At 41.6% G+C, this 72089-nt stretch overlaps 2 protein-coding genes across 8 annotated transcripts in view; both read right to left on the bottom strand.

The window, feature by feature from the left end:
* Window positions 1-2597, bottom strand: part of KCNE4 (potassium voltage-gated channel subfamily E regulatory subunit 4) — a 3026-nt gene extending 429 nt beyond the window's left edge. Inside the window, exons 1-2 of the mRNA XM_023933231.2 lie at window positions 2517-2597; window positions 1-2085 (exon numbers count right to left, since the gene is read on the bottom strand). The exon at window positions 1-2085 is cut by the window's left edge and continues 429 nt beyond it. Coding sequence (XP_023788999.1) covers window positions 1571-2059 — 489 coding nt within the window. The 5' untranslated portion in view covers window positions 2060-2085; window positions 2517-2597 and the 3' untranslated portion in view covers window positions 1-1570. The remainder of the gene's footprint in view (window positions 2086-2516) is intronic.
* Window positions 2598-22578: 19981 nt separating this feature from the next.
* ACSL3 (acyl-CoA synthetase long chain family member 3) lies at window positions 22579-70552 on the bottom strand. Of its 7 annotated transcripts, none has more exons than XM_086844303.1 (16): window positions 70394-70552; window positions 55101-55204; window positions 50306-50727; window positions 43752-43929; window positions 38491-38600; window positions 37123-37261; window positions 35185-35335; window positions 34502-34625; window positions 34262-34333; window positions 33618-33757; window positions 32732-32904; window positions 32068-32142; window positions 31232-31423; window positions 30628-30742; window positions 28146-28303; window positions 22579-26622 (listed from the first exon to the last, which is right to left on the bottom strand). In XM_086844303.1, exons 3-16 carry the CDS (start codon window positions 50654-50656, stop codon window positions 26459-26461), a joined length of 2142 nt encoding a protein of 713 aa, XP_086700429.1. In that variant the 5' UTR covers window positions 50657-50727; window positions 55101-55204; window positions 70394-70552; the 3' UTR covers window positions 22579-26458. The 7 variants fall into 7 exon arrangements, with proteins under 7 accessions (XP_086700429.1, XP_086700428.1, XP_086700430.1 ...); XM_086844302.1 differs by having other exon boundaries at window positions 70322-70413; XM_086844304.1 differs by lacking the exon at window positions 70394-70552 and adding an exon at window positions 59955-61281.
* Between the last annotated feature and the right edge of the window lie 1537 nt (window positions 70553-72089).

The raw sequence follows: 72089 nt of genomic DNA, 5'->3' as shown, positions 1-72089 counted from the left end.
AGACAGCCATGCCTCATCCCTGCATCACATTAACCCTCTGAGCCCTTCCCAGCAGCACAGCACACTCTGCTCTTCAGCATTCATGTTTTTCGAGCTGCCTCTCAAGCTCTAATGCCAGTGGATAAATCACAGAGCTATTTTAGTGCAGGAAATACGTGGAGATATTTTGCAAATATTTTGCTGTGCAATGCTTTAGATTCAGGCTCCTCAGCCCTCATCAAAACACTGTAATAAGTTATTATAAAATATAAGGTATGGCTGAAATATTAATTTTCTTCTTTGTATTAAATTTTACTTCTTTTAAAAGTGCAATAATTTAGCAAAAAATTTAATGAGCATTTGAAAAATGTCACAGTACCATTAAATTAGGGGAGGGGAAAGTCTGTGGTGGTTTTAAAAACTAGTTACTAATAGCTTTATAGAAATGCATGTGTCACATGCAAGCTGTTTAAAAAAATGATGTAACACAATGCTTACCTACACTGGCTTAAATAGAGCAGAAAGTCTAGATTCTTTAATGATGTAAATGGGTACAATTTTACTGACTTTGAACAGAGAATGTAACTCCAACAGAGAAGCACAAAATCTTGTGCTGGGCCCTGACTCAGCTGATGATTTCAGTGGGGCCAGGAATTCACCCTTGCTAGGCTAAATTCCATTCAGAATTCCACCTACTTTTCAAGGGGGTGTAAGAGAGCAGCATCTCTTTGAGCCTTTCTACATCTTACAGCCTGTAACAAAGATCTTTTAACATCTCCTTTAACTTACAGATCTTTGCCTTTAGTGACCAAATGTACACAACTTTACAAAATACAAAAGCAAAACACTAGGCCACCTTTCCTGTCAGTAACTCAGTCACAGGCTGGGTTGCAGCAGAAGGTGGTGAACCTGACCCAGGCAGTACAGGTATAATTTAAGCAAAGACACAGAGAAGTGTCATGGGTCTGGAGCCAGGCTTTACAAACTGCACAGAAACTCAGTGCCTCTTTTTTCTGCCTTGTCTTTCGTCCTTTCTGTACCTAAAGTCAGTCTCCAGCCATGCTGCAATCTCCCTTCAAGTACAGAATCAACAAATTTTCAGCTTTCAAAGCCTCATTGAGCAAATGTGCTGGTGGCTGTGGTTTGTCATGAGTAAAACACGGTAAGAGTATTTCTAGTCTATCACAGCTTTGTGTGTATGAGCACTAGCCATCATCTTTAATAACCAGGCACTTGCATGAGGGTAATTTCCCCAGACATTTCCCAGATATTTACAGATTTCTGAAATATGCAGAGACGTGCCAGCAATAATTACCTCGTTACAAAATACATATATATTCACCGTGTTCATAGCTTTCATAGTAAGAAATAATAATGTAAAAATTGAAATTAAGCAACCCAATTGCGTGCAAGTTACATTTCCAAGTTGGGTATCACTGCTTCCTTGTCCTGCCAGCTCTCAGGAACACCTTGGGCCCAGGAGCACAGATACCTGTTCAGAGTTCATTGTAGAGCAGAAAAGCAGAGCCACAAGTTCTCAGTGGGAGCTCCACTCAGGCTTTGGCAGCTGAGCAGGGGAGCCCTGCAAGTGCTAGGAGTTCTTGTGGATGTTTTCCACAGAACCCTCGCTGCTCTCGTTGAGGGGCGTTCCTGACACTTCCCCGAGTTCAGTATCCAGCACTTCCTCCTGGATGGTGAAATGCACATCTGGGGAGGAGGACTCGGAGCTCACACTGCTGCCTTCCATGGAGCAGATGGCGCAGGACAGGGATGGCACCATGCTCTCCTGCAGCATGTTCAGCATCATGGGGATCTGCACGGATTTCAGCCCTGCTACGGTCGGTAGAGGCTTTACAGCTTCCCCCCATTCTCTCTCCTCATCTTTGTAGAGCAGAAGCAAATGGGATGACTTCTCTTTTCTTTTGGATTTCATGTAGCCAAGCATTATTCCTATCAGGAAGATCCCGTAGAAAGACATGACAATCAGAATGTAAAAATACTCATTGCTGTTCTTTTCTGTGCCGGGGGATTCAGCATCAAGCATGGCTTGGGTCACATTTGCATGGTCCATCTTCAGCATGGAAAGTGCTTTGCCACAGCTAAAGCCTAGAGGAGAATGTAAATGGATATGTAAGACTGTGTAAAGTGCAGAGCAAAGGTGTAAAAGAAACACCTGGAAAAAGGCTACCCCAAACTCTTCCTTATTCCTTGTAATTGTAAGCTTGCCAACCCCACACCTGATTGAAGCTCCCAGTCTGTTATACCTCTGCATTACTATTGTAAGTGAATGAACTCTTATTCAGATACATAAAACGCTAAAGGAAAGAAACACACAACATTAAATTATCTTGGGTTCAGTGCTGAATTATAAAACCCCCAATACATATGATTAAAGTAAGAAAACTATATACAAATTCTCTGCTAGGCACTTAAACATACTTTTGCGCTACTTGAACATGTTTCCATGGTGGGGGAAACTTAAAAGTATTATTTTGTTCAGTGATGCAGGAAAAAAAAATAATCAAAAAGCAACTTACGCTGGTATGCAAATAATTCTTCCTTTTGCAAAGCTCAAGAGACCTTTCCTCTACCAAATGCCGGGTGTTCTGAAAACTTTCCTCTGCTGCAGTTGGAATAAATAGCTCTCAAGAAATGTTTCATCACGTGTTTTAGAGGCACAGTTTATAATAGTTTTGTGTTGGAGTCAACAGATGAACTTGAAGGATTGCAGTTCAACCCACTGAACTCTTAACAGCTGTGAAAAGAAAAAGAGTTGGGAATTCAGATTTTACTCTTTCCTAACCAGTTCCACGCTGGCTCTTTCAGCTTGTGAATTTGCTCTTATAACATCCCGATTGCTAAATCTGACCTCTTTCCCTGAGAGCTGCTACACAAAATGGAAAACCTGCAGATCATTATTCTGTGTTTGTCATAACACACAGAAAAAGGTACACGTGAATTTTATATTCAACACTACTACTACACTAGATATGTACATGCCTGCTACACACAGCCTTCCCTAGAGAGACAGAGGAGGAAACAAGTCCTTTCTTTGGTCAGGACTAGTGACAAAGCTTTAGAAAGTGTGTGCAGAACAAAGTGGTGGCTTTCAACTCGTGCTGCAGCTCCACTTTGCCATAAGGTGAGGGGCTGGGCTCTTGAGTGAGTTTTGGATGGATGGATGCTGGTGCTGCCTAATTTTGGGCATCAAGGCAACAACTGTGGGATCCAGGTTCTTCACATAATCAGTGGAAGGGTGCAGACTCCTCCAGGGAGCAATTTGGAGCTCCTGAAGTTTGTAGCCACCTTCTGCCTCCACAGGTAAGAAGCAGCTGAGAGCTAATGCTGTGTACATGATACTATGCCTAAATAGAGGCCAGGGCCAGTGAGTTAATGAGGATTTAAGTACAAAGGGACATTACCAGATGCTGGGCAGAGGGATGCTCTCTGAGACACTGCTGCAGCCAAGCAGAACACCCTGCAGCCCACCAGGGAGGGCAGCTCGGATGCAGCCTGGGTTGCAGGGCCCACAGAATTCCCAGTCATCAGCTCAGAGGTACAGGCGGCTCTGAGACCCCTTTCCAACACGTAAGCAACAGCCCAGGCCATGGGAAGAAGGAGGCCCAGCTTGCACCTTAGGGATTTCATTTCCTTATCCTCTCCATCCCCGTTCTTCACACACAAAGCCCAATTAGTCAGGGCCCACATGTGAATGTCACCCCTTCTGCAAAGCTTCAAGGATGTTTATGTAACAGAACACTCCACTTCCAGAAAGCAGTAGACTGGTGCTGGAGTTTCCCAACGGTAGGTCTGGGGTTTTTTCCCTGCAATCACTTGTGGATTCTTTGCATAGACAGCAAATTCTTTTCCAAACTCTGCCCTTACAATCCCTCTGAGGTAAAGGCAGATAGGATTAACTTCTCTTCACGTAAGAAAAGGCAAGAGAGAGAAGTTAGGCAACTTTAGATGTAGTAGAGCATTCGAGAAAAGACAGAATTATATCTGTGTTTGGAACCAGCATTTTCCATCACTTCTCTGAACGATTACAGGAAGAAAGGAAAAAAATTACATTAGCCAGATTGCCCTCTCTGCACCTTAAAATAGAGAATCCTCCCTTTAGGATGTTGGTTTTATCTCCCTGTGCATTCCCATGTGATAGCTCAGGAGCTGTTGATGTTGGACTAACGTCTACTGGGATTTCATCTGACAAAATCTGTCTGCAGCACCAGCTTGCCAAGTCTGAATTCTTCTTCCCTGCTCCCGACAAATTACCGAGCAGGCAACAAGAGCATATCAACTGTAGGCAAAAGCAGAGCCCAGAGCAAGTCTTTGGATTTTCTAGTTAACTTCAGGGAATATTTACTTCACAGCTTTCTCAGCCCCATGTGATATCTGCCCTCCCCATTCAGCTCTGGAAGTCTGGGGGTTGAAAAATTAAAGACGACATGTCGGATTTTAGCACCACCTCATGCAAGACTTTCACAGACTCGTGAGGAAGTGCCTTGCATTGTCGGGTCAATGAAAATTGGCTCAGCACAAGGAAAAATCCTTTCTCTCTGCCCATGCAGCCCTCTTGGAAGTTGCTTGATCCTGGGAACAAGACCAGCTAAAGCCTGTCCTCAGTGTCACCACTCACCTGGACACAAAGGCGCATCCAGAGGCTCGGACACCCCACGGCTCCCTGCAGGGAGCCAGCAGAGCAGGGCCAGACCTGCTCTTCTGTAGGCACCTGCAGGTGCAAATAGAATCCTTAATTTGCTCCCAACCCTCGTATCCTTCATGTGGTGAAGCTCCGTACAAAATTATCAAGAACTGGAGCACCCAACAGGAGCACAGGAAGACTGCTCAGGTACATCCATAGATTTGTGCAATTCCCCAAAAGTTTAACTGAAAGATGACTGGATTGCATAATTCTGCAGAGTTATTGATGAAAACTCTTTGCAACTGTGTTTACTTTGGCTAGCTGATGACATCTCTTCTCCATCTGTTAGCCCATGGTTCTTAAAAACTGTTTAGTTTTAAAAAGGCCTGCAAGGAATTCCTGAGCCTTCTATAGACATGGAGGGATAGCAAGACACTGAGGAATAACCACCTGAAAATCATATGCCACTTGCTTACTGGTGCCATCAGTTAGCTTTCTCAAGCTGTACTCCGTAGAAACTTTATTTTTGTCTAAAAACAAGACATAAAAAATTTAAAATGGGAGTTTTAAATTTGTGTTTCAAAACTATACTTGCAGCAATTATATTGTAAAGCCATTGATCACAGCAAAGAGCTTGCCTAATTTGAAATAACTTATTTTTTAAGTTAAGCTTACAAGCTACTTCTTTTTTGATGTCTCTTTCTTCCTTTCAGATCAATTCTTTTCCCCAAACTTCAGAGAATTTTCCCTGAAATTTCACTCACACATCTATGCTTTCAGCAATTGCCTCTCACGTGCTCTTCCTCACCTTCTTTGCACCCATGCCAAACAAGGCTATAACATTTAAGAATAATCCTCATGCTGTTGCTACCACCTTCCATATTCCCCCTCTGGAAAACATTCAGGCCAATAAAACAGACCAACAGCCAGGCACTCCAACAATGAAAAGGTCACAACATGGTCGTTGATGCCAGATTTCTTTTCTCAAGGTCCCTGTCTCTTAGAGAGCCTTTTGTGGCAGCAACCTCCGTCACCAAAGGACGCAAACGTTGAGGCTCGAGGCATCCCACGGGGCAGGAATTCACAACATGGCTTAAGGGATCATATAATGTGAGCCCTTTCTCCAAATAAAAATTTGAGGACAGTCACAAAACTGAACAAAGACAGAGTCTATTATGAAGACAACATGAAACCTCCTTAGAGACCCAGATGACTCTGCAGGCTGCCATGGAAAATGTATGCCTAACCCTTCATTACGGGCATAATCCATGGTCTGATGCTGCATTTATCTTTCTTGCCCCAGTCAGTGAGTTAATAAGACTAAAGACACCAAAAAATTGTTAAAGGGGCAGCTCCCCTTTGCTCAGCTCCTATGGGAAGCTGAGGCTGTTTGATGAGAGTTTGCTGACAGAACCACTCTAAAGAGTACCCGAGTATGCACTTTTTTAGAGTTATCATCTGAAAAAAAAAGAAAAGAGAAACAGAAAGGACAGAGGAATTGTTTTTTCTTTTTCTTCCTGCAAATGCACATTTAATGGAAGTAATGTTTGGTAATTTACAAGAAAGGGAGGGAGAGTTTTGCCATGCAAGTATGAACTTATTTTTGATTTAGACTTTCCAGACACTACAGCTAGCAAAGGACAACCAGCTCTTGGTGATCAAAAAGACAATCAAGGTATTTCACTCACATATATTATTTCAATTAAAATAAAGCTGGAGCTGCTTTTGACACCATAAAGGAAGACATGTTAAAATAGATGTTTGTGGTCCTGATCTGGTCTTGCATTTAAGGACCTGCCACACTGAGAGGTACACACTGACTTTCAGTCCTGCTGAAAATCACACACCTCACTGAGGAGCCCCTAAAGTTACTGGCAGTGCCTCTCATAAAACAAACATCAGCACCTGCTCCTTTCAAGCTCTGTGCAACTCAGTGAAGCCTGTGAGTATGCTGGAATAAAAGCTAGTTCAAAAGCAGCAATACACTCATTCCCAGAGTAGACAATGAGGAGCAGAAGTAGCAGAAGCCACATACTTCCTCACTATGAAGTGTACCAACAGTATGAAATTTATGAGCTTTACTATGTGCTCTTAATGCTTCTACACCTCATCAGTTCAGCCACTCAAGTGAAATCAATCTAATAATACCTACAAATTTCTTGTGCTGGGAGGCACAGCATGGTAACAGGCTGGCAGATCACCACCCAAAAAGGCAACCACTGTGCCCATAAGCACAAGGCCTGAGTTGGCATTTGAGCCACTCACACATGGCTCTAGGTTCAGTGTCATTCTCCATCACTCTCCCTTATTTTTCATGCTGCAGAAATAGATGACATTCTTCATAAAATTGACACAAGCAATTTCCAGAGGAAGATGGCAATTTCCTCAGTGTCATCCATAATATACTGTGTTGCCATCTGGATGCCAAATGGGAGTGATGGTCTGATCTGTTATTAACTGTAAAAAACTTAGTAAAATTCTACAGCTCTGCCTTGGTACCTTACACCCTTCCCTGGGGAAAACATGCAAATATAACTCCAGAAGAGGCGTGCTTCAGCCTTCTCTTCAACTTCAGAGTTTAGTTTGCTTTAATTCAAATTTTATTTGACCTTCATAGCAGATCCATATTCATGATATTAGAAGTTTCTCAGGCCTTCTCTGCACACAGGGCAGCAAAAAAATATTTTAATGAATAGAAGCAAATACAGAGTTCAGCAGCATCTCACAGCCAAGGTGACCATCTGCACTCGGAGTCTCAGCTCTAGCAGAGGCAAGAGATTTCTCAGAAGCCACGTCCAGAGTGTGCAATTGCTCTCCAAGCACACAACAAAGATCTGTAAAGTCAAATTGGTTTCAGATCCTGAGAGATGACAAGAAACAGAAAACCTCAATGATATCTATAATAGCAGTTCAGACTAAATTTGGCATTTACTGTAAGGCATGCACTGTGAGAGTCTTGGAGTTTTGCAGACATTCCTTTTCTGCCTCTAAAGTGAATTTGAGAAAGCGAGGAGTGACTGGAAACAGAGTGGGAACAGGTAATTCTCATGATAGCAATAAAAAGAAATTACATTAAAAAAATACAAACTTTTCAGTGGCTAATATGAGAGTCTGAGTTCAAAGTCATCACATCCTCAATTCTGTTTCCTGTAGCTAAGACAGGTTACAAAGCTATTTTATTAACATAGATTTCCATGCAATAAAATGAAACCTATATTTCACATTACCTGACCCTTTTCCTTTAATGTGACGCAGTGAATGCAGTGATGCTTGATTTGAAAATACTTTTTTTTCCTTTTTCCTTAACTTTTTCTTCCCCAGATATAATTATCTGTTGGATGCACTACCTTTAAACACAAAATAAACTCAAAGCTTACATTGCTTTTAGAGTCAAATAGTAGATTCAGCTGCTCTGTACTAAGGTGTACTTCATATCAAGTTCTAACACTGCTCTTGAAAAAGCAGCATTCAAAAGAGGTTGGAAACAGAGAGGGATATCATCATGGCATTTACTACAAAAACAATTCTACCCCTTTAGGAGCTCACACCACACAGTAAAGACTACAACCTGAGTGTCACAGTGATCTTCCATCCTCCTGAGGACAGAAAACATGTGCAGGGGGAGATTCACTCTCCTCTCCCAGAAACAGGTGTAGGGCAGAGATGAGAGGAACAGAGAGTGCTATAACAGTAGTACACATCCAGCCCAGCCAAAGTGAAAGCACTTGCAAGGCCTTAGAGGAAAAACCCATGGTTTTTTCATTGTTATTTCTTCCAATCCCGCAAAATCAGTTCACAAAGAAAGAAGCAGCCCATGGTTGTTTCACAGCCATGTCAGTATAACATCCCAGGTCACTGTGACCTTCAGAGCTTGTGAGATTTCCATTTTCACATGAATACCAGATGGTGAGCCCTCTCCCTCTGATACTCACTTTTCTGCAACATCAGGCACTCCGCATGTGTGCGTTTGTAGCACTCCCTCTGAGTTTTGGTTGTGAAACCTCCACATTTAACTGTAGCTGTTACAGCAAACATCCATTAATTTTGGCTCTCAACCCCATTGACCTGAATCTTCATGGGATTTCAAACACAGCTTAGATTACATCACTGCTGTTCTCTGCAGCAATCCCCTTTCAAGCTGAAGCAACTAAGATAGCACTTCAGTTTGATCTATTACATCTTGGCATCTGTTGACTGTATTCACTTTTTAGAGCATTCACTTTTTAGAATACTCAGAAGAGCTGTTTGTATTCTTATTCCAAAAGTCTGGTTTGGAAACACAACAAAAGGAACAAAATAGCAGTCTGGGGTGTAAAGAGCATCAATAGGATGAACCCCAGGTGTACAGCAAAGAGGACAAAGTATACAAAAGAGGCAGCAACAGCACGTGCTTCCTCTCCAAAGGGAAGGATTCTGCAAGGCAGAGGAGGGAGAGCAGTAAGCTGTGATTTCTGAAACCTGAGGCCAAGATTTGTTCCTGTGTTTCAGTATTTTGGTATCAGTTCTCATAGCCATAGCTGTGAGAGTGCAGGAAAAGGGTCCCTAAATGCATAATGTAGAGAATGGGTTTTAAGCAATGCAGGATCATGCCAGCTCTAATAGGACAGGATTTCTTTCTTCTTAACTGTTAGGAAAACTTTATTTCCTTCAGCTAACACAAGCACTCCTGATCCAGCCTTGTGTGGACAACTGATGGAGTTTGAGTAATCTAATCCTCCACTACCAGGACCTTGGCTAATGTAACAGCCCCCCGAACCCTCCCATAGCTCCTGTGTGAAAACATTTGGGAAGAGCTCCAAGAGACCTGGAAAAGCCCAAGGAGATGCCCTCGTGACATCTCCCTCATCAGTGGTGTGAGTGGCCACCCTTCAGATCAGGTACATCCAACTGGACACAGAGGGCAGCCCTGGGAATCACTGCCACGTTCCGTGCTGGGTCTGCTGTGATTCCCACACCACCCACAGCAAACTGCCCCTGGGCCATGTGGGGAGCAGGAACAGGGGAGAGAGCACACATCAGCAGGGCAACAAGGCTGACTGAAGGAGTCCAAACTAAATTCCCAAATGGATTATTAAAAAAGAATATCAAAGAAAAGAAATTTAGCAACATAAAAATGCCTACTGTAAGCAGGGGTGGTTTACTTGCAAATTATATAAAAAAAAACAGAGGGATGTGTTTTTCAAATGAAATCCTTTACATCTCAGTGGGTAGACATGAAAAAGTTTTGTTAAAGCAAAGATAACCACTGTTTTGATGGAATTGTGCTTTTAGAACTTAGGGGAAAACACTCTCTTCCTCTCTTGGCTGCTTGTAACATGTGAATAATCAGCCCAAAGTAAACAACATGTGGTCTTGTGTGGTCTTTTCTCTTCATATGATGTTGGTATTTCACTTGAAACTAGGAAGTGACAGGAAGTGGAGAGTTCTGAGTAGATACAGGAGACCTTGTGCTTTCCCAATGAGCTCTGGAAATGCAGTGTTTGAAGAAAAAAAATCATTCCTGTTGCAGACAGGAAATGAAAAAAAAATGCATCTAAACACATAGAATGAATAAATATTCCTTTGAGTCATATAACTAAAGAATTTTGTGTAGCCTTATTTACAACATTTCCTGACTCTTCCTCCAGCATCACTGAGTACCAATCAATTCTTAAACTGAAGTGTTAAAGGAGTTCCTGAAAGCAACATAACTGCTGCATTATTTGCAATATGATATTATTATAATGTCATGCAATATGTTATTAATATAATAGCTTGATCTGTGGTGGTTGCTCATATAAATCATCCACTTAGGGAAGAGAAAGAGTGCTCTGGCAGACAGAAAGGCTCAGCACAGCAGGCTCTGAGCTCCCCTTGCTGTTGCACTGCTGGCAAGGAGTCCATTAGCTGCTTTCTTCAGCAAGGCTCCTGAAAGAATGATGAGTGTTTAACATGCTGCTACCTATTTTCACATCACTGTGGGGTGTGGAACGTTTGTGCTGGTTTTTCTGAAGCGCTGTTTGCTCACCCAGCCCCAGCGTGCCCTGGCTCCTCCTGCCATGGGGGAGGATGCACACAAGGCATCAGCTCAGCGAGTTCTCCAACTGCCCACTCCCTTTCCCTGCCCCAAAACCTCTCTCCCACATGTCCTATCCCAATCTGTCCAGCTCTCCCTCTGGATGGTTGTGTCCCTCACCCTGCCCAGCCATTCAATCCAGCTCAGCCAAAGCCCAGGAGAGGTTTGCTCCCTCCAGGCACCTCACAGGACTTGGGTCCCTGTGTCCCACGGGCTCAGCTTTGTGCTCTGTGGAGTTCAAAGGCCAGAGGACACAGCCTACTCTCATATACAAAATCCTTCCACTGTGAACTGAAAACACAAAGTGGAATCCATTGTTTTCAATACTGGGACTTGTGGTCCTTGCCTTCATTTCTGGGCTTACCACCTCCCGAGTTAAACATCCCACCACTTTCTTCCTCTGTGACTCTTGTCCCTCACCTTTGATTTCTCCCAAGTTATCTCATTTTCACCTTAAAAAAACAGGTTGCCAAAGCATCTCCTTAAAATCCCTCCAAAATCAACCTACTATCTTATAGTAGTAGGGTGGGAAGTGAGATAGAAAAAAGATTTTAAATAACACTAAAATACTATGAAAAATACTGGTGTGCACTCAGTACCACATCTTTATATTGTCCATAACTTCTGTGTCTTTTGTCTGACATTACTGGCTATAAACACAACGTGTCATATCAAACCAAATTGCTGTGTTTGTGCTGGAGCAAAATACCTTGCATTTTTCTGAGCCCTGAAATAGCAATCACAGCCCATAGGTTTGTGAAGCACTCTGAGACAGCTCTGCAGGGTTCCAAGTGCTTTCCCAATACCTCCCCTCAAGAAAGAGCTGCCCAAACCAGTTCCTTCCTTCTCCTCAAAGATAAACTCTCTTTGCCAGGTTTCCCTGGGGGTGCAGCTCAGCATCTTGCTCCTCACACCACCAGAGCTGGGGCTGGTGCAAGGCACACTCCAGGAGTGCTTCCAGTTCCTAACTCTCCTCCTTTTCCCCGAAGTTCAGCCATGCTTTAGTCAGACTCTTTTATTTTAAACAGTTGCTCATTGGAAGCAGAGAGGGGTGCCTCTGTTCTGGAAGGTTCCCTGCCCAGGTCCTCATTGCCTGCTATGTCCTATTAGGATAGGAGCTCAGGCCAAGAAAATATTAATCTGAATTCATTTGCATTTGTAAATAACAGATTTAAATGAAAGAATGAATGCAGATTGAACAGCATTAGGACTAGCTAGCAGCATAAGCAAAAAAAGAACCGTGGAAAAAAAAAATTGACAAAAAATAATTTGGAAAGTCAGTTCTTTGGGATTGAGGAGTTTTGACAATTAAGCATTATGATTTCCTGCTGAACTAACCAACAAGTCAAAATATATCATTATTTTGTCCTAAACCCAAGAACTAACAAGAAAAACAAAATAAACTCCAATCGATAAAGACTTTTTTTTTTTTTTTTTAATATCAGGGTCTGAAAATTACTCCAGGACATAACTAAAATATAAACAGCACAAGATTGCCAGTGATGAGCTGTTCCAGGGTGCAAGGTTGAGATGATAGGGGCAGAACCAACTTGTTCTGGACTCCTTCATGATGTGAGGGTGAGTAAAACAAAATTAATCTCTTCCAGTTATGTGAAGGATGAAAAGCAGCTGCAGTCACTCAAACAGGCACAGATCAGAAATCCCTGAGGATAGCACACCACTCACCTCCAGGATCAGCAGGCTCTGCCTGCCCCTGCTGCAGCCCCACTGGCTCCTGCAGCTCTGTCAGAAGGCAGGGCTGAGCTGGCAGGCATTACAGGATCTCAAAAGTTCCCCAGAGGAAGCTCACAGCCCCTTGTGCAGCCAGAGGGCTGCCCCTTCACAGACACCCACTACACTTCATTTTAAGGAAAGAATCTCTTTTGTTACAGGCACTGAACCAGCACAGGGCACAGCAAACCCACACAGAGACCATTCCCCGCTGAAGCTGCTGGGTTGGTTTGTTTTTTCTGAAAGGTGAATCAGAGTCTGCCCTTTGGGTTTAATACCTAAATCATTTTCTAGAAAAGATTCCTACCAACTCAGCTCTATAACCTCGTACCCCACTGATGCCAATAGCAACAAGGGTTGGTCACCCCTTCACTGTGCCCCAGAACACCACGTTTGTGCTGCTACAAATCTGCTCCTCTGCAGCCACCTCTGGCTGTCAGGTTTGATGTTTGCTGCTCTCTGGGACATCCCTGCCCTTGGCTCCCTCTCAAACACAGCTCACATCACCTCTCTTTGGTATTCAACAAACCACAACAGGTTTCCTACCAGTGGGAGTTGTGATAGATCCATCTCATGGCTGGAAATCTCAGCGTGGGGAAGTTCAGGTCGTCACTAAAACACCAAGTTGTCTTTTCAGGTTTTTTTGGCATTTGGCTCTTGTCTTTTTACCCAGCCCCACCATGACTGGTTTTAGGGTCTGATGAAACTCAAAAAGGAAATAAAATAAGATAAAACACAGACATTAATTTGGGTAGCCAGTGCTCAGATACTTCCAAAAAATTGCCCCGTGCCTTGCTGTAATTTAGCTTAGGAAAGCAGCCATTTTGCTAAATTAAAGATATTAGAAGTCTTATGAGTAAAGTGAGCCTAGGCTCTGCCTCCTAATTTATTAGCATTTTCATTTAATTTCTCTTATTTTACTTCATTTCAGAAGTGGTCAAGTTACAACCACATAGGTTCATTATCACATGGAAAATCCACGAGCCAGGCCAGCTCCACTGCAGCAGCACCTAAAGAGCAGTGACTCCAGCAGGAGTGAGCTGCACATCCCCAGCCCAGCCTTCCCCTCAGCCCGAGTTGCCATGGCTACAAGCGATGCTCAGGAGATGAGATTGCCATGGCACCGAGGCAGGAGAGGCTACTCGGGGCAGGGGACGCACCCCCGATTCTGTGTGCCATCATTTTAATTAATAAGGAAACAATGTAGCCAATTACACACAGGGAATGCAGATTTCTGGAGCCATTTCTATTGGACTAAACTTAGGAGAGGTTCAAATCCAGCTTTAAAAACAAGTGGCAAAACCAAACGAGCTTGTTAACAAAATAAACCACAGACAAAGCATATTTGATTTCTATTGTTATAACAATAAAGTGGGGGCAATTAATATGGACTAAACATAAGTAAAAACCAAGTGAGGATCCCTCACACCTACATGAGCTCCATACCATTTTCTCAAGATGAAAGGTGGAGGCTTCCTTCCCAGAAGTGTGAGGAAAACTCACTGATCAAGCAGCAATCTCCTCTATACCTATACAGGATTTTTAATACTGGAAATTTGTCCACACTGGAGGTGTTCAAAACTCAGTCTGTGTGACTCACAGGCAGTCTTAAGCAGGACCGTGTTATCAGCTCCCCCCATTTAATCAGATACCTTGCAGCACTGAGATACTCATCTCACACTATTGAGCTGTTGCCAAGACACCATTCTCACTTCTGACTCCCCATTAACATCAGCTAATAATCTTCTGCCCTCGGCTTTCAAAGCACTTCTGAAGGATCTAAGGCTGCTGTAAGAAAACAGGGCGAGAGAAAAAGCTTCTTGCTCTTGCAAGCAGTCAAATTAAGTTTAGCCCATGGCTTTTGCCTGCCTCAGATAACCAGGAAACCAGAAAAAGAAAATCTTAAATCCATTACTTTAATCATTTGGGGATCTGAGTTGTGAATTTTGAATTACAACTTGCTAGGAGTTGGCAGGAGCAATTAAACTTTAAAAGGCAGATGTGACCACGGGTTCCCCTGCTCCTACCCATTTCTCCCTCGAGTGCTGTGAGTTCCTCCTCCTTCCCTGGAAGGCCACAGCACAACCCCTACACTTCTCAGCTGCTTCCCCATTTTGTTCAAACACAGATGACTTGAGCAGAGGTCCAGACAGGGGCACAGAAACTGCTCATCCTGAGCAAAGCTTTTGGGATCAGCATCCCAGGGCTGGAGCTGGGAAAGCCCTGCTGCAGAGGCCGGCCAGCACTGCTGCTCTTCAGCATGGACCAGGTCAGGGAGAGGGAAAAATTCCAGCCAGCCTCATCTCACCCCATTATTTTACTCTGACTGAAACAAACTGACTGTGAGCCTACTCTCCTAGGATGCAATCACAGCACTTGTGAAATGCTGCTGCTTCTGCAACACTAAATCCACAGTGGGGAAATCAGGCAGGGAGATGTGAGTCTGAGCAAGAGCTGCAGGAGTTCAGTAACCAGCAGGTTCCCAGGGCTGTGTGTCCTGGGCTTGCACTGGTAACAATCCGTGTCTTTAGCCCTCACAGGAGGGAACAGTGGCACAGGAACATGAATGCCAAGGCAGAGTAATAAATGTCCAACCTCTACTGCAACAACCAGACTATTCTTACCCTCAGGTAGGTTTGTGTCAGGTCTTTTTTCAGCTGAACTTGATGTTAGTCCTCAAAACAGGTAAAATAAAGAAATCCTTACATCTATGAAAATAATACTGCAGGCAAATAAAAGAGGGATAAGAACCCCAAACCAACACATTTTGTTTGGGTTGGTGTGACGAATGCTGGGTGTGAGAAGTGGAGATTTCTGACTTGTGCCCTTCATTCTGTCGCTGCACACGTCACTTGCTCCAGGACTGAGAGGAAAACACGGCTGGGTCACTGCCCAGAAGGAAGACGACCTCCAGAGAGGTCAGAGGCTCTCCCCTACAGCAGGAAAACTACAAAGGATGAGTTCAGAAGAGATAAAGACTTTTTTTATTTTGCTTTGCTATTGTGAAACAGACAGTCAAAATCTTTTCAAAATAAATAAACTAGTACTGGGAAGATAATTTCTTACAATAATCAAAGGTATTGCTTTTTTCTTGATCCAAAATGTGAGAGAATCAGGTCAGAACTGTGGGTCTTTGCTCTTGTGGGAGATTCCCAAATTCACAGGAAAACAAATGTCACTGCTGCTCACCAAGTCATGCATTGCACGCAACTGCTACTGTAACTGAGTCACTGAAAAGCTACAATCATTTCTCACAATTTCCCTGTAATTCCTGTAAGGTTGTGGCTTTTTTTTTTTTCGTTTAGTGACTGAAAGCAAAAAACCAAGTCAGCTCCAGTAGAAAAATCCTGAGTTAAATTTTAAATATTACTTAAATTGTATTTAAATAGTATAAATGTCTATTGCCATCCTTCACACCTACTGTCAGCTGAGTTTTCTTATACTGCAGCTTCAGGGAATGAACACACTCAGACTGTGCCCCAGGATATTCACACAGCTGCCTTTTAAGACTATCACATGGACCAGCAGAGAAACACCAGCAGAGATTTTTTTTTTCGCTTTGAAACTACCAATACCAACATTTCAGTTCATTAGCCGAGGAAATGAAAAACCAGTTCAAGTCAATTATCCAGCCTCACATGGTCTGATTCCCTCAGTGCTGCAGGAGCATTCACCCCCAGAGTGGCTGCAGTGACAAGGGGCTCTGTGACACTTGCTGATGCCCCCAGCTCCCCACACTGGTTGGGGATCCCTGGCTAAGGTGGGTGCCTTGTGCAGAGGAGCCAGGCTGCTCCAGCTCCCACCTCTGTAAACACCTCCAGAAGTGATGCCTGCTCACACCAAAAAGCTCCTTGAGCAGAGACAGCTTGAAGGATAAACTCCAGAATATAACAAATTAAGAGAAGGGATAATGAAGAGGGTTAAAGTTTCAATATACTTCAGAAAAAATTTTGACAAGACTTCTGTCAACTCAGTTAATACAGAAAGTCTTTCGCTGCAGCTGACACGTGCTTCTGACTTTAAAAATGATTTATAAATTAGGAGTAAGATACCAGATGTGGAAATGATGCAAGCATTTGAGATGCATCAATCTTTAAAGCTATTTCTCTCTGAAAACTATGAGAAAGGTCTTGGCAGCAAAATCAAAAAATTTAAAAAAGGGAAAAAAATACAATTTCTTCTTAAAGGGAGCTGGGGAGAAAACCAAAGCAGGACTGTGGAACAGTGGCAGCTGGGTATCATTTTCTGCAGCCCCTGCTACAGGTTACCACAGCAGTGTCCTTTGCTGTCTGCAGTGAGTGTTCACGAGGAGTGAGCTCAGTTCAGAGGCTGCTGTCAGCAGGAAAAGCTCCCTTAGCCCGGCTGGGGTTGTGCAAGCACTGACTCAGCACAGGGAGTGGTGCTGATGGGGTGCAGCCCTGTCTTGGGGGGGCACAGCCTGGCCCCCCACACCAGCTGCTCCCACAGGGGCCAGACTCCTGGAAAACACTGGAGCAGAGCCTGTGCTCCCCATGGTACTGCCAGAGCTCCCCATGGCACTGCCAGAGCTCCCCATGGCACTGCTGAGCTCCCCATGGCACTGCCTGTTCTCCCCATGGCACTGCCTGTTCTCCCCATGGCACTGCCAGAGCTCCCCATGGCACTGCTGAGCTCCCCATGGCACTGCTGAGCTCCCCATGGCACTGCTGTGCTCCCCATGGCACTGCTGAGCTCCCCATGGCACTGCCAGAGCTCCCCATGGCACTGCCAGAGCTCCCCATGGCACTGCTGTGCTCCCCATGGCACTGCCTGTGCTCCCCTAGTGCCTGTGCTCCCCATGGCACTGCCAGAGCTCCCCATGGCACTGCTGAGCTCCCCATGGCACTGCCAGAGCTCCCCATGGCACTGCCAGAGCTCCCCATGGCACTGCTGAACTCCCCATAGCACTGCTGAGCTCCCCATGGCACTGCTGAGCTCCCCATGGCACTGCTGTGCTCCCCATGGCACTGCTGAGCTCCCCATGGCACTGCCTGTGCTCCCCTAGTGCCTGTGCTCCCCATGGCACTGCCAGAGCTCCCCATGGCACTGCCAGAGCTCCCCATGGCACTGCTGAGCTCCCCATGGCACTGCTGAGCTCCCCATGGCACTGCCTGTTCTCCCCATGGTACTGCCTGTTCTCCCCATGGCACTGCTGTGCTCCCTATGGCACTGCTGTGCTCCCCATGGCACTGCTGAGCTCCCCATGGCACTGCTGAGCTCCCCATGGCACTGCTGAGCCCCCCATGGCACTTTCAGAGCTCCCCATGGCACTTCCAGAGCTCCCCATGGCACTTCCAGAGCTCCCCATGGCACTGCTGAGCTCTCCATGGCACTGCTGAGCTCTCCATGGCACTGCTGAGCTCCCCATGGCACTGCTGAGCTCTCCATGGCACTGCTGAGCTCTCCATGGCACTGCTGAGCTCTCCATGGCACTGCTGAGCTCCCCATGGCACTGCCTGTGCTCCCCATGGCAATGCTGAGCTCCCCATGGCACTGCTGAGCTCTCCATGGCACTGCCAGAGCTCCCCATGGCACTGCCAGAGCTCCCCTAGTGCCTGTGCTCCCCATGGCACTGCTGAGCTCCCCATGGCACTGCCTGTGCTCCCCATGGCACTGCTGTGCTCCCCATGGCACTGCTGTGCTCCCCATGGCACTGCTGTGCTCCCCATGGCACTGCTGAGCTCCCCATGGCACTGCTGAACTCCCCATGGTACTGCTGTGCTCCCCATGGCACTTCCACTGCTGAGCTCAGACACAGGGAGAAGAGAGCATGGAAGAGAAGGAACCAAACAGCTCCTAAAAGAGGTCTTAAAAAGTTGAAAGAAGCCAGGGAGCTGGCTGTAATCTCAGCCCTAAGAGGGAAAGAAAATGTGAAATGGTGTCAGCAAGTGTTCCTAAAGAGACTTTCTAAGGCTCTGTTGCACTCAATCAACACAGGACTCTTCAAGTCACAATGGGCTAGAAATTTCTATCACAATAAAGCTGTTCTGAGTACTACTGGAGCTTTTTTGAAAAAGTAAATAAACAAAGACAAACAGATGGAAATAATTATAATTCAAATACTTGGAATTGTTGGAGTGCAGTTTTCAACTATCCCAGATTGGTCTGGGCCCTAAAACCCTTCCAATCTTTTTCTAGCCAGCAACACTGGGTTTTCACAAATCCTCAAGCCAGTGACTGAAGACAGCAAATCTTTGCTTTCATGGCAGGCATTTCTCAAATGGAGTTCTTTCTCTCCACCAAACTAGCTCACCCTTCCACAAGGACCACAAAGACAGGGTGGCTACACTCAGTGCCCTGAGCACAGGCTGCTGCAGGTGACACTTGGCAGCCACAGCCTCACTGTTCCAGCATTTCAGAAAAAAAAATCCTGTCTAGAAATCTCTGCCAGTCAAGACCTACAGAGAGCATCATGCTTCCTGTGGAAGCAATCCATTTTATCTACATCTGTTTGTAAATTCTATAAAACAATTTCAAAAGACAAAACATCAGTTGTGGAAAAAAAGCACACCAGAAAGTTCTGATCAGCCCATGGTGTAATGAAAAGTTACTGGTAGAAAATAAAACTTATGGAAGGAAATGGAAAAATGGTTTAAAAACAAGTATCCCTTATTAGCACTGGAAAAAATTCCAGGGAAAGTCCCAAATCTCATCTATTTATAAAAACTTTTGGAAAATTGCTGCAAAACACAAGGTGGCATGCTCCCCATCAGCGACACACCTCCCCCAACCAGATCTGTCACCTTCCTGAGAGGCAGATCATCAGATAATGTCATGAGATAAAATCTCAGATAATCCATTACAAAGCCCATGGAGGAATAACTATATGGGAGATACTTTCAAAGAAATATTTCAGAAGTTTATCAAGACTGCAAATAAAAATGGAAGAAATTTCTGAGAGAAACTTTAGCACATTTTATTTATAACATCCTAGGAGAGACATCAAACAATTCAGCAGGAACCACCACCCCCTGAAGCTCCATGGTGGTCTGCACCAGGAAGGGACAACCCAAACCCTTCTGGCCCTGAATTTCTCCTGCTGTAGGTCACCTCCACAATGTTTGCCTGTTCCTGTCAGCCCCAGGGAGTGCAGAGGCACAGGCAGATATCCCACTGGAGCTGCACTCAATCAATAACTTATCAACCCATTCTGATACAGAAATTACTCTTGAAAAGCCTCCCTTTTTTACTCTCCTGTTATTTTACAGCTCTTACACAGCTTTGGCAAGAAGGGAAGGAAAGAGGATGTGATGCTGAACGGGCCAGATTGCTCATTGGCATTCTCAGCCTTCCTGCTCATTATGTTATGCTGCTTTAGCTGGAACAGACCAGGACCTGAATTGCAACAAAATTAAGCAAAATCCCTTCATTTCCAAGAAACCTGGCAGAAATACCCGGTAAACGTGTGTGAGTTCCAGAGAACTGATGAAACATAAAATGCTTAATGAGCTTCAGTAAATAGCTTCCTTACAGCTTGTTAAACATCCACAATCTATCTTCCAACTACACTACATAACAGGAACTACGCTTTCCAAAGCATTCTTCAGTCTTGTAAGCTATATGCTTAAGATTTAAAAACAGCTATACAAATATGGTACTAGGAAATGTACCAAAACCAGAGAGGTTGCTGAAAAATTTCTGACATAAATGGTGTTTCAAAAAACCTGAACTGTATCTGACCAGCATTATTAAGACAAAGCTCTAACTCAAAGCCTGTATTAATAATTAAGCATCCAGGATGTCTTGCCAGGTTGGGATACAAGGAATTTTATGGTAATTTGATAGACAGTTTCTTTAGTTATTAATAATTTAGTATTTCAAAATTATGCTTCTTTCTCCTTTAACCTCTCTAGGAGCCTAACTTAGCAGAAACTCGATGGAAATTTACTTTAGGTAAGGAAATTTACTCAATGTAAGGATCTACGTCAAAATCTCACCATTTCAGAGGAATAAAGGCCAGCAACCACTAGGCTCGTTGCCAAACACTACTGTGATTGCACATCAGTGGGAAGCCATATAAACTTTTCCATTAGAGTTTAACTCTTACATTCATAAAGTTGTCTCTCAATTATCTGCAAATAATTACCAAAACAAAAACCAAACAACCTACCCAACCTCGCTACCAACAGAAGGCATTACAGCTCCCGGGAAAGAAATAAACACACACTTGTAATAAAGTGGGAAAGGGTACAGTGGAACACATGGAAATTCAGGGGCTAGGGATTCAAACATGATACGTGCTTTTTCCTGCTGTTACTTGGCAATGCTGAGTTCCCCTCAAGTCTGATATAAAACATCTTTTTGACATTTCACGCACGGCAGGCCGCGTTATCCTTTTGGGTTCGTGCGCTCCAGGGAACTGAACCCACCCAACTCCCAGCAGGGAAAGCGTTTGCTCTCCTACCAACCTTGTCCTGGGGACCAGGGAGCAGTTTGGGGATGGCCATCCAGGACCACCTGGAGATGGAAGTGGCCCGATGGCCAGCCCTGTGCCAGGTCTCTGCTGGGCAGGGAGGCAGCTGAAGCCAAGCGCTGGTTTGACGTAAAGCAGAACGAAACGCTGAAGCCAGCCTACATAATGAAATGTGGGATTCAAATCATAGAGACATTACTTGCTGGAAGCCACAGGTATCTATTTTAATCATAGCTAGAGTAGAGAAAATACTTGCCAAGGCTCTGAAACTTTCAGCCACCCACAGCTGCTGTCCCACCCTCCAGCCACGGGCAGACACAGACCCACTGCCACAGCTCTGCCCGCAGCTCCAGCTCCAGCTGCCCTGCCTGGGAACATCCCCTAATTCCCATTTATCTCTGGCACCTTCCATCCCAAGCAGAAGCTTTTCTCCCACTGGCTGTCCAGCACAAAGAAAAGGCATATCTGTCATCTGTTCCCTGGCTTGCTGAGGGCAGACAAATCATTTTTATATCAATTCTGGGGAAAGGCAGAGTTACCTTTGCACACCACTCGCCTTTGATCTGCAGGACACTGAGAGGGGAGGGCAGGTGCCAGCCCCATGATCAGCACAGCCATTCCCAGCACTTCCTTTAACATCCAGTGCCGAGGCAGAACTGACCCACACACAGGAATATCAACAGGTTTTTAAAAATACTATTCCCAAGTATTACAACTGCTTTTAAAAATATTACTCACCTTTTCAAATCCAACCGTTTGGGGACTCCTTCTCCCTGCTGCCACCCCTGGATGCTTTTGTAGACAATAATAGCAACTCAGGTCTACAATGTTTTTATTTGTATTTTTATTGTATCTATTTTGGATCCCATGGCTAATCACTACATTACCATTTTCTGATACATTTAACCTTCCTGAAATCAGTTGCTATAATAAAATCCTATTTTAATAGCTCCAAACTTGTTTATTTTTCTTTACTAAAGAGACCCCTAACAGTATTTTATTAGCTACGAATGTCTAACAAAAAAAAAGAGCGAAAAAACAGTTAAAGTGAATCTTTATCTTAAATTATTTGAATTAAGTTTTAAGTCTTAAAAACTCCCAGTATTTCTGAAAGAAAAAATTAACAACTACTTTGGATATAACTGAATCTAGAAGAAACTGGAGCCTTCTCATGGCTGGTTAAAGGGCTAAACAAAAATATCAGCTATACAGCAAGGAAGGTTTGACATTTTGTCAGCCCTACGACCCTGGGCAGTTGGGGAACCTGTAAATAGAGACAAAAATTGTTAAGATGCCTCCAGGCTGGACTGTTACCAGCAATGGCTTGTGAGCTTGCAATTAAAACTTAAATTTTAAGTGCTTAAGATCTCTTAAGAAGTCCAATTGCAAGCATCTAATATCTGACCCTTCAACACACAAACTTAAGGAAAATTACACACTAAATACAAGCCCTAGCACACTTGGATAGGAAAAAAAAGTGTCATAAGCCTACAGCTTTACAAGAGGTATTACTAACAGCCAGATGCTTTTAAAACCAGGTAAACGGCAGATCATATGCAAATAAAAATTGACCAAACATCATTAATTTTCCTTGCAGTGAAAATCCAGGCTAACCTGGTAATTCCTGCTCATGCATTCAGTTCAAAATGGTCACACATATTTGAAACATCTGACAATAATAAACATATTTCTATATTATCAACTCTGTACCCCTGAAAACACTGGATGTACAGGTCCCAATTTGTGAAATTAATTTTATTTTTGAAACATGATATCCAATTACAAATAAATAATTCATACAATATAACTCAATTAGGATATACAATGTTCAGGCAGTTCATAGTAACAACCAAGATCACATTGAAAATGAGTTTACATTAAATAACCCATTACAACAATATACAGTTGGTCATTCAATTAATGTTTCAGCCTGGTCCAAGGTGTAGGCAAATTGAAAATCGTTCCTCTTACCAGTAAAGAAACAGATGTACACAATTTTATACCCAGTCCAAAGTAGTTAATACACCATAGTAATAAAAATTACAAATGCTGCATTGCATCACCTAAACGTAGTTTTAGTAGAGAATAAAAAGTTTGTGAATTTTAGCAGGACAAAGGTTATTGCAAAGGAGTTTTATGTCCTATAGCAATTTCTGCATAAACTTCCAAGCTTTACAGGGTGTTCCTAATGTAGGGTTGTGATTCTACACCCTTCTCTCATCCTGCCTGTAAAGCAGTGGGGTGCAGGTACCTGTTATGTCCTTAGCTCCAGTCACACATTGCTTTTCACTCCCTTTTCAGCAGAACCTTTCCCTGCTCAGCTACAGCTCCCCTCCGAGGTGTGCTCCTGCCTCTGTGAGACCTGCAGCAGCAGAAAACTCACACTGCCTTTTGACATGCAACTTTTGAATTTGTCATCTACCCCAGAAATGCTATGCTCTGTAAAGAGCACCTACATCTAGATTGAATGATAGCCTAAAGTCCTGGAATATTTTTAAAGAATTGTGAAACTTAAAGGATATTCACAGCATCCCTGGAATTTCTTGGTCATCCATTTTAATAATGAAATGCATAAGATTTTCACAAGAGAGTAAGTAATTACAATTTTCAATGATTCAGAGACCTGGTAAGATTTTATTTACAAAAGTTTTGTTAAAAATCCCCCTTCTTTTGGGGGCCCTTTAGATGAGGTATATGCCCCTTGCTCTTAGTTTGAACTCAGATTGTTTAAAGTTACAGCTCTTTCCATTACAAAATCTCCCCTCCTGACAGAGACCACTCCTCCCAAACACACATTTCTCAGCTCCTGCAGAGCCTTTGGGACAGTGCAGTGCTTTCCAGCAGGTACTTTTGTTCTTGTTACACAAGGCATGGGAAGAAACACACGCACCAAAAAAATTAAAAAATAACTATGATGGGGAATTGCCAGCTGGAAAGGGTTGGAACCAATCCCTCCAAAGCTGTCCTTGTGCTCAGCAGTGCAGGAGCACACAGGGGGCAGGCAGAAGGAGCTGGCAGCCCACAGGAGCAGGGGAGGAGGGAGCCTGAGCATCCCATCACAGCCCCCAGCACAGGTGGCCTCAGTGGGAAGGACTCACAACCCAGCAGCAGTGCAGTCTGTCTTCTGCTGCAAATCAAAAGAAAAAACCCCATACTCATCACAAAGACTTTTAAAAGTCTTTCTATCTCCAGACTATCTTACTGAGACTAAACTTAATGAACTGCTTTGTTTTCATGTTCTGTAGAAGAAATAAATGTCCATATGCATCTGATGCCTAATGAAAGAGGAACTATATATATCACATCCATTTTAAACATAAAAAGCCTGAACTGTACCATCAAATGCACAGTTAGACTGCAACCCCATCTTGTGACTGGATTAGAAAAAAGAAAATGAAACCACCATTTCCAAACCATTTTAAAAATTTCGTTTACACAGTTTCTCAAAAGGGGATTTAAATGCTTAGCAGACCAAAATACTAACTTCAGATTTATTTAACCAAAAGCAGATTTATTTTCTTAAATCTGCTGCACAATGCACCAAGTGATATACATAGTACTTCAGCAATTTATTAATTTTCTCTAAAAATCACAAAAATATTTTAACAATGTACAGTCTATGCTGAGTTCTATTTAAGAACCTGTTGATGGAGCACAGATACCAATTTAAGTGTTAGTGTGTCTAACACATGGTGTGACGCTTCCCTACAGCCTTGGCAATTTTTCCACATTTGGATTCTTCAGCACTTATCTCTATTCACCACAAGGTTTTCATTTATGATCTGGATATCTAAAATCAGTAATCTCAAAAATATGGTTCTGATTTCTTTTTGTTGCTTCTATTTCCATTTGATTACTTACACAAAAATTTACCATTTGTTAACAGTTTTTCCTGGACAGCAGCAGAGGAAATCCATAATTAGCACAAACCACCTCATCATTTCATCAGGGAACCTGCTTGATAACCTTCAACTCCTATGAATCTGCTTTCTATAATCAATGGAGAGCATTAATTAAAAAAAAAAGTATTTCAGAGATTTAGAAAATAAAAATCTGCACATCAAATAGCTCCAAAAACCTCATGCCACAAACAGCAGAGCAGGAACTCCCTCTCCCAAATTAAGCTTCTGGCCCTCAGCATTGCTGTGTGCTCCCATAGCAGGGCACTCAGTGAGCATCAGGACCTTGAGTTTTAGTGCTACAAGTAAATGATGCACATGAGAGTAATCTCCAAATTAAAGCCACTCCAGTTGCTTCATCACAAAGTTGGCTGATGTATGCCTTTTCACATTCTCATGTAACCCTGAATATTCTTTCCAGAAATATTTTGAAAATAAAATTCACATCTGAAACAAATCTGAACACTCTCACTGAAGATGAAAAGAGCCCCCATATTTTTTCAAACAATATCCATGAATCTCTGCTGAAACAGAAATTGAGATTCCTTCCCAAAGTAAGAACTAGGTGTAACAAACCAAGCAATATAAATAACTCTGGCTGACAAATGCTTCAAATATCTGTTTTTAAAGCAAAAAGTACTACACAAAAGAACAGAGAATCAAAGGGAGATTTTTAATGGCACAAAGGGCAGCTAGGCACTGTGTGAGCTGAGAACATAACTGTCATTATGACTTTAAAAATCCCCCCCAGGAAGATTTGGGTTGCAGCTAGGGCAGAGCGAGGGTCTTGCCAAACAACAAAAGAGCAAACCCACTGTAATGTCCAAACCTAATGAGAAAAGACAAAAGTTGCTACAGTCCCTCTGCTAAAAGAACACAGTCAAGCTTGTAAAGTTAGGTGAAATTAATGATGAGAGCTCATATTAGCACAACACAATTCAGCTCTGGATGAAATGGTCACGAGCTATTTAAAAAAGGAGTTTCTGTATCTGAGAGATTATTCTTAGGTTTAACTTCTGCTGTGTTAATAGCATCTTCTGTATTAAAGGAGCTTTAACTAACACCTGCAAGAGTACCTGCCCTGAGGCAGAGCTGTGCCACGACCATCCTTCCATTTTCAGATCAAAATAAAAGTAACCATTAGGCACATATTGAAGGTGTATTACACAAGCTGGAATGTCAAACATTTTCTCCCTCAGATTTACACAGAAAAATAGCACAGCAGCAAATAACCTGGTCCTCTGTTCAACAATTACCTTGTAACAAGCATTTTCAATGTAGATAATGTCACAACATCAATACCTTCTTATCTTTAAATAATTAGGTAAAAAAAAGGCCCCCAGTATAACCATTTCTTATATAGCCAAGTCTCTCTATATACATCCAAATTTTAAAGATACAAATAAAACATTATACAGGATTTATAAATGTTTAAAAATTTGAGGCTTCAGAATCATGGTTTCCCAAAAAGACCCGGGAAAATCCACAGACTGACAAGGTAGCAGAGAAAACTGGAAAAAAGGAGACAGACACAAGTTTGCTGCCATAACATTTTACTAAACTTGCCAGTCATCATGGTGATGTCGTTAGAAAGAACAGTTTAAGCTGGAAATGAAGAATGGTGGTTTTGTGTGTTGATCTCAAGTGATGAGTTGAGACAGGCAATTCAAGTATTTCCTATTTGATCCAAGCTCATTGTAGCAAAGTGGTGGAGAGGAGGATTATTTTACATTTTTTCCGTACATTCGATCAATGTCCGTTTGATAGAACGCCGTCAGCTCCTTGCGTTTGAGTTTGAACGCGTCTGTCACCAGACCAGTCTCTGGGGTCCAAGGATCAGGGCTCAAACGGATCTTTACTGGTATTTCAAACTTCTCCAGATTTGCTGTAAAAAAGAAATATTTTTAACACAGAAATGTATTAAAAATGAACCTGAATGGAACCATTTTCTTAAAGTTAAGCACAAAAGTAGAAATCATATTCTCACACGTGGAAAAGCACGTGACCCAAATTGAAGAAGTGCTCCTCCAAGCCACCATGGTTGGTTTGACAACCTGTGGGGTCACAAGCAGAGTGACAGGATCCTCTAGTACCTGCTGTCTGTTTCCACAGAAATACTGGAATAAAGCCCAGCTGTTCAGGTGTCTGTGCAGCTCCCTAACTTCAAAAAAAGCCTCAGTGCATGGAAATGATATCCTCAGAACAGACTCTGCTCTACCAGCAACATGGTACTCATCATCTGGAGAGAAAAATCTTAAAATCCATACTACTTAGGTTAGAAAAAATGGGGGAGTTTGTTTTTTCCTGATAGTTCTAAATTGGTCAAGGGAATTAAGTTTATATGGGAGCCCTTCACTGTACCGAAAGAGAGCAGTGCTCTCCATGTTACACCTTCAGCACAAAACACTATCATTTACAACAATTTCTGCTGTGGTTTCAGATATGAGAAAAGAAAAATAGCTAAGAAAAGTAGCCAACAGATAGCAATAATAAAAAAACCCCTCTCTTTTCAAGTTCAATTTCAAAAATATACACAAATGTATACTTATGTGCAACCTGCCGTTTTTAGATTTTCCTGTCCCTTTTTCTCCCTTTGGCATTAGATTACTGGGATTGGGTTTTTGGGGTTTTTTTTGCAATTTACCACTAAAACCCACAGTATTTAAAAGTAAAGCCTGTGATACCAAAGTGAAAACCAAAACCAATCATAAAATAACATCAAAATCATTGAATCAAACACTACTTTTCATCCATTTTTAAAAAGTATTTCATTCTCCTTAGAGCAGTGTTGCACAAAAAATGAAAGGAACTTTGTACATGCTCTCTCCAGCACAGCAGCTGCTGAGAATGATTTTGCCCATGTGCTCCAGACAGTGAAGAAAACCAGACAAGAGAGGTGGGGCAAGGAAAGAGCAGCTGCAGTGTTGAGACTGCACTCATGGCAGGAGGGTGCTCCTGGGACAGGAGCTGGCAAATATCAGTTTAATATATTCACAAGCAATATGGAGAAGAGATGAATATTAACAAGCAAGAGATTGCTGGAAGCATGTAGTTATCCAGGGTAGAAAGGATGAGGACAAAGGACAAAGAGGGACAGGAGGATGTCACGGTGATACCGAACAACTGCAAAACATCCATTGCAGGGAAGTATCAAGAAATGAGGATGGGAAATTTTACACTCCTGATGATCATTTCAAAAAATCATTATGTGGCCATAACTGATAGCCTTATGAAAACGGCTCAGTGCTCAGAAATAGCCAAAAGCAAAAGTAAAGCAGAAATTATCACAAAGAACAAACAAAATATCCCTGTGCCACTGCTTCATTCTGCACCAGAACAGCCTGACAGATGCTTATGTTTCACAGACATTGCAGTCACAGGATTGATAACATCGACCCAGCCACTCACCTGCCATGGCAGCCTCAGCTAGCACCTTCAGAACCTCTTTTTCCATCTCAGGACTGTTACAGATCTCTTCCCAGGTTCCTTTAAATCCTTTTTTTCGGGCTAGTTCTGCGAGCTCCTTTTGATTTGGCACAACAAATCCAATGACATAAGAATGGAAACTGAGAAGCACAATGTACTTTAGTATGAATTTCACAAAGTAAACAACTCTTCAAAAATAATATTTCAAGTTGGGGGAGTTTATAATACAGAGATACTGCTCTTAACAGCTGGCTTTTGTTCACCTGATAACCTTCCTGAAATAGCACACAAGTTACCTCTGTCTGCTTAAAAATAAGTAGAAAGAGAAGCTACTTACCTTACAGTAACTGGATTGCTTCAAGGTGTGCTGTCCATATGCATATTCCACTGTGTCTCATGCCCAAAGCTTTGGGAAGCAGTACCCATACGATGTCACTGTGCCCTGCCTCTCCTCATGTTTTGCAGCCCGGAATGCAGATGGGTGTGTGGCTTCCCTACCTCAGTTTCCTCTCAACTGCAGAATCCAGTTACTGTAGAGGAGTAGAGGACTGCAGTGAAGAGGGGTTGGAGAGCAGGTTGTGGAATGAGCATATGCACAACACATCTCAAAGGATGCCTGCTTCTGTAAGGGAAGTGACTTCTCTTTCTCTTTCAAGTGATTGTCCATACACTCACTCTGCTGCTGGCACTCTTTGCTCCTAACATGCCCAGAAGATAGGAAGCTGTGATCTCAAAGTCTTTGGACTCTAAAGCACAATTCACTCTGAAACAGGTATTCAAAGTTTTCAGATGGTGTAAAGTTTAAGTAAAATGTGCACAGCACCTCACACATTCCAACAAAGCAGATCAGAGCCAGAGTTGAAAGTGATCTCAGAAGAGCTCCTAATCAATTCACCTGCCCTGAAGCAGGGTCAGATACATCTAACAGATGTTTGTCTACATCTTTCTTAAACATCAGCAAGCACTAATGCCAACGCTTCGTCACTCATAGCACGGATAAGCTGCTGCTGCAACTCCCGATTCTTCGTCTTTGCAGTTTCCCTCAAAATAGTCAGATGTCCCTTTCTTTTCCACAGAAGCTGTTTATTCATTCACATTTTCCTTGCCACCTTTTTAGCCTTGCTTCCTTTCTCAGGTTTATTTAGACATATCAGTAATTACTCCTAATTCATGCCATCACAGGTGTCTGCCCAGACATTGCCATGTTTTTCCTGATCTCTTTCTATGAGGTCCATCTCTTCAGATGTGTGGAACTCAGACCCTTTAAAACTTGTTAGAATGATTTCAGAGTAGCCTCACTATCACTACTGCTTGCATCTCACCTTCTGCCTTTGCCTCTGTCCCATTTTTCTCCATGCACGCTCATGCTGTGCTCTGCACTGAACCCTTGTAACTTTGCTCCCTACTGTGTAGGTACTGTGTGTGAAGGCACCTGGGACACAAAGGACTCTGGCACTTTCATCCCTGGTTCCTGTAGTCTTTTGACATGCCCAAGGTCATGTCCAGCAGCATCACCAGTGTCTCCAGGGAGAAAGAGCATATAGGAGTAATCAGTTGGCTGGGTAAGCATCAAACTATCTGTTCATCTAAAATTCAGCCCCTGCAGTGGAAGTACACTTCTTCTGGACAAACAGGTTCATCCAGCTATTTTTTTCTTGGAAAGAACACCTTGCAGCTCACAGTTCCTGGTACATGTAGCTTTTCATTATGGGTCACAAAGTTAAATCTTCACTTGTTGCAGTTCAGATGTGAAAGCAGTTTTGTCCTGAGAGGTTTCCTGAAGGTACATCTTCCCTCTTGAGCAGTTGCTTCCCTCTCGCTGCTCCTTATGCCAATTTTTTGTATTTGGTAGCTTTGTCTTGGAAATTATTTTCAGTGGAAATTTTCAGGCTTTGGTCCTCCAGACCTCCCTGAGCCATCTCTTCCATGAAGTCAATTTTGCCAAAATGTCTGTCCTACACCAGACAACCTCATTTCCTTGCTAACTCAAGTCCTTGGTAACTTTAGTTGCTTTAGTCACAAGCCAGCTACTGGGGCACTGGTGTTTTTTCCTCTACCTTCCTCCTCTGAAGTACCACAGTACTTCCTCTGAAGGACAAATCACAACTAAACACAGCAAGGAACAAGGTGCTCTAGGGCTTCTAAAGGTAACAGACTCCAAAGTGCTTTGAGTGATGCCTGTAATTAATGCAATAGAGCTCAGCTGCTTTTCAGATTGGGGAAGGGAGAATGTAAGACTCATCACTGGTATTTTCCAATAAATGATGACAACAAATGAGAAAGGAAAAATAAAAATGGGCTTCAGCTCTTTTAGTTTTGATCGAGAATTATTCCATTGTATTGTAAGTAAAATATTTTTTTTAACTGATTAAAAAAATTCCACACATTGAGTGGCAAAAAATTTTGCTTATGGCTTCAAGAGGACAGAGAACTGAGCAGTATCAAAAGCTTCAGCTGCTCTTACCTGCTTGCATATGCACAAATATTATCCACCAGTGGGAGATTCTTCAGAGCTGCTTCTACTTTGCCAAGAGAAACATATTCTCCTGCCTGCAGTTTTACAAGATCCTTTTTGCGATCTAGCATGGAAGAGAGGAATTAAGTGTTAATAACAGAACAAAAAACTTCAAACATTTGGTGGCATTATTTATTTCAGGCTAAATCCATATTTAAAGAGCAACTGTTCATCTTTTACTTGAAAAATGACAGGAACCAAAAATTATGCCCAAATTACTTGAAATTATTATATTGTATAATTATAAAATTATACAATATAAGGCAGCTTATCTACTCAATTAGCTAATACTTAACTCTCTAAGTACTACCCAGTCTCAGTAACTTAGGGAGTCAATGCTAAGATTGCTTCAAAATGAACCAAAAATCAGCTTCTAAAACACACAAACAAGTTTACATTAACATACCAGAACTTCCCTGAGATACATGGGAAGGCTTTAGATTGCATGACAAGATATGGATGTTGTTCTCATAACTCTATTTCACAGCCCTGAAAATGTGTGTCTGTTTGAATATCCATACATGTACATGTTTACCTGAATTTATTAACTCACCAATAATTTTTAGACATCCATCATGATGAAACTCTCCAATGTCTCCAGTGTGGAGCCACCTCTGCCCATTCTCATCAACAGTGAAATCTTTCCTGGTTCGTGCTTCATTTTTGTAGTAGCCCACAGTCACATTCTGCCCTCCAATAAGGATCTCACCTCTAGGATATGGTTTGTCAGTGTTGTAATATCCACCTAAAAGGATGAGGAGCTTTATTAAGTTTATGAGAATGAAAACATGTTCCAAAGCAAAAATTTGTGCCATCCTTCTGGCAGTATTAAGTATTGTGCTTTATCAGTTTCACACAGGCTCACATAAAACCAAATAATTTTACCTCACAGTTTAGAAAAGAAAAATCCCTAAGATTCTGCATTAGTCCAAAACACACTTAAGTATTATATATTTCTACTCTACAGTACATAAAAGCCTACAGTGAAAGGAAATACCCAAATGCACTTCAAAATTTGTTATATGTATTTTTTAAAGAATCCATTAAGCTTCTATTTTACATGCCAATTTTTAATTAATTTAATAACATTATGAAGATCATTTTAAAATAGTTTCTTAACAGCAACTGAAGGCATCATGCATACTACCTAGTCAAAATGCCACTTTATTTATTAATAGCTTCTGTCTGGATATTTCCCTGTTTTGAAACTCCTGAGAAATTTATTTTACCTTTATTCTCCCCAAGAACAAACTTTCATAGGCAAAAGCAGCATTTAAAATACAAACAGCCAATAAATAGTCTTCTAATTACTGCTACTGAGCAAAGCCCAATAGAAAAACACATTTCTTACAAAAGCATTGCAATTTAATCATAGGCAGGAAATCTCACCTTCTTCCCAGTTCATTAACTTGATTTCACAACAGACCAAAGGTGCTCCCACTCTTCCTGTAGTGTAGTCCCAAACTAGAATTTAAACAAGTGCATTTTCAGAAAAACAAAAACCAAAGCTGGTTAGAAAAAAAAACCATTTTGTTGTGATGTATCCTCTCAGTGAAACTTAACTGCTATTTATTTCTGAACTTTAATTCACAGAACCCAACTTCCATAGAAAACCCAACAGATTTATCAAGAGAACACAGATAAAATTTTTATTGCGCCAAGAGAGTAGATGGCTGTATTAACAGATACCCTCAGTTTCTAAAAGGCAACTGAAACCATTAGATTCTGTCATATGAAACTAAAATCTGGTGCAGGAAGGTTTTAATTCCTGACATCTCAATTTCCTCCACAATATTTGAAAAAAATGATTCCGTTCACGTGGTAAGTGCAGCAACGCCAAGACCCCACTCACGCTAGAATGCGCTGCCCTACCACAAACGAGAACGTTCATTTTCCACCGAGGTCACCTGCTCCAGCACATCCAAATCAGCCCTGCCCCTGTTTGATGGAGTTTGGGAACAGCTGACTCCAGGACTCCCCAAAGAGGTTTGGCAGCAGCACCAAGGGACGGAGCTGAGCCCCGCCGGGCCCGGTGCCGGGGGGACGCACCCACCTTCGGTGATGGTGCCGGCCCCGGCGGACTCGGTGAGGCCGTAGCCCTGCCCCACGGGGCAGCAGAAGCAGATGTTCATGAAGCGCTGCGTGGCCGCCGAGAGCGGCGCGCCGCCGCACAGCAGGATGCGGATCTTCCCGCCCAGCAGCATCCGCACCTTGCGGAAGATAAGGCTGAAACGCAAAGGGAAAAGGACGCTTTGGAGCTTAAAAACAAAGCGAGAGAGCACCCAGTTTGGGATCTGAACTGAAAGGTTACACTGTCTGCAAATACACTTCTATGACAGCCAAGGAAAACCTCGGAGGAGAACAGTGAAGTTTTCAGAAATACAGGCAAAGATTTCCATGATCGTTTCTATGTTTTAGTTGGAAGGAAGATGGGCTAAATGTTTGAAAGCACACATTTAAGGAGGCAATAAAGTTGCATGATTTTCTCCCAAAAATACGCTAAGCTGTATAAATTTTGCAAACACATTATCCTTTACTCTCATGGAAGCCCAGAATTAGATTCAATAATCCTGTGGGTTCTTTCCAATTTGAGGTATACCACTGCTCCCTTCTGTGAAAATGTCTGCAATTTTCTGTAGGAATAAATTTCTCATCTCACCCAAAAATTGCATAAATCTGTTATTAAATTCCTGATGAAAATGCAAGAAATGTAAATTTTCAATCAGTTTCAAGTTAAACAACACTCACATTCTATCAGTATTTAAATCCCTCACACAAACTGCTTATTTGTTCTTTCAATTTACACTCCAGTACAGATCTGTTCCTGTTCAAAGTGTCAACAATAAAAAGAAGAAAAGCGCAGAAAGAAGAAAAGCAGATATTGCTCCTGTGCTAAGACTTTGATTTTTTGGTGCCATTTAAAATGAAGCTAACCTTACCTGTCGCAGAGTGGGGTAGTGTAACCTTTGGAAATCTGCTCCATTTTGTAGTTGTAGGCCAATATAAATAGATTCCTCTGGAAACTGGTCATTTCATTCACTTTATTCATGACATTTTTGTAGATTCGATCCATAATTTCCTAGTTACGTAAAAAGATGAACTTTAACTCAAAGAAACAGAAATCCTGAATTCAGTACAGCAAAAAGAAAACACAATCTAGAAATTCAAGTCAGCTTCAGGTGACAACCCACTCCCAGGTTCCCTCCTCCTCCCTTGCTAAGAGACAGCAGGATGTTCATGGAAAGGAGGAAAGCAAAATGTGGGCAGGAGCAGCACTTAACCCCCAGCTGCCTGCTGCTAACTCTCTTTATTCCACTCTTTTAATGTAACAAACAAGAAATGTCTAATTCAAATGGGAATCAAACCTTTATTGCTATCTTGTTTGATACCCATATCATGATTGTTTATCCCCAACATACAAATAAGTACCAAATTTATTATTTTAAGGCAGCTTAACATCAAAGATTCTACCTTTTCTATTTAAATTTTTTATTTAAATGGTATTAATTTTGTTGCTAAAAATTGAATTATAAATTATATTTTAAAAAAGGTTTTAAAAATTATTCATCCTTCAGTTACTTACCGGAACAGCTGCCATTAGAGTTGGCTTAAGTGTAGTAACGTCCCCTTTGCTTCCTTTCTTTATTTTAGAAGACTAAAGTGAAGAACAAGTCTACTTAGCAGACACATTCAAGTACTTTAACATCAGAAACAAAATTTTTACTATTTATAAAGAAATACTACAAAAGATCTGATGCAAGTAAATTTTTAAAAAAATTTTCTTTTACTTTTTTCCTGGTAAGGACTTGCTTCTACAACATACCTGGTCAGCCAAGGTCTGAGGGGAAGAGTAACCGATGCAGCACCCATGAGACAGACACACAAGCTCGGCACTCAGCTCCAGAACATGGGCAAGGGGCAGGTACCCAATATAAATGTCTTTTTCCCTGCCAAGAATTTTTAAAAGACAGGTTTATGCTGTATCACTAGAGTCTTCAGGTGCATCATTAAGCACAATTTATGCAAAGTTTAATGCAGAAATGGAGAAAGTAGAAAATGCCTTTGAGCTTGAGAGGATATTTCTAATCACGTGGGTTTTGTTTCTATAGCTGCATACTACATACTGTAGGTTTAAGGCATGAAAAAAGGGTGATGGTTACTCTCAGTGGATGAGACGAAAAACTGCACCAAACAAAGAAGCCACAGAATTTAAACATTAACCAAGGGAAGCACTGCTTAGGGAGGCTTTCAACACTCTAGGACAAGGTGGCCTCACAGGTTTTTGTGTCCTGGTCTCGCCCACACACCAAAGAGGAGAGAACAGAGTACAAGAAGCAGTCATGTAATTTAGTGCAGTGCTGGAAGATGCTCAGGTGTCAGTGCATAGTGTGATGTGTCACAACCTTAGCAATATAAAAGAGTTCATATTTTACACAGTAGTTAATCTAAAATTAAATGCAACTAGATGACTTCTTTATCTGCTGGTAAGTAACGGTCGGTACGCACCCCAGATTTGGGATCCTCTCAGCCATTCCAGTTATGCCAGCAATTATGTTGCAATGGGAGATCATAACTCCTTTGGGAATTCCTGTGGATCCACTTGTGTACATGATCACTGCGATATCCGAGGGCACAGGCCTGGATGGCTGCTTGTTTCCTGCAAGTTGTTAAACAAATAGGGTGTGTGGTGGGCTGGGAGATCTGACACATCTCAGCAGTCACTGCACTACAGCACCACAGGACTCTTGCTATTACATTCTGCTTTTGCTTAAAAAGATTGTGGTCAAGCTTAAGTGCCTTCAAAAAGAGTAGGAACTTTGCATTAGCTGAGCAATACTTTAACTGATTGTCCTTATCTACCATAACAACAGTTTTCCTATTATTTTTCCCCTACTCCTGCAGTGGAGAAAAAAACAGGCAGAGCTTTGTCTTGCCCAAAGCCCCAGTGAGCATCCCTGCCCCGGGGCAGGTTCACTGCCCTGGTGCCACGCTGCCACAGGGTCCATCCTTCTGTGCCAAGGAAGCCTCACGTGCTCCCTGGCAGGGAACAACACACTGCCTTATTGCAACACCTGCAGCAAAGCACTGCTGAGCCAACCTGAGGTCCAATCTCCATAAATATTTAAAAGAAGTTCAACAGCTTTAATTGGATTAAAGTGCTTTTTAAATACTTGTGCTGAGAGCAAGAAAATACAAAACTACTGTGCTTACTCAGAGGAAACTGCATCTCACACAGTGCATGTGGCACAGTGCACACACTGAATGAGATGCATGAAAAGAAACATTTAATCATTTTCCACTCACTGAATCCTGCCTATCCTGCACAATGAACAACACAGAGGGAAAAAACCCATAAGCAATAGCTCATCTACTTAATATTAATTGGACATGCTCGACCATAAACAATTCATGATAGCATTTCACAGTTTATGAATGGTTAACTTGACAAAGATAATGTTCCTTTATTGTTGTGCAGAGTATGTGAAATTTAAAAGACTGAAGAAAGATTAAATACCTTATTACATAGCACATAGATTAACAAATGTCAAGGAGTTAATGAATTACAGCCAAAATTTTTCTGCTGGTGTTGTATTAAACTGTTTTAGAAGTACATAAAACTGGTATATCAAATAGAGAAAAGCATCTTTTAAAGAAATTGAGAAGTCGTGATGTTTGGAGCAAATCTGCCATTCCCCTGAACACCAAAATCAGATGGATTGCCCACCCCCCACACTCCTAAAATACAATCCAATGTTCCTGTGCCTGCAGCAGTTAAGAGATTCTGAAAACAAAAAGGATAAGAACAAAAGAAAGCAACTACTGAATATATAGAAATCTTAAAATACTAGGATGGGCAGCTCTTCAGAGCCAAGAATAAAAATTTTTTAAGATTACAATTAAAATAAGTTCTAAAATTCTTAATTATAGTTCTAAAAATGTTACATAGACCAGAAATAGATTTCAATTAATTTACACAGATTGATGCTTTCAGAAATGTAGTAAGTGACCAAGTTCTATCAGATTCAAATGACTATTTTACATTTTGCTATCTGTGAATTTTACAGAACTTAATGTACAAATGACTGATTTCTTCTATTTTAAAACACACGATGACTTTCCTTCTGTGTCCCGAATAATCTGGTCTTAATAGCTCAGATCATAAGAATGCTTTCTAAGTTTCTATCCTGAATTAATTGCTTATCCTAAAAACTATCCTTCAACCTGTGACACTTGATTGTGGAGTGTTTTCACTCTGTTGAAAAACAGAACAAACTTACACCCCAAAATCCAACCACTCACAACAAAAACAAAACAAAAATCACGCAGACTTTATTTAAAGGAAAAAGAGATAAGAAAAGGTTAATTCTGCAGTTTTTCTTCAAGCTTACTCAAGGGGGTCAAATTAGGGCACCAAAAGAGATGATCCGAACAGGAAGAACCTACCAGTGTCTGCCTTGGCCCCCATGGCTTGCACAGATGCCATCGTGTGAACAATGACACCCTTGGGGAACTCTGACCACGTTGTGGGTTTGCCATCCACTGTGATTATGTGTCGCAGTAGTGGAACTTGAGAAACAATTTCCTGTGGAAATGAAAAATGGGTTCAGAAATTAAAACTTAGTTTTATGCCAAGAAGTAAAAAGAAAAAAAAAAAAGAACAACAAAAAACACAAGAACAAAAACCTCCAAGCTATCTGCTGTGTACTTTTTTAAAAGCACTAATATAAAACATCTCAGAATTTTAAAAGGATAAACCTGCCAAGCTCAAACAGATGCAAAGCTTGAAGCTTTCCAATTTTAAGTCAAAAATCTTTTCCAACCATTTACTGATTTGTATTTTATTTCATGAAAATCCCACAAATAAGACTGCAATGATTTGCAGACATAACTGACTTTCCCTTCCCATAGAACATGGGGAGAAACTGGTGATACTGAGCTCTTAACAATTCTTAGGTTACTCCTTGGTTATTATGCTATTTAAAACAAGCAACAGCTAGCAAAAATAGTGAAAATTACTAGCTAAGCATTTCAAGCAAAACATGAGTTATAAGACATTTATTAGTGTTCTCATGGAAAAAGAGATCATCACCTATAGCAGAGCAAATACATTCTCTTCCTGCAAGCTGAAATAAATGCACATGGCATAGATACTGTCATTGTAGTAACTTCTTTTTAAAGTTTGGGAAATTCTCATTCAAAATTCCACAACAGCACAGTTTTTCATTAAAACAATTGCCTAATCTGAAAGGTGCAGTTTCCCCAAAACACAAAATGATGAAACTCATGCAGATTAGTTGTTCCACTTGGGTATTCCATCAGGGTCAGTAAGTCAAAGAAGTTCTTGGACTGTTCTAATGTTTAGTGAGCTTTTTCTCCCCCTGCATGGAAAACCAGCTCTAACTCTTTAAACACTCATCTTTAGATATAAAAACCTGCTGGAAAAACATCTGACAATAAGCCAGGAGCATGATCACAGTTAACTCTTAACACATTTTTCTGTTCTTCCCATTGTTACATTTATAGGCACTAAATCCACCCAGAAACCACAGCAGTTTCTTGTAAAGGTGTTTTTCCAGGCAGCACTCCAGCTCTGCAATACTGCAAATTGCTTGTTCTCCAGTCACTGAGCAGCCTAAAACCCACTGAAAGCAAACTACCACTTTCTGTACATGAAGACAGATATACAAATCTTCCAAAAGCGTCTGCCTTGTGGAAAGGCAATAAATCCTTGTTCTGTACAATGGAACCAGGCCATTTAACAATGGTGAACAGACACACTGCAAAGAGATAGACAAAGAACAGTTTTCTGACCTTCAATTTTGTTTGCATCAATTCTTTACTAGTGATGATGGTGGTCACCTCTGTTTCATTCAGCCCATGGACTATTGCTGGGCCTCCCAGCGTGGCATACAGAGTAACAACTGAAACACAAAGCAGGGGAAATGGTCAGTCTCTGGGTTACATTTTCAAATATAGTTTACAAAAAAACTGAGATGAATCTATTCCAACTTAGGCAGTGCAATAAAAATATTTGTCAACTCAAAGATGGTACAGTTTTTTTATTTAAAAAGCCTCTTAACATGTGACTTGAAATACAGTGTAATTTTCAGTTACTCGCAGAAGGAATAATGAACAACCATTCTCTATGTGACTGTTTACTCTCTTCCAAGGTCTAATTAGAGGCCCCAAAACCACATCACCTCATGCAATTCTCCTGGATCTACTCTCATACTTTCATTGCTTCTACCATCTGAAAAGCAGGCAAAGCTTCTCAGTTTAATCACTGTGTAACATTCCTCTTACATATAGGAAAGAAACAGCTTTCATTCATGTGACTTCTCTTTTCACAATTCACATACTCTGCTACAAACCTTTTACAATTGACTGCTAATAACAAATTACAGCATGGCAATACCTGTCATCAGCAGAGAATTCTCACTCAGGAATAAATCTGTAGCTATTCTGTTCTGCATCTATTTTAAAAAATGTGATAAAGGTGTAATCATCACAGTCATTGGACCCCCAAACTGACATCAGGAGAATAATATGGAACAGCATGAAAGAAAATATTTGTAAAGTTGACTATAAGAAAAATTGTTCCCTGTTTGTAAGGTCAGCTGATTAGTGTGTTAAACAATGATTTCATATTAATACCTTTAAAATAATATTTTATTTCCTATCATTTTCAATGGAACTGAATGAAAAAAGACCAGAGGAGCCTAGGGAAGAAAAAGGCAGCTAAAAATTGAAAAGAAGTATTGCTAAAAATAAAATTTCCAAGCAGAACACTAAACAGGGACATCTCAAAAAAATCTCTGAGATCAATCAACACAATAATTACAACATCCTTGCTGGGAGTTTTGTCACATCAGGTATCTGAATATCATCTGCTTTTTAGTCTGTAAATAGATGAATATTTAAAGAGCGTAATTATGAAAATAAGATACCCCATTGTACATTAGGACTGTAATCACTGCAGCAAAGACTAAAAATTAAAATTAAATAAAGTCCCATCATATTCTAAGATTTTTATTTTCATACTTTAAATCCAAGGAGTTACGAACCCAGAACAACTCAAAAGCAGTTTTCTTACACAGAAAAGTAAATAGTTGACCTCTACTTATTTTTTTTCTTGTTAAAACAGTCCATCATAGTTCAGAACTGTTGCAGGGCAAATGCACATGCACTGTGTTTTCTTTAATTTGGTGGGAGCAAAGTCCAGAAGAGTGCCTCTCCTCGTTCCCACGAGCTCTCTCCACTTACTGCAGTGACCCCTGTTATATAAACATGTAGCAGAAATTCAGCTGCCCCGAGCCAACAAGCAGAACCAAGCCGACAACACTGCCCAGAAGGCAGAGCATCATCTCGGGAATAACATGGAGCTACTTAATTACTCATCCACAAATAAGTACATTAGGACACTCAGAGCTATATGACGGAGCCCAAGAGAAAGAGACCATTTGTATGATGGTGCACTGATGTCATGGAGAGAGCAAAACTGACAATGACTCATCTCTGAAATTCTCCCTTCTCCACACTGGCACCTAAAACTTTTTCAGGCAAATCTGAAAGTTTTGATAATTTTTTTCTCTCCTCGTTCTCCTGAAAACATACTGACAAGGGATGATTTTGTATCCACCTTTATACATGCAATAGTATAAGTGAGCCTTTGTTAACTGACCAAAGGCCTGGCAAAAAGAAAATCCCCAACACCACTAAATTTGTCCCGATATAAAAAGATAAAACCTTGCCCTAAAGAAATAAATAGAACTTTTATTTCAAGAACAATTTATTTCAAGGTAACTGGAATGTTAAACTGAGTATTTCAGCATCCATTGTACATCAAGAATAAAAAGAAAAATGCACCTTTAGAGGCTTCAGCCAAATTTAATTCTGACAAAACCACTTCTGCTCAAGCATGATTGAAAAATGAAACCTAACCTCTCCTATTCCACCATTTGGCTATGCACTCTTGTCTTTTATCTTCCTGCCCTGGTGAAAAGCTGTTCACACACATGAAAAGGTACTTAGGAATAAAATCTGCTTTCACATTAGTACTATTTCTGTTTCTGAACTAGCAATCCCGCTCTACCTCCTGCAAATACAAAACTGAGAACTTCAGAAAAAGTCATATTTAAAATCAAGCAATATTTCCAACCATAAAATCATTTGTTTGTGCAAGTAATCCATAAAAAACTTCACTTTCCTTATTTTTATCTATATATAAATACATAATAATATAAATATATTTATATATTTATTTTTCATATATAAATTTATATGCAGTTTAGTACTGCAAAAAGGCATTCTCTCCAACACTGAGATGAACCTGCTCTGTTGACATGAGTTCTGGGCCCAGAATGTCTGAATGCATCAGACTGAACACATTTCACATTTGGAAAGAATGTCCCAACACCCCCACAGCAGTTAGCTGGTATTAAACCTGCACACTGAAAAATGCTAACATAAGCCATTTAGCGATGTCTTGCCACTACTACTGCTTCAACACCATCTGAATCTTCCAGTTTCTCCTGCAAGCTGCCTGTGAACACTGCACAGCTCTCTCTTCATCTGCCAGCACAAGTCAGCCAAGTTCACAGAAGATGACACAGCTTAGATGCTGAACACCACGTCAGAGTGTGAGCTGAGGCACGTTGCAGTAAGGGGATTTAAAGCACTAATCCAACAAACCCAAAAACATGGACATCATCCTGCTCACAACATCCAGCCCCTAGCTCAGATTTTTCCCCCCTCAAATTGCAGATCTCCCTAGGATTTGTAAATGTGCTTCAGTTCCAAAGGAAAAAAAAAATATTATACAAGCTTTTACATTTTATTCCCAGGATAGCCACTAGGAATCTGACAGATCCCAAAAGTGATAAAAGGGAACTGGCACAGAGACATGTGGTTTAAAAGCAGCATAGGCATCTAATCTGAGAATAGTCTGTGCAGTTCTCTGCTCTGGCAGGCAGGCCAGAAACATTTACTCATTGAAGAACCAACCAAAAGCATCACCAGTTTGGGTGGGAAGACACCTGGAAAGATCACAGCACACACCATCCACTGCAGCAGAGTGCTCAGAGCCGTGGCCAGTCTGGGTTTTACAGGTCTCCAAGGATGAAGATTTCACAACCATTCTTTGCTCCTGTTCTGATATCAAATCACCCTCATAATGAAGATGTTTGTCCTAATATGCAATCAAATTTTCCTGCCATTGAGCTTGTGACTGTGGCCTGCAGAGGTCAAAGCACACCTTTGTGAGCAGAGCCTAGCTCCATCTCTGTATACTGCCCTGGGTAGTGTCAGACAGCAGCAAGATCTGAAGTCATCTTAATGCTGAACAGACCCCTCTGTCAGCCTCTCCTCAGATGTCACGTTCTCCAGCCCCTCCAGCACCTTGGCAGCCCTACACCAGACTTGCTCCAGGATGTCAGCATCCTTTTTCCTAATAGGAAGCCCCAGTGTGGACACAGCAGTCCAGATGTGGTTCTACCAGTGTCCAAAAGGAGGAGAAGGATCATTTCCCTGGACCTACCTACACTCATGCTACCACCATCCAGGATGCTGCTGGCCTTCACTGCAAGAAAGTGCTGCAAAATCCAGGGGAACCCATGGCCCACCAGAACCCTCAGGTCCTCCCCTGCAAAGCTGCTCTCTCCAGCTCTCCCCCAGCCTATACTGGTGCATGAGGTGCACACAGAGGAAATTTTAAGTGTCTTTATTGAATTCCATGAGGTTCCAGACAACCCATTTCTCCAGCTGAGAGTCTCCTCTCTCCACAGCAGCCCCACCCTTGGGAGCACTGGCTGTTGCCCCTAACACGCCACCAGCTCACACCCCCTGTGTGTGTTGCACTCTGTCCCATCACCCAGACCTTCAATAAAGAAATCAAGCAGTACTGGAGTCACTGTCAGCCACTGAAGGCTGGCAACTAACTCTGTTCTGTGGCTTACAATCCTTGCAGCCAATGGTCCACCTCACCCACCTTTATCTGAACAGTTTGGCTGTACAGGTACTACAGGAGGCCATGCCAAAAGCATTGCTACAGTCCCTACACAACATCCTGTCCCTCCTTGTCACAGAGCCAGCTGTCACACAAGGCAAGCAGGCTGACTTTGAAATGCTAAAGGCCAGAGCAATGCACCTTGCCACCAGCTCAGCTCCTTCCTTAACACTGAGGGACCAACACAGCAAAAGGAACATGCAAAATAACCAGAGACAGGAGTAAAAACATCCCTAAATGAAAACTGCTACATACTCAGAGGGACCATTTAAATATAAATCTTATTAGACTTGCTTCCAAAATCTGAAAAAAACTAAAACTGTTAGAGATCTTTACTGTCTCTAGGTAGGAAATCAGGAATTTCTGCACATCTGGCTTTTACAGTCCACCTCTTATTGAAGTAGGTTAAATGTGGCACAGGAAGAAAAAGGCTGCTCCTGTGAGGAAAGCAGTCTGTGGCATGCCCTGAGGGACAAGATGTGTCCCCCTGAGAGCATCACAGAACACATCCAGGCTAGGCTTAGTTAGGTGAAGGACATATTAAGGAGCAATGATGAAACAGACATTTAAACAACTACAGTACACTGAGACCAGCACTCAGTACATTCTTGAGCAAGAAAAATAGGCCTAACCAAAATCAAAATTAAAGAACTGACAAAATATCCAGATAAAACAAAACTTGCAGGCACAGATGAAGGTTTGACGTCAACTCCTGAAATCAAGTCAATGAATTCATGTGTGATTTTTGTTTGTTTGTTTTCAGAAACCTGGGAATCTGTACTGATCTGAGATGAAAAGAAAATAAACCTCTCACAAATTCATTGAGCACACTATACTTCCCAAAACCATTCTCCCCATCTGCCAACAGATACAGGTTTCTCTATTCACTTAAGCAAAAGGCTACGAAGTGCAGTTTCTACCTTATGCAGTATTTTTCAATTTGAAAACTTTAATGTTCTACATAAAATCTAGATAAAGCATTATTAGTACATAAAGCAAAGCAAGAAAGTTTTGTTTTGAGATTGTGAGATCAAAAGCCATAAAAACTTGAGGGAAGACAGGTACTCACGCTGGTAGTTGCACATAAAGCAGGCCTGGGCTGCAATCATCCACTCAGCTCTGGTCTCACAGAAGATGGCAATGTTAGTCTTTGGCTGCTGACCCAAGACTGCTAAGCCATTTCCAAAATTAACAGCTTTAATGTATACATCTTCATAAGAAAGCCAGGTGTACTTGCCAAGGATGACCTAATAAGAATAATAAAATCAATTAAGAAAATTAAAATCCTTAACACATGTCCTACTACGTCTTCAACCATGTGAAGAATCCACAGATGTTTGAGTGAAATGTGCTTGAATTATAACAGCAGTTCACTCAAGATAAAGATGATACTTTTTCTTGCCAAAAGCTACAGGGCCTGTGGAAGTTCCAACATAAATACCATATCACAATGCAAAATCTCCTTGCATGTTACCACCTCAATTTCTATTTTCACAGAAGGGAAAGCACATGAAGTCCTCTGAAAGACTGTGTTTGGTTATCTGGCTCACACACCTCTGCTTTTTAAAAGGGTTTGGTTTATGTAAAGGATGAAAAGCACTAGTTAGCATAGTACATTCTCTATATTTACTTTCTTGGATATTTAGGCTACAATTATACACAAATATGACATTCAGATGTTCACTAAAATAACTGGAAACCAGAAAGCAGTATGTCCATGGGCCCTCAGTCAGAAATTGTGAAATCCCCTTCCCTTTGTTCTGAAACAAATGTCAAGGGGATGAGTAGCAATAATTTTGCCTTTTTTTACTGTTAAACAAAAGCGGGACAGAAGACAGGATAGGAAATTACTGAGAAGCCTCAGTTCTGAGAAGTCATGTAGAATATATTACACAATCTCACTTTTCCATATGGGAAAGCTGGTGCACAGTAAAACTGGATTTGAATTTACAGGTCACTACCCAAATTTCTGTATGCACTTGCACCTTGCAGTACCATTTCCTTACTGAGTGACAGGCTATTTCTTTGAGACCAGACTAGACATTTCCATATGTAGATATAGTATGAAGATGTTTTATACTGAAAACCTATACTCTAAAATATTATATCCTACCCATCTGCTTATATAAGCACACTTACAATTTTGAAAAACAATTTTTAATCAACTATTTCAGACATGTTCTTTACAAAGCATTAGTAATAAATGCAAACAAACACAAAAAAAAACCCTAGAAAAACCTGAACTAGAAAATCTCCTTCATTCTTTTTTCCATATTCCATTCATCAATGTGAATTAGATTTCAGACTTTGGTCTGTCAAATCTAACAACTTTTTGACATGTAACTACATTTCTAGTGAGTCTGTATTTCCACATCCACTTATTTAATAAAACGTATTTCAAAATCTCTCTCAAACTCAAAAATAGAAAAATAAAATCTAGTAGATTACTTTTGTCAAGATAATTTTCCAAACTGTTTAAGTTACAATTAGTTGTAACAATGAGTTGTACCTACTACAGCTTCACTGCATATTGCTCATTAACCTACTTGTTTAGCAGGACAAACAGGTACACATGCAGCTGCTTGAAAAATTTCACTAATGTCTTCATGGGAAAATATCATTTATCAAGTCCAAAAAACATTTGTCAACAACAGCAATATATAGCAATTCCACCAGAAAATACAGATCTCTCACACAATATCTGCTCAGGTTTTCCTGGTTTATTTCCAGAAGCTCTGTTTCAGTGGCAAACAGGCTGCTTCCAATGCCAAACCCTTTCTGGAGCAGAAAGCTCAGGTTGAAATGGCAGCACGTGGGGCAGGGCTGGTGCTCACTGCCACAGCCCCCTGAGGAAGAGGAGGGACCTGGGAGTCCCTTTTTGTTTCAACACACCAAGATATTTCTGGTGTGGAAAACTCTCACTGCTTCCAAAACAAATATTGTACCTCTTCCTGTCCATCCAAATTTCAGTCATTTGGAATTTAAATTCCAGCTTGGGATATGTTTTTCCCCAAAGGCAGTATTTTTGGCAGATGTGGAAGTTCTTGACAAGCTGATCAGTTGAAAACAATTTATAGCAGTGCCTTGGGTGACACCCTTTCCCCATTATACTCTGCCTACAGTGTAGCCTCAGGAAAACTGCTCACAAATAATTAGGCCAAGAAATACAAGCAGATTCTTGTTACTGTTTCTGGTAAGCTTGCCAATTCTTAACAGGTTTTAGTAATTTCCACCATTCTGTAACTGAACTGGGGAAAATAAATCATTAAATGGCAAAAAAATTAATCTCTCCAAGCAATACTTGTGATTCTGCTTTTTTTCCCTTTTTTGTTCTCTTAAGTAATTCATTCTCATTGCTCAAGCAAGTTTGATATGTATTGAAAGCTCACCTCATTGGTGCTTTCTTTTCTTAAAAAGGAAAAGCCCTTTTTAAGGATGTAAAGCACTGTTGGCTGTACCTATTTATGTAAAAATACATTTCTGAAGAACACTGATGTGAGAAAAGGTAACATATTTTTCAATGCAGCAATTTTGAGTTTTACTTTCCTACTGCCTTACAATTCAAATTCCAGTGTTCCTTCCCCACAGCCAGTGTTGCTTCTCTATTCAATCCCTATGACATTTATATTGTATACACATTAGTGAATGACAGATATTAATATATATATATACTAAACTGCCTCTGTAAGTCCCTTTCTCCTGCACCTCTCTATCAGCTTCCTCTGCAGGACACTCCTTATGCTGGAGCATGTCTCCAAATCCATCTCCCTTCCTGGCCTTGCCCTCAGCAGCTATTGCTAACATTTTCCAATGAACAGTGCAAGAAAGACAAGGAGCTACTGGACAGAGTCCAGTGGGTGCCACAAAGAAGATGAGGGGTCTGGAGCATCTCTCTTGCCTGGAGAAGAGAAGGCTCAGGAGATCTCATTAATGCATACAAATATCAAAGGGTTGTCAAGGGGATGGTGCCAGGCTCTGTCCGAGGGTTCCCAGTGATGGGACAAGGAGCAATGACCATGAACTAAAACATAACAAGTTCCATTTCAACAGGAGGAAGAATTTCTTTACACTGAGGGTGGCAGAGCACTGGAAGAGCTGCCCAGGGAAGGTGTGGAGCCTCCTCCTCTGGAGACATTCCAAACACACCTGGACATGTTCCTGTGCCACCTGCTCTGGGTGACCCTGCCTGGGCAGGGGGTGGGACTGGATGATCTCCAGAAGTCCCTCCCAACCCCAACAATTCTGTGATTCAGCTTCTGCTGCAAGCAGGTGATAAGACTGGCATTAGGTGCCATAATCCTTTAAACATTCACACACATTTAACTTAACAACTTTCAGAGGTTACTTCTGCTTGATAACTAATGGAAAGAAAATAACTTTACCAACTGTCCAAGAGTTGGTAAAAGGGCTCGAGAAGTGAATTTCAGCAGAGACTTTATAAGGAGTCCCACAAAGGCAGCCAGCAGGGACTGCAGCTCTGAGGTTTCACCTGGAAACACGGCATTCCATGGAAAACGCTGCCCTCTCCTGCTCCAGCTTCAAACTGCAGCCTGAGTCACACTGGCACAAAATGACTTGGAAGCATCCAGACTCAACTAATATTTGGAAATCCAGAAAAGCAGAGACTAAACACACTGCTAACATTTCTTTTACATGAATTTTAGAAACATATTAAAATTTTTAGTGCAAAGGTGCAAAAAATGGTCTTGATAAAGCTGCAGGCTCATGTAGAGTCATTAAATTACCTGATCTCAGTTACCTTTGAAGGTCGTCCTGTAAGTGCCTTATAAGGTTTAAAGAACCCTGACTATGATTTAGAAACCGGTGATCATAAATTAAATATATTTTCTTGTAAAAGTACATTGAAAATAATACAAAGGAAGTTATTTGAAATATCCACTTCTGGTCTTTTTCACATGAACACGTGGATTGCAGCTGAATGTATCTGATCCCCCACCCCAACATACAATTTACATAGCAATCTATGGTTTTCAACATCATAAGTGACTCTAGTACTGCTCAGTGACTTGGCATGGCAAGAACCTTTCTGGACCTTCACTTTAAGTTTCAGTATTGTCAATAATAAGCAAAGTTCTGAATTCCCAAGTGCTTGCCTATGTTGTTTACTGTTGCACCCAAGTCTCTCAGGTTTTAGATGCATCACCTTCCCCAGCAATGCTGCTTTCTTCTCCCCACTATGTCTTATTTATTATGCTCCCAGTAATTCTGTTCCTGGTCACCAACCCTTTTTAAAGCTGAGCAAGCTCTCAAAACAAACACACATCTCCCTCAAAAAATAAACCAATGAAGGAAGACACACACAAAGCCAAATCCACATACCAACACAGACCAAAGCAAGCACCTGATGATATAAGTAAGACAACACAAAATAATGAAGCTTATCTTTTGGGCATCATAAAACTTCAGTTCCGGTTAAATTGAGTCCCTTTTCCAATTAATTATATCTTAATCTCAGAGGTACTTTCAACATTATTTTATCTTGACTTAAATACATGGCCTATGAAATTAATATTAGGTATGCATGATTTTGGAGAAGGAAATTGGAGAAGTACACTAGAGAAGGAAATAGAAGAACTAACGACATATGAATTACTATGAAATGCAACTACTGCATAAGCAAGTATTTGCATTTCATTCACACCCATGAATATCAGCTACTTTGGAATCTGCAAAGAAACAAATATTTTTGTAACAATACACTATCATAAAAATTTAAGAAATTACAGATTATCTGAGACATCACTGTTCTCACAATAAATTAATGGATTATCTGATCTTAAAGATGTTCAGAAGCTCTAATTAATTTTAGCTACAAGTTCAAGGACACTCAGTTTTCCCCATAATCAAAATTTGAATATTTTACTTTTTTTTCATATATATAAAAATATATTGCAGATCCTGCAAAATATAGAAATTACATGCATTATCCCTAAGAATTAAACTTGTTGTGCACCTTTCGGAAGAACTGCACCAAACCTCAGCAAGCTGGTTTTGCTAAAGGGAACCAGGCAATAAAAAGGTGCCTGGAATTAAAGACAGAAATCAAAGAGAACCCTGACATTTAGAATTAACAAGATATCTTATGAAATGTTCTGATTTTCCTCACTTGCTAACACATGCTATGCAGTCCTAAGAAACATTGTATTCCCTAACAGAAAAAAACCCAATTTAAAGTGGACTTCTGTGATAATGCCACAACTTGGAACAAAGTAACACGGGAGCAAGTACAGCAGTCGACTACAATGAACCCTTGTGTCAAGCTTAGACAAAATTACCTAACTTGGGTCATTTCTAAGTCTAAATACTCACAAACAAGTCATTGAAGTGGATCAACACAAACATTCCTCAGCTTTCCAATACTCACAACGCTTTGCTTACATAATGGAAAAAGCTAAAACTCCTAAGTTCTTGAGTCTTGCATCCACAATTATGATTAAAAAACAGGGCACACGTCACAGGCAGCCAAAATTCTCATCTGTGCTCAGAAGCCACTCTCGGTACAACATGAACTTTGTTTCTTTACAGGGTAATGAGGTAGCAAAATGTGCATCAAGCAAGAGTACACGTAACCATTCACCCCAGCATTTCCATCACACTACAAAACTAACTCCACAGCTAGGGGGGAATTTCACTAACAATAAAGTTTGTATAAAGATTTAGACAGAACTAAATTTTGTTATATACTGGGATTTTAACCAAATTCAATTTTAAGCATACTCCTCTATCAGAATTAAAACTAGCAGCACAAAGAGACATTTTTTTCATCAGCATGGAAACAAATCTTAACCAAAAATTACCTGCTGTGGATTTAACAACTTCTAATAGAGAAATGCAGACCTTTAACACCAGAGATGCACAAATATGCATATTCTGTTGCAGTATTCTGCCTTGCTGCTTCAGGCAAAAGTGCATTTTTCAATGTGTCTGAACAAATACAAAGCAGCAAATGACAGTAGAGGCTTGAACGTTGTAAAAAGTCAGTCCCTTGAAACAACAGAGCTGTTGTCAGGTACTGAAATTACATCTCCCACACACACCAGGATTACAGATTAGCAGAGTAGTTCACCTTAAAGGAGACTCAAAGAAAAAAAAAACTCTTCCAATATGTCTGTGCAATCCTTTTACAAACAAAGATTCATTTAAGCCCTGAATTCCCAGGACAGAACAGCAAATCTTTAAATATCAACTAAGTCTGCTGGAAAGGCACATCTGAGTACTGGCATCTAGGAATTTTTATATATTTATCTGATTGCAGTTCAAAATAACACAAATGGAGACATTTTAAAATTCACTTAAAGAAACCTTTAAAGCCAGTTACATCACCAGATGAATATTCAAAACAAATACCTAAAACATACTTGTGTTTTTTCTTTGACTGAAACCATAAACAGGATATCTATTCAAGACTGCAAAAGGTTGAGATTTGGTTTAAATGCCAAGTATTGAAAGATTGGGAATTAGATAATTTAATTCTTTTCACAGCTACAGAATCTAAGCAGAGAAATTTATTGTTTCCCCAGCTTTGCTCTACTGGACTAGAAGTGCTGTATAAGAAAGTAAACATACTTTGGAAAAAAATTCTTGAAGGCAGAAAATACTTACCTTTTTAAAAACTTTTCCTGATGGCTGGATTTCATCTTCCTCTTTCAGAATTTCACGTGTTCCCAAGAGTTTTTTGTCCTTATATTTAGTTTTAGCGTATTTAAAAACTTTGTCGAGTGTATCACACCCAGGATATAAAACTGAAGCTAAGCAATGCAGACTGTTAACAGATCTGTATGCACCCCCAGGCTTGTTATTCACAGGTCTGGCTTTAACCTGCTTGGCTTTTGCTATAGCCTGCTTTGATCCTGAAAGTATGTACCATGGAATGTACGTTACAAGGGAGTACAACAGCACTATGAAGTTTATCAACTGTAGAAGAACAGGGTTGATGTTATGCTTCAACTTCATTTTGGCTGCTTGAGAATGTCACGAGAGAGAATTTGGTAACATTGATCAGCTAGACAGGGATCCAAAAAGATCTGAAAAGAGAAAAGAAAAGGTTAGTAGTAAACTATCACTGCTGGCAGGGGAGTATTTTTAAACATGATATTACAATCCATATCCCAGTAGGTTTCTTTATGCGGGAGTTAGAATCTGAATCCCATACACAAATGAAAACAGACACTGACATGCAAGGTGGAACTGTTCCACCCCCCTTCAGCAGACTGCAGTACAACCACATGTGCATCCCAGGTATTTATCTGAAAAGGTTTTGTGATTATACAATTCAAAATCATCAGAGCACCTCCGTGTGCACCTCCACTAGAATCTCTATGACCTCAAACTGTGAATCATCAGCCTCCAAACAAGCCCTAGGAACGCAGGCAATGTCACCACCCTGCACATGGGAAGGAACCTTGAGCATTAGGGATGTTAAAATGTTTCCCAAGCATTGGACACACTACCTAAGGAGACACTCACCTAAGAGAAGGAAAGCTGAGTATGTGACAGAACCTTAGCTGGTTTATCCCTAGGGATTTCCCATGGTTTCAGTCTCAGAACCAGCATTCAATGTTACACTTGTAACTTTTTCCAGAGTACCTAATGATGCCAGGATATTCACTTGGTCTGTTTTAAAAGCATGATTTACCATATGCAATGACCACAATGATAATGCAACTTTCTAATGTATTCTACTGTTGAGTCAAGAAATGATTCAATCTAAAATATTAAAAAGATAAATCAACAAAATAATTGAAATCCTTATGGAAATCAGGGATGGTTGCCATAATGGCTAAAGATGGATTTCTGCAACAGTCAATGAGTCACTAGCTAAAAATCAGTGCTTTGTATGTAATAAAATACAGATGCACTTCACTCAGTTAACCTTTCAAACGTATTGATACAACTTATTAAAAGCAGTATCATAAATCAAACTAATAATGATGTATATATAAGATGCACAGCTTTTGACAATTCTAAATTAAGTAATTTTTCATTCATAAGATGTATTATTCTGTGCTGATGTCTTAGACTCTTTGACTTTTCCTTCATTAGCTCTCTGAAAACCCTAATGAAAAGAAATTAGAGTTGAAAAAAATTATGATTAAATCATATACAATTCCTCAGTAGTAATGGAAAGAAACCTTGCTTCATTAATCCTGGATCTGCAGTCCTTTTGGGAACAGATCAATCCAGCATCCTTCCTTAGTAGGATGAGATTAATTCCATCTTTCCCTGAAACATAAAACTTCCTAAAATTCCAAGCAAAAATATTCCATGATCATTTTTCCCTAACATGCTGCTGTAATCTCACTGTTAACACTGCATCATTACAGGCAGTTTGAAGGAACCAAACAACATCAAAGTCTCTTCTGCAGAGCAGCCTGAGATACAAACAAATAAACCACAGGAGCTCTTCACAGTAGGGACTCACTGCAACAAGCAGCAGTGGGGGAAAGAAATTTAAAATAGATTTTAAAAAAATTAACTAGAAGTGCATATATTTTAATTTTCAGATGAAAGACAAAAAGCAATGACAAAAAACAAATTTAAATAGGCTAAAGGGCAAATTCAGTAATCGCTTGAAGAGACTTATGTTCTTAGGCTGTCACTGAAGGATACTTAATGAAAATAATCATGAGCTGGCCAATCAGCTACTGCAGGCCAGAAAAATTATACTGTTGTTGATAGCAGCACAGAACAAGATGTTCTAAAGCTGAACCCAGAGTTCACACAACAAGAGTTCACCCATTTTTTAAAAAGTACTATGTTGTACTATTATTTTGCCTGGCCCAGTTCAGGAGGTGAACATCTTTTTTCTCCTTATAAAGCTGGAGACCTTCTCTCTGCCTAAAAAGTAGAAGCAGAGTTGAACCTAACACTGCTAGATATGACAATTAAAGCAACTCATTTAATACCTTTAGGCAAATACCTTTTCTTTGATCTCCAAAGAAATTCCCTGTGTGACAAACAGTCAAGGCTATTCAAATAATATTCTCTCTAGGTTTCATAACTTTCCTTGATTAAAGAGGCACTGAGCCCTTCCAGAACAGCAGTCTCCCATTTCATTTTGCAGTTAGTTATCCCAACAGCTTTATCCTCTCCTCAGAAGGAGAGAGGAACCTTTTCCACTATGTCTATAACCATGCCACTGTGTAATGTCAAGTTCTCTCTTCTGGCTCACCCTTGCATAACAACCCCCAAACCTGGAAATCTTTGCTTTGAATTGCAAACATAAATTGTGCTTTTTCCACTATTTCATAAAAGGCTGCATTGCAAGAAAAGGTCTAAGGAACACTCCAACTGGAAAAACTAAAGGGAAACATCTGGACTGTACCCCTGGCTCAGAAAAGCAAGCATCCTGCTCTAGAACTCTGTGCTGATGTACATCTCTTACCCTAAATAAATTGCTAATTATTTCAGTTACTCCTTCACAAAAGTGAGGCTATCACAAGTCATCTATTGCAAAGAGTTTATTTTAAAAATTAAGACAATTTTTATTCACTCAAAATGTAATGTTTTTGTGATAAAAAATTGCTTTTTGCAAATGAAGTTTCTTGTCTTACAGGCCAAGTAAGACTCCATTTTTTCCCTTCAAAATCTTATAATCACGAGATAGCAAACTTTAGCAAGAGAGAGCAAGCTCCAGTGCCAATGTCTTAAGAAATAGATTTGAGACTGTGATATTTACAGAGCATCTATGCTTGTAACTAATTGCAATTACCATTGTAAGTGGCCACTGGAAAAGTGCAATGCCTTTTGGAACAAGAAAGAAAAATATTTGAGTAGTTTCATTAGAAGAATAAGCTCCAGTATCTTTGTAGGGTGATGGTTCTAAGGAGAGCTGAGCCATGACACAAAGGAATTTGGCTATAGAAAGGCTCCCCCTCTTTCCTTGTGTGATTGAAGAACAGAACTTGCATTTTAACTCATCATTTTGTTTCTTTGTTTGCTATGTTGTTGAAGAGGAAAATATCAGGTAAGCAAAGAAGATGCAGTTTAAAATGCCTTTGTGCCCAACAGATTTATCACTGCCATTCCCAGGGGAACATCAAAGTCAGCTAAATGGATCACTAAACATGCAATAAAAAAATCATTTTGATGACAATGTAGAAGCAAAAGCAGTACCCTGCCTTGAGGCTAGAGTGCTAGCTGTAAGGCAATTAAGTTTTACAGCAAGCAAAACCAATGCAGCTGAACATCACAACACATTTTCTATTGGGTTTTTTTCCTATACAAAAACCCCCATTAAGATAACCACTTTTAATGACAAAGTAAAAGAATAAGATTGTTTTCATTAAGATATAATGCTAGCTCATGCATTCTTCTCTGTAACAATTACTATTTCAAACCTTTAATGTATGCTATTTTAGAAACTCAAAATGAAAATACATTATTAAAAATCAAGCTGCAGAACTAATCTAAAAATCAGAAATTTTAGTGAAATTTTCAAGGTTATATCAGATCTGGAAGGCCTAAAAGGGAAGCAGTGTTTGCTGATTAATATTCTGACTTTAAAAAAAAACAAAATTTTGAAAGGTTTAGTGAAATACTATGAAGGTTTTTAAAATTTCATTGAAGTACAGTATGTTGTCACCTTATTAATTTTGGAAGTATACAACTGCTTCTGACCATAAAAAGAATGTAAGCAAACCCATCATTTTGGAGCAGGGAACAGAAAGCAGAGGACATGATCCTAAGCAGTTTTTGCCAGTATAAGACTATAGCACAGTGAGAAAGTTCACTGCATTTTCAACATTGTTCTTAGTTAGCTCCTGCTTAATCACTGACAAATAAAAACACATGACATGTGGTAATATCCTAACCTAGTGGTTTGGTCTGCAGATTAGCTGCAAACACAGGTTCTTACAGAACATGCAACCATCCTGGTTTCACATAATCCTGCTGGGGTTTTTGAGGAATCAGTGTTCAAACTTTGACCAGTGATGCAGGAAAGGTTGAGAGGTGAAATCCTGGATGAAAGAACTGCTAATTTAGACAAGAATACAACTTACAGAAAATCTGCCCAAGCAAAGAGTTCTGGACATGCATGAGAGCTGTTCAGTTACATGTAATTCACATTAACTCTGGTAGTCACCAAATGGAGAAAAAGCAAGACCACAAATTAAGTTTGACACACTTTTTAAACAGCAAAAAAGAAGCAGCAACCAGCACACTCATTCATCAGTCTGGAGAAATAAACCAGTACTTTTCAGGACTGATCCTTCTTAATACATAATCAGTGATTTGGCCTGATATATTATACTAATACTGTTATACCCTTTAGTTTTAGAAGAAAACTTCTGTTAGATGAGAAAGAAAAAAATCCTCAAAGGAATGTGTTTACTAATTGACCTGCTTATAACAATTACATTACAATAAAAGCATGAATTAACAAGAAAAAAGGAACCTTATGCAACTTCTCATCGTGGCAGGTACAGGTACAAGAGCTGATACAAGATGTTCCAGTCTCAGTTTATTCAACAGGAGCTGTCACAGGCAACTGCATGAAATCTAAAAATGGAAAATTCCCATTAAATATGGCAATTATAAAACACACCCTCCATTTTTTCACTCGTATTTTGTAATAAATAAAACCTTTTTCTCATCTGATACTGCACTGTATCACCTCAGAGAGCCCAGGCCCACTGCATGCAAGTGATCACGAAGCCAGATGTAACACACAGCACAGTCACCGCTCAGACTTGAGCCCTGTACAATCAAGGTGGCTGCAACAGCTTCAGGCAAACACAGCAGCTCATGGTACTCGTCTCCCTGACAAATTCCAACTCCTCAGTGGCTTTCAGTGTACAGTTCTACCATTTGGTAAGCTTCTAGCATTTGAGGTAGAAAAAAATAGACCCATCTTTGTGTATATACCCACACAAAGAATGCATTTCAGCCTGAGTAATAAAATATTCTTGAACACTTTGCAAAAAGACTTAATAAAATAGTAATAATTGTATTTATTGATTCTGTGCCACTACACACTGAAGTTTCATTTATTGTCCTTTGCAGAAAGAAGTCTTGAAAACCTGTGCCAGCAAATCACATGTAAAATATACAAATGTAAACATTTTGTACCTACTACCTTTCTGCAAACATTACTATTTACACAGCTATTCAGTTCTTAAAGATAATCTTTTCCAGTTTCAGTGGATTAACTATTTACTGCTTGAGGTGAGCATCCAGGGTGCTCACTGCCCCATTTTTTGACTTCCATGACTTCACACACACTAACCAAACTCCAACCCAGAGACTCCAAGATACTCTTGCAAAAAAACATTTTGGTCAACGATTTATAGTTGTGAAATCTATTACTGAATCTTGCAAACCCCCCCATGATTTATTAACATTCACTGAAAGGATAAAAAGGTTATTCACTCAATTAGGCTTTAAAGGACAAAATAACCAGGTATCTTCATGAACTGCCCAGTCTCATTATAGAATATAACAATAGGAGTTCTCAAGACAATATAACAAAGCCCATAATATAGACTTCTAACTGTACCAAACCCAGCCTCTATTAGTTTACATCTGGACTTAAAAAGTAACATTAACAGCCATGAAGAGGTAGGTTTTTACTACATCTGGAATTCATTCAAGAGTTGTCAGCATTTGCTAGCACTCAGCAAGTGAGCCTTTCTTTTACAAAGAGAAGAGACCAAAAAGAAAGAAATCCCTGTTACTGATTTATAAATACTCATGTAGTCATCTATTTAAAAATAAAAAAATCAAACCAAATGCACACAGATGCAACAGCCTATGCTTCACAAGCAAACTCCCTGGACCGTGAAGCAAGGAGGGCCTGAGGTGATGAACGGTGCAGAGGAGAATCTCAAACATGTACCTATCTAAGTGGAAGGTCTCTTGCAATATGGATTGAAGGGACTATTTGAAAACAGATGTTCTTCACAGATGAAGTACAAGTTTTCACATATTTCTTGAAACAGAGATGATAGAAACCCCAGCAAGCCCCACTGAATGCTGGAAATGGATGCTTTGTGTTTGTGGAGAAGAGCTGGTGCTCAGCACATCCTCCACAGCAGAGTGGGCACAAGGACTCGCCTCTCCTCCCCAGCTCACCCTTCACTGCTCCCCACAAGCCTCTCTTCCCACCACCTCCTGCATTCCCTGAGCACTGCTGCCCTGGCAGGGCCCCCTCTCACAGGCCCTGTGGTTTCCACACAAGTGCACACACTGTCCTTGTCCCCTGCTCGCCAATTTTCCACCCTCCGACCCCTCCTCACCCTTTTCCAGGCTGCTGCCTGGGTCTCAGCATCACCTCTAGCACAAGGGAGACCTTCCACGAGCCTCTCAAACATCCACAGAACCCTTCTCCAGGAAGACTCTTACACGAGGCAGGCACAAGAGTGCCTCTGCAGTCATGCTGGGAACAGGTCCACGGCTCTGTCCCAAAGGACATCTGCTTTCAACAGAGAGAAGTGATGCTCAGCACACCGACCCCAGGAACCATCACCTATTGGGAACAAACCCAGTGGGACCTTCCCCAACAGCTCCACATGGCAGGGCTTGGCACAGGCATTGAACTAACTCTGATACAGCAAGATCCAGAAGAGGATTGCATGGCTGTAACACAGGCACACACTCAGCCAGAGGTTCTTCTGAAACTCTTTCAAGCAAGCACACAAGAATGAAACTAATTCCCACATCAACTCCAGTCCTTGATGTCTCACTCCCAGTCCTGAACCAGAGATAACCGGTCTCTCCCAGGATTTTACCCCTCCTGCTGATCCACATTCTGTGAACTGCTGAGGTCTTACACAGAAAGAGGGATGGTAGGAGACCAGAGTTGCTATTGATTATGTCTCTGCTCTCAAAAGGAGGCAGAGCTTCAGGACACAGAGAATAACCTCTCTCTGAAAGGACACTGGGGTAATTCTGAGCTACCTTATTCAGATCATCTGTAGCCTCCAGCTGTGGCCCACCTCTAGCACAGCCCTGGGTGAATCCTAAGGCTCTTTAAACGCTTCCCCTTGCTCTGCCAGGGAACACAACGCTGGCAGATGGCCAGAGCCAACGCAGCACTCCCGCTCCTGCCTTCACAACTCAACCCACTCAACACTTCAGCAGAAGCAAATCTACAACTCAGCTCCAGTCCCGAGGGAAACTCGGGCACTTCTGTGCATGAGCGTGTTTCTGAAAAGCACAGGAGGGCACACACACCGCCAGGGAAGAGGCATCATGACCTGGAACAAACCAGTTTCCGAGGTAGGAGTTTACCAGACCGCTGGGGCAGCAGAGGTTGCTCATGAACTGCACAGCCTGAGGGAGTGATTTCAGTTCGGCTCAAGCAGATTTAACACAGGACTGCTAATAAAAACAGACATCTCCAAAAGGTAATTCCACTCTTGTCCTCCATTGTACCAACACATGAGTTCCTGTGTGGCCAGGAATGAGTCAGATTAGCTTGTTGATCCAGTTTAAACCCTCACCTTCTCAGGGCAGAACTGTGGATTTTCCTTTGTATCAACTTTGGTACTCATTTGAGCCTACCATGCCTCACTGCAACCACCTAAATCAACAGAAAATTAGCACTACAAAAGATGTTATTCTTCTGCTATGCCAAAGTGAGTAACCATGAATTGACAGGAGTTACTGACAAGGCAAGACCTGAGGAGGAAAGGGAAGGAGCCTGGCAGTGGAGCTGCAAACGAAACCCCATCGGGCCGCGGGAGAACTGGGCTCAGCTCAGTGCCAGCCTTGTGACTCAGGTGTCACAGCACACTGCAGGATCAGGGCAGAGCTGGCACTGGGGATTAACCTGCTGCTCTCCTACTAATGATCTCACTACTTACTTTTTTAGGAGCTCAGCCTTGGGGGTTTCAAGTGCTACAAGCTTAAATACCTTTAAACTTCATGTATAGGCTAATACACATCCTATAAATACAAAGGGGTTTAATTTATGTCCTTCACGTGTCAATGCTATGTTTAAAAAATGATACTCCTATTTCCTTAGGAGGCAGCCAGAAGGCATTTTATTAGGATAAATTATTATGTCCTTGTTAAATACCAAGATACTACAAAGGTAGGAATTACATGAACCAAAGAAGTCCTTTTACCCTAGAGAGAGACACTCTCTACAGTATTAACTAAACATTGATACAAAGGAAAAAGCGTTATCTAGAAAAGATTCCTTTTCTTCTTAGTAGGTTCATTTACATCAAGTGGGAAAAAAATCACACCTAGTGTTGGCAGACGACAGGGAGACAAATGCGGTAGCACAGAACTAAACTAGATAGAAGGAACTGACATTTTTTGAGGGCACAGAACTGTGCTTTCTCTAAAATAGATCCTTAGTATATCCAGTCATTCTAAAAATGTAATGGTAAGTGGGTATTACAAACTTCTATTTGACATAAACCTCTTTTAGGTGCACCCAAGCTGCAGTGAAATATCACTGCACACTGCAGGACAGCGAGGGCTCAGGTCTGTACACCTCTCCTCTGCTTCCTAACAAAACAGAGTGACACTTAGGAGAAACTGAAAGCTAAAGTGACATCACAAAGCAGACAAACTGATTTATTTCCCCCACAAAGAAGCTACACAACTCCAATGAACAGTCTGGCTGCACAGGCTACAAACTTAAGTTTAAACCTTTTTGATCCAGGGGAAAAATAAAACTAAATCAAAGTGAGTTCAACACTAATGAGCTCTAGGAACAATAAAACACTCCTAAAGCTACCTTCACCCACAACACGAGCACCCTTCCAATAAAATCATCTAAAAACGCAAACCTCATTGCAACTCTGCATCTTAGATTTTTTCTATTTAAAACATTTTAAAAATTATTTTCCTTAAGTAAGGGTTTTAGGTTTTTGGGGTTTTTTTACTTATCCAAGACAGTTTGGATATTTAATGGATTGATTCATCTTCTCTTAATAAGAGCAATAAAACACAGCTCTAAGGTGACAACTTTGTCAGCAAACCTGAAAGCACTTCCCAAAAAGAAGGCAGTGAGCTAAAAACACTTATTTAAAATCATGTAACAAAGTAACAGCTATGCCAGAACATAATCCACTGCTGCTCCACCTTTCCTCTCCTTCCCCTCCCACTACATACATCACACTTCATGGCACACAAATGTCTTGTTTCAGGCACTTCACCAGATATCATCAATACATTGCTTCCATTCCTTTTTCACAAGCAGTTATTAGAGCATTTAAGAAATGCACTTAATGCCAAACTAAGTTAAATGTTTTCAGGTTTGTGACAGAAAAAAGGAAACTAATGGGTAAAGTACCTTGCTACTGGAGAAGGCCTCAGAGGAACTTTGGTATCTGCCAATTCCCTGTTAGAGAGAGAGAGGAAACCACCAATTTCCCCAGCACACTGCTGGATTTTTAAACCACAGATACAAATTAAACATGGAAGAGTACTTAAACAAGAACATCAACACCACAGCACATACAGTATGAAAAAAATCTGCATAAAAATAAGCCAGAAGCTTCACCAGCAACCTTTGCCTCCTGAAGAAGTGGTGGAACAGCCGAGTTATCACTGCCAGTTTATCACTCCAAATTCCTACAGTCATTTTCCACTCGATTAAGTCAATTCCCCCTAAGTACTTCCACTGGGAGGCAGACTCTGCTTCCCATCCCAACCCAAGGCACTCACCACAATGGTTCCATGTGCTGTTTTCTACTACAAAACACAGCCTAAGATCAGCTCTCCAGTTTCTGGGAAATCTGAAATGCTAAGGCATGAACAGTTCTGGCTTGTTTGTTTCTTAGAAAGCAGAACAAAAATAGACAGTCTGCTGCCATACATTCAGTGTGGTTTGTACTGTATCCCAGTCATGTATTCATTAGATCAGAACAACAACAAAAAAATACTAACAAAACAATCCCACACATTTTTAACTGTAAAGGTGCTTCAGTATTATTTTCTCCAGCAGAAGCTATACATGCAGAAAATTGTTCTTATTTCCTTTTAGATGAATTTTAGTTCATGTAGTGCCACAGTAAAAATTATTACCCATTATCCTATATTCACTTTTCAAAAAATACCAGTTGGCCAGGTCCAAAATCTGGTAAACCTGTATATTTATGTTGTCTTTGCCTTCTTTGTTTAACATTTCTTCTCTATTTGATGGGATTTTGCTAGGGATAACCCTTAACCCTGATGCTGGCTCATTATCTGTTGTGCAATGTCAATTCACACCCCAAGATGAGCTATTTTATTTCTTTATTCTAGTTTGCACAAAGTAGGAATCTAGCTGTAACCCCACAAAGTCAGCAAAGTTACACATTTTACAACACTAGTTACACATTTTACCAAGGGCATCAGTGTTCCTTGGTTACAAACTACACAGCTTTTTCACTAATTAGTGCTCCGACCCCTATTCACTAGTTATCTCTCTCACTACTCCTGCTAATTAGTCCACATGCACAGCTCTTCTCTGCACTGGAGCCAGGGGTCTGCTTTGAGCAGGTAATCAATGGGTTGGTGGCTGTGAACCCCCCTGCCAAAATCACCTTTCCCCAGTGGCTGTTCAGTCCTGCTGACCTCACTCCTGGTGGCTCTTGTCCAGACAGCCCTTTCATCTTGGGATTTTGTGTTCCCCTTTCCTGAAAACAGAAGATTAGCCAAGACTACAAGTCTCTAACAGGTTTCACAATGCAATTAATCATAGCTGCCTACCTATAGCTACTGATTAACATCAAAACAACTGCACAGTTCAGTTCAAATCTTGAGGGACCCCAGAACCTTACACCAGAAGCTCCTGAAGAACATACTCAGGTAACAAAACAAATCTAAGAGAACAAAATGAAGATAGACTTCACAAGAAAAGGAGTGAAAATTCCAAGTCTTTAGATGAATTTCTCACAAGAAAAATATCAGCCAGATGAACAATACATGTAAGAGGAATGTTACGATACATTTCAAAGCAAGGATAGCCCCAGCATGATCTAAGCTATCAAAGTGATAAAGTGGGATGTTTCACCATTTAATTTGAAAAGCTAAGCTGGTGGCATTTTCAATACACTTTCTCTTTTGAAGTATAAATACATTCTCAGGTTCCAATTACTTGGGGTTTTGCTAGGTTTGGTTTGTTGTTGTTGGCTTTTTTTAAACATCATCATTGTGTCCAGTCATCTACAGCGATTTACTACAAAAATAAATGTAGTTAAGGAGTTCCTATAAGAATATCTACTTTTCTCATACCCCATGCTTTCCATTGTAGTGCCTCAAACCCCAGAATAGGAACAATCCCTCTCCTCTGGCCTACAATGGAAGTCACAAGTCCTTCAGAAAGGATCACTACCTTACTAAGGAAAGACTACTGTTCCCAAGCCATGTGCGCGGTTCAGACTGTGTTATCCAACACTCACTCTCAGTACAAGGAAGAGATCCCCCTCAAGCCACACAGTAGAAAAACAACAGGAATGCAAATTATAGAAATCACAGCCCTAGCAAGTCTTGCCTCAAGTCAACACTCACACAGGATTCACTGAGTTTCAGAGTTCATAGACTGAACCCCTCTGTAAGGACTTAGCAAGACATCTCAAAAGCAGTGTCTCACTCCAGCAGCAATATAAATGCAGAAAATAACCCGTGGAGCTTTTCCTGAGCTCAAATACAAAGAGAAAAATGAAATTTACTCTAAGGTCTGCGTATATGTAATTTTCACTTTTGCTAACTTTACCTCTACCACAGGTTATAAGCCTAGTCTCAAAAACACAGTCATCTGCTTCTCAGATTGCTTACAGTGCTGTCTGTGAAACCCCACATCCTAAACACCCAGCTCTACAGATGATTAAACTTGACTCTTAAGCTGGTTTAACAGAAATACTTTGCTTAAAATTTAAGGTGTATGTCCACACTACTTTTCTCCTGTAATGGCCAGAAACTGCCTCCCTCCTAGTATTTTTTAGGACATAATGCTAAAAAATTACTTAACTTCAGATTTCAAAAAACTCCAACTAAACCAAACCAATTTATAAGACACCAAAAATGCTGCACACACAATCAGGAGAAATGGGACTTCAACAAATATTTCCTATGGATAAAAGAGTAACACCTAAACACCAAATTACCAAAAGGAACAGGAAAGCCTGGAAACCACGGCAAAACCACTGACCAATCAAGCACTTGATGAAATCTGGAGAAGACCACCAGAGAAGATTTTGGCTGTTAATGCTTCGGCCTCACTCCTCCATGTATTTATGGAGAAACAGCACACTTTGCACTCAACAAGTTGTGGGGTGACTGATGGCAAGTCACACAAAAGGCTGAGCTACAGAAAAACAAGCAGACTATTTCTCTGCAAGCTGCTTTGTATGACTTTTATTTCTCTTGGCTGCTCTAATGTTCTAGACACAGTGGGGAATATGGTATTACAAAAGAAAGAAACAACCAAGGAGAAAGAAAATACTTCAAATTCAGTGTTTTCCTAAAAAGTTTTACGTCTATACTGCTTGGGGAAAAATACACTTTTGTTCAAAATCCAGCACTACAATTTATTTAAACATGGCATAAAGAAGTCTACCCTGCTCATTTGAGTCATCATTCTATTTTCTAGCTTTAGAAGTAACAGAGTATCAGGACAACCTCTCTCCTCCATCACATTGGAACAAATATCCTTTTCTTTCTTTTTGTCACTCTTCCTTTTGTAAGCAAAGCAAAGCAGGATCAGTCATGAACATGCTCAACAATTGCATAACTCGAAGCAAACACAGAACAAGGTCTCATTAAATTAGAAGCCATTTTATTCCCTGAGAAGAGGCATTACACAAGCGTGGTTCTCAGCTCCAAGTCCTTATGTGTCACCCTTAAAAATAAAATTTACAAACACAGATGGTGACAATCAGAGGACAGTATCTAGTGCCCACAGTTGTGTTCAGAATGAGATGCAGGTGAGGAAGTAACTACATCCTCCCAGGAGATCACTCAAGTCAGTAGCTCAGAATGAGTACACAAATATTGCGTAGGTAGAGGGAGGTTTTGGTAGAAGGGAATCCGGTTTTTCTCTTTGGGAAATCGAACACACCCTTAGACTCTGATTGTGTAAACATGACCAAAACTGAGGTATGTGTCTGGGTAGAGCATTCACTGCTAAGTTGCAAGAACACTGACCTTTTTTTAAAAGGAAAGGTGCCACAGTATCAACAGCATTTGTAGAAGTTTTGTGAATACCCAGGCAAAATTATTTTGTCTGTCCTATACAGATGTCAACATCAGATTAATACAATTTCACGAGTTGGATGTCCAGAATAAGCTATTAAAAATTTCTAGAAGGATATAAATACCTAACCTGTTTCACAAGCCACTAACATTTCAAACACCAAGGGAAATACATCTTGCTTTAAAAAAAAAATCCACCAAAGAATCATGAAATATTAAGTTAATGATGTAATTAAAATATTTCAGTTTCAACCACCGTACTCTTAGAATCTGTTCTCTTAGATGTATATGCATTTACAGATGCACAAAAACACAAGTCAGGGTAGCAGTGTTTTCACAAGCTGGACCTGGCCACAACTGCATTTGCGACTGTAACACAGAAATTGGGTAGAAGACTATTTTTTTCTTAACTATTTTATCAGTAAATTACAGATCTAAATTTTTTTGGGTGTCTATTTTACCTAGCTTTCCTGATCAAAAACCCTCATCCCACCTTCCTTCACCCACTAACAGCCTTGGCTTGGTGACCTGGACATTCCCACACGAGCCCACAGCCCTGCTACACCTGCTGGGAAGTGGATTTGTGCCTTATTCCTGAAAGTACTGGATATTACCAGGTTAAGCCTTTTGTGCAGATTGCAAGAAAAGCAGGAAAGAATCTCCATAAGCATCTTCCTCCCTCAAGAAAGGTGGAAAAATAAATCTACACAGTTTTCAACACTACAGAATTGGAAAATGTTTTCTATGCATCTCAAAGTTATCCATTAGGAAAAGCATTTCTCTATTCACAGTGCAGAACAACACAGGACAATTAAACTGCAGCTGTAAATGCCTGGAAAGTTCTGTTACCAGGGCTTTACAAGTCATTTGTGGACTTACTGCTGGGACAGACCAAACCCAGTTTACCACACATATAACCAAGCTCCCTGCCTGAGCACTCCTGGGACAGCTGTCTCCCCTGCATGCCTGATAGCTTTACCTCTCTTCAGCACTCAAACAAATATCCTAACAGAATCTGCAGACACAAAAAAGCAGATGTTTCTCTACATAACCATTTAAATCCTCCTGCAAGCTATCACCTCTTGCTTCTTCTGTTCCATTCTGTCTTTCTCCATACCCATATACTTAAAACTAACTATACATACCACTTTAAGAAACACAAATTACCAGCTCATCTAAATTATGAAAGTTAACCACAGATGCTGCACTTTCCAGTTTTTCATAGGTTCTCACAGAACGAGCTCATAAACAACGATTTTAATAATGGTTTGGTGAAACAACTGCACCTCCACTGTTTCACAGACTATCTTCTCAGACTGTCTTAAAACTTTGGTTGGTAGTAATTTTTCTGTATGTCTGATCCATAGACCTCATGTCACCATCACACTGATGTATGACCCTGCACTAATTGCTCAAGAAGCACAGCACCCATGCAAACCCCTCCTGCAGATGGCCAAGATTTCTCACATGTCTGAGCAAACAGCCTGAATAAAGTGAGGCATGTTCCATACCCTGTCCTGGAGGGCAGTAAGGCAAAGGCAGATGCCTCTAAAGATGCAGAAAAAGTGTTTTTACTGAGTTTTCAGTTTGCAGTATCCTTATGAAGTTCTCTCAGGAGAGAATGCTCTACAGACAGAAATGCAACACAGCAAATAGATGGGGAGCCAAACCTGGCAGTACTGTACTAGTGCCATTCTGCTGCTTCAGTAAGTCTCTTCTAATCTTCATTATCTATTTTCACCTTCCAGGTCTCATACTGATTTCATCTAATAGATACAAGCATTCAAGGTAAGGATATTTACACAGCTCTAAAAACCAAAGCATTAGATTTACACTTTTATAGTCAACAGGAGATGGTTTGCAGTTTGTTCTTGCTGTTTTCACTATCAACAGTGAAAATCCTTAAGCCAGTAACTGCAATAATCTTATCTTCCCTGCTTTTCAGGAAACTCATTGGACTGAGAAGTCAGCTTGTCCCATTTCAGATATAATTAACTAGCACGTTTTTGTAATTAACAAGGCTTGTGAACACTGAGGGAAAGACAACTTCCCAACGCACAGGTAGTAACAAATTGCCATTTCCTCCTCTGGGATTACTGACACCTTAAGTCAGCACCTTGACTTCCCATGAGCTGCAGGCTCACTTAAGGAATGAGAGGACTCCTTCCCAAGGATCAGTAAAAGACTCTTGCAAGTTTTGAATCGAGTTGATTCAAATCTTTTTGAATTGTGAACAACTTTTCTCTAATTGGCTCAGAAGGTAATACAGAATAAGATTTGAGTTTCCTTCAGAGTTGCACTTCCCCCACACACTATTTCAGAGTAGCAGTTCAGGAGGTGCGTTTAGGATACGGCCTTTCCACATGATTTCCTTCAACAGACTCAAAACCATTAGATCCCAAACTGTATCTTGCAGCTGAGTACTGAATTTGAGAGCCCTTCAGGCTTTACTACATGGCAAGCCCTGATGTAGACCAGGCCCTCAGGATGAAGAGCAGGTTCTTCCAACTCTAACTGCATAATTAAACAAATAAAGTCCTGCCATTTGAGAGCTGCCTAGGACTGGCTTGAGTGCTTGCTATACTGCTCCAAGTCTGATGTGTAAACCTGCACTGCCAGACCACATGCAGCCCTAAATAAGCTGGCTCACAACCTTCCACTGCAACTGCTCTGTTGGCAGAACTAGATAGAGCCATGGGATAATTCAAGTGGAAAAGGACATCAGGGGCACTCCGGTTCAACCTTAAGCTCAAAGCAGAGTCAGCTGTGAAATCACATCTGCTTTCTCAGGGCTTTATCCAGCTGGATTTTGAAAACATCCATAGAAGGAGTCTGCACGAGCTCTCTGGGCTACCAAGTCCCACTATTTGACACACCTCAGGGTGAAAAATGCCATATAAACATAGACCTCTGTGACTTCAATCTACACCTGCTGTCCCTTGTCTTCCCACCATGCACCACTGTGAAGAACTTGGCTTCACTCTCGTGAAAACCTTCACACAGGTGCTGGAAGGGTTCCCCAAGCCTTTTCTTCTCCAGGTTCAACAACAGGCAGAGCTCCTCTAGTTTTCACAAAGCAAAAGCTCACAACTCAAGGCAATCTTGGCAGCTGTCCACTGAACTCACTCCAGTTTATCGACATTTCCTTTGTCCCAGGGAGGGGTGCACAACTGGATGCCACACTCTGGATGTGGTCAAAGGAGAGCCAAATGGAATGGGATAATTGCCTCACTTGACCTACTGGCTGTGCCCCTGTTAATGCAGGGCACAGGCACACCGTGACCCCCAGAGCCTTCTTAGCTGAGCTGCCCCCCAGAACAGGCTGTCCTGCTGCAGGGGGCCACTCCTGACATGGAGACAGACAGGAAGCCCCCACCTTTTAAGGAGCTGCTTAAATGGTAAATTTGCTTAGTAATCGGCAGCAGATGAAACGGATAGAAATTGAAGCCAAGTCTTCTTAGTGTTAATACACCTTACTTAGTAGTACTAAGTCGCCTCTTAGGGCCATATTCAGATGGCCTAAATTCCACATAAATCCTTCTGCCTCCTATTTCTTATTAGCTGGCTTTCAGGCAGCTCCCCACTCAGTGCCTTATGTAAATTCTCTGAATTGCTTTTTAGAACCACCTAGAATTCTCCATTGACTGAGAAAAGGGGCTTCAGTGGAATTTAGGCCACCTGAAGGTAGCTTTTAAGGTCCAGTAACACTGCAACATCAGACTGCATTATTTTTTGGATTTGCCAGCATGGCAGTAAGTAGCAGTTGGCTGTCAGGACAGGTTTAGTTACTCTTCCACTGGAACAAGTATTTTAAAAGAAAATATAACTGCTAAACAATCCAGGACTCAATTCTTCCTGCTACTTTCTGGAAATTTATTCCATAGCTGGATCTCCTTTAACAAGAGTGCTCTATCCATAGTTCTTTTGAATTTTGTCCTGAGCCATGTGCAATGTTTGTTCCAGAAGTCTTCAGACAATCCATTGAAAAAAATTGGGTCTTTAGCATGACTCAATGGCTCAAACCATTCACTGGTCTACAGAAAGGAAGAATAAAAGCCCTACAATCAACACTGAATAGGGGCTGGGGAAATCAATGCCTTAAATGCTCACCAGTTCAGCAAAAGCACACCATGCTTTAAGTCAAACATGAAGACAATTCCCCTAGTTCCTCAGAGATTAAGTTTTCCAATAAATACTGCTCTGATTTTCTGAGGTTTCTGGTTAGACCATGTCTTGTGATTTGGGAAGTTACCTCTTACAGGCATTATTGTTTTGGATGTGTCATAAATGAGAAGTTACTCACACCATCACAGTCAGCCCAACAGGCCCTACTCAGTGTTCTTACATACTCAGGATCCTCCAAGCAAGAAAGATGGAACAGGGAAGATGGGATCAGCCATAAACACTTCTGAAAAGTGGAACCAGATTCTACATACCACAGTCCTCACACCTCTTTTTAGGCCATCAGTAGTGCTTTTGTCAAAGCCCCACAGCACCCACGTACACAGGTATGGAGAGTCTACCCCTTGTCCACAGCTGTAAGAAAGTGCTCTCTCAAAACATCCCAGTTCTGTGACATAGAAAGAATAAAACCCAGGCTGAAATTTATTACCTTCATCCTTGAGTGGAATAGGACACTTGAAGGTAGCACAAACGTTCAGAACCGAGTGCCAACTTAGGGCAGGTCAGGCTACTGTAACATTCAATCAGTAAGTTTGCACCCCTCGGAGGGATTCTGTATCCATGAGCAAACAGCCTGCTTTCCTGACCAGCCAAGAGGGACCAGATCCATACCAGACTGACTTCATTACGAACTTCAAAATTTTTCACCACACAGATCTCCATCAGACTGACTCAAGTTTGTCAGCCAGCCATCAATACTGACCATACAAACGTTAAACATGAACCTACCTCCCATTTCTAGGGACCAACAACAACAAACATGCTGAACAACTACAAAGAAAATTAGGTCTGTAAGCCACAATGGTTCGTTTCAGCCATGCCTGAGGTCAAGGAAGAATTATCAAGCTTAAAAACGTCTTTCCTTAACTTTCCAAAGTGCACAGAACAAATAGTATGAGAAGTGCTGCAGATGGTAAGAATATATATATAAAAAGTCTTATGAATGCACCCAGGTAACTACCTTCTTCTTAGGATACAGTTAAGACATGATAACACCTCTATTATTTCAAGCTTCAGCTTTTTAGACCCAGGAAATAAAAGTCATAAACCATAGTGAATTTTTGCACAATGAGATGGCAATCCACTCTGGGGAAAGACTGTATCAAAAGCAGAATGTAGCCAGTCAAAAATCACATTAAAGCTTTTTGTTTCATGTTATGCTTTTTCTTTACATGATGCTTAAAGCAGTAACAAGACAAAAAAAAAAAACTGAAAAAATTTCACGTGAACTCAAAGTTTTGTATTTTGAGTAAAAATGACTGCCCTTGTTCTTGACAGACTTTAAAATAACCAAAATCTTTTGTCACCGGTATTATTCCTTTTCATTAATTCTGTATTAATAACAATACTTAAGAACTGAGGCTACTCAAATACAAGAATTTCACATCTGATGTTATCAAACCCATTTCACAGGCCAAAAAAAGTGCTTAACTATAGAGTCTGATACTCCTGGACAAAATGCAGTACTTATTGTAAAAGATTACATACCAGCTGTTGTACATAATAATTAAATGTTGGGGGGGGGAGAAACTTGTTTCTTCAGCAAGGTAAAGAAAAAGTAGTGGTCATAAACTGCCTTACAAGTCTTTTTATTCTGTTACTGTCCAAATTTTTCTGGAGATTACTGTTTTCTCATTTCCCAGGGATTGTGTATGAGTCCCAGACACAGAACTTCATGCTATTTATAGAACTATCTGTAGTAGTATTTTAAGGCTTGCTGCTCTTCCCACGAGTGAAAGGTGTTCCAGTGCTCTCCTTCCCGGGCGAGTCCCGGAAGGGAACGCACCTCAGCCTGAAACCCCGCACCAACCCTGCGGGAAACAGATCGGCAAAATCCTGAACGAGCCCGAAATCCCGCCCGCTCCTCCTCCGGCCCTGCCGGGTTCGCATCACCCGCGCACAGCGGCCACGAGCCGCCCGCCGGCAGCGGGGAGCGCCGCTCGGTCCCGGAGCCGTGCCACCACCCGCGGCACCGGCCACCCACCCCGCTCCCGCCGCCCCCGCGGACGCCGGAGCCCAAACACAAAGCAGAGCAGAAGGAAAAATGCGCCTGTTACCGACTATTATCTCGCTAATTATCCGGAGCGCCGGTGCGCAGCCGCCGGCCCCGCCGGCAGCCGGGCCCGCGGCAGCCCCGCCGGACCGCTTCAGCACCCCCGCGACCCGGATGGCCGCCGCACTCGCCCCCGCCGAGGCGGCGGGAGGCCCGCCGGGGCTCCGCAGCACCGCGCGGTCGGGGGGGGCGCGCTCCTGGCGGCACAGGGCCCCGCAGCCCGCCCCGGCCCGCGGCCCCGCACTCACCGGCCCCGGCCCGGGGACGCCGCGGCGGCACCGCCCGCTCCGCGCACCGCCCGAGTGCGCGCCCGCGCTCACCCGCGGCCGGGCCGCCCGCCGCCGCCGCGCGCGCTCATTCCGTATGCGCCACGGCGCCTCCTGGTTGGCCCGCGCCGGGTGGCGCGCGGGGCCGGGCTCCCGCGGAACGGGGTTACTACAGGTCACCGGCACCGGGGGGCGGGGCCAGCGCCGCGGGCCAATCGCCGGCGGGGGGCGGGGCCGCGTCAGCTGCGCGCCCCTCCGCGCCCCGGCTCCGCCGCGCCTGCGCGCCCGCCGAGCGGCCCCGGCCCCGGCCCCGCCGCGCTTGGCGCTGGCCCGGCCGGTGCCGGTCCGTCCGTCACGGAGCCTCCTAAAGGCCCCGGGCCCAACACGGACGGCACTGGCCCACGAGGATTCCCGCGGCCCCGATACAGCGCGGCCGGGCGGTGCGCGTTAAAGAATGCTTTCTGCCAAGTGTCCCGGTCAGAGCGAGAGTCCGCGGCAGCGGCATGAACGCGGCCCAGAGCCGCCCGGCGCGGGTCGCTGTGGGAGGCAGGGTCGCTGCAGGGCCTGAGGCCGCCCTTCGGGCTTGGCCGGGTTTGAGGGTCTGCAGGCTCGTGGCAGCTGCTGCAGGGGTTCCTGGCCTGCATCTCTGCTGGCACGGCTCACAGAGATCGCTCATTTCACATCCACCTGAGCAGAGCTGCCGTCACCTCATCAGTGCTCCACAAGGCTGAGTTCCTCTTTAACAATTCCTGAGGATCTTTTGTTAATACTGACTCATCCAGGTCCTGCACATGTTCCTTCGGAATTAAAGGTTTTCATTTAACGGGTGTAATACAATACTGAAACAAAACAACTGAGCGCCTGCCAAAGAGAAGCGAAATAAAAACAACGAATGGGAAGAAGGTTTCAAAGCGCAGAGGAAAGCTTTAGTTCCTGCGGGTGGTGACAGCCACCATTGTCACAAGGGTAGGTTTGTTTGGCTCATTTGGTGCAGGTCAAGCTCCTGGCACAGCACATGGCAAGGGGAGAGCAGGATTGCAGAGCTGAGGGCATGAGCCTGATGTACCTGCAGACCATCAGCAGTGAGTTACTTTGAGCCATTTATAAACCCTGCAGCTGCCACCGCCTGTGGCTGTGTCCTACCTGCAGCTGTTCCTCCTTCCCCTCACAGACACCACGTTTCAGAGGCAGAAGACTGTTTGCATCTGCAGAGTTACTTGAGTGGCAGAGAATGTGCTCTCTCTTGCTAAAAGCAGATTAACGGGATGTATACTTCTAATCCAAAGACCAACTAAGTCAGTCACCTCAGTTACTGGAAAAAACACTTCCAAGTGTTTAGAACTGGAACACAGGAGATGGCTGCTGACTGTTCTGAAAAGCAGGAAAACAGTATCCACAGGAGTTATCTGAACTGTAAAGGTCGTGAGCTGCTTGAGCAAAAGGAATGCTACCTGAATTATGGGTAGGAGTACAGAGACATACTTAAAATAGTTGCACATTCACTGGAAAAAAAGTAAAAAAGGATAAGCAGACATGAAAGGAGAAGAAACTCAGTTTTCAAAGACTGAAAATGCAGACGTTTGTGCAACAGAAGGGAATTCAGGTGTTGTCTGCCAAAAGATTTATTAATGTTGGTAGAGACATAGTAAAGTCAGTACATACGTTGTGGTCATTAGCACAGGGAAAAGTCCTAGATTTGTGTTACACCATCTTTCACATTTCTTTCAAGGCAAAGAAGGCTCAGGATAAA

This window comes from Cyanistes caeruleus, chromosome 10 (genome assembly GCF_971803275.1).
Source record: "Cyanistes caeruleus chromosome 10, bCyaCae1.hap1.1, whole genome shotgun sequence".
Taxonomy (NCBI): Eukaryota; Metazoa; Chordata; class Aves; order Passeriformes; family Paridae; genus Cyanistes; species Cyanistes caeruleus.
The sequence above is the reverse complement of the archived record's forward strand: the minus strand, read 5'-3'. Positions and strand labels throughout refer to the sequence as shown.

What these genes read in the sequence shown, in the direction of transcription:
- ACSL3 (XM_086844303.1), bottom strand. Translation starts at nt 50,656, where the DNA reads ATGAAGTTGAAGCATAACATCAACCCTGTTCTTCTACAGTTGATAAAC. An exon ending in TGATGCAAACAAAATTGAAG is followed by an intron (nt 37,262 to 38,490) that starts GTCAGAAAACTG and finishes TCATTTCCACAG; the next exon opens with GAAATTGTTTCTCAAGTTCC. An exon ending in GGCCGGCACCATCACCGAAG is followed by an intron (nt 32,143 to 32,731) that starts GTGGGTGCGTCC and finishes TTTAAATTCTAG; the next exon opens with TTTGGGACTACACTACAGGA.